General features: G+C 40.9%; 2 protein-coding genes across 4 annotated transcripts in view; one reads left to right on the top strand and one right to left on the bottom strand.

Annotated features, from left to right (window-relative positions):
- The first annotated feature begins 22,534 nt into the window (after positions 1–22,534).
- Positions 22,535–38,960, top strand: QTRT2 (queuine tRNA-ribosyltransferase accessory subunit 2). Of its 2 annotated transcripts, XM_007454830.1 has the most exons (9): positions 22,535–22,546; positions 24,045–24,265; positions 25,039–25,094; positions 26,774–26,850; positions 28,814–29,026; positions 32,338–32,537; positions 35,029–35,180; positions 36,884–37,001; positions 38,664–38,895. In XM_007454830.1, the coding sequence occupies exons 1-9, from the start codon at positions 22,535–22,537 to the stop codon at positions 38,893–38,895; spliced, it is 1,281 nt and encodes a 426-aa protein (XP_007454892.1). The 2 variants fall into 2 exon arrangements, with proteins under 2 accessions (XP_007454892.1, XP_007454893.1); XM_007454831.1 differs by lacking the exons at positions 22,535–22,546; positions 26,774–26,850 and having other exon boundaries at positions 24,038–24,086; positions 38,664–38,960.
- Positions 38,961–67,426: 28,466 nt separating this feature from the next.
- Positions 67,427–72,089, bottom strand: part of DRD3 (dopamine receptor D3) — a 37,300-nt gene continuing 32,637 nt past the window's right edge. Inside the window, exons 5-7 of one of the 2 annotated variants that reach the window (XM_007454829.1) lie at positions 68,899–69,034; positions 68,752–68,799; positions 67,427–67,623 (exon numbers count right to left, since the gene is read on the bottom strand). In XM_007454829.1, the coding sequence (XP_007454891.1) occupies positions 67,427–67,623; positions 68,752–68,799; positions 68,899–69,034 (381 nt within the window). Of the gene's footprint in view, positions 67,624–68,751; positions 69,035–72,089 lie in introns of both variants that reach the window. The other variant, XM_007454828.1, reaches the window with a different exon arrangement.

Below are 72,089 nucleotides of genomic sequence, written 5' to 3'. Positions count from 1 at the left end.
GAAGAGAGACAATGAACAAGCAAGTCAGAAAAACAGAGCAGGAGAAGGAGAAATGGTGTACAAGAAATGAAAGATGGGTGTTGATACTTTTAAATTAACTGGGTGGTCAAAGGAGGCCTCACTGAGAAGACATTTGAGCAAAAAAGGGAAGGAAGTGAGGGAGTGAGCCATATGGCTATGTAAGGGAAAATTAATCTGTGCAGAGGGAAAACAAGTGCAAAGGCCCTAAGGCAGTAGAGTGCCTAGTGTATTGGAAAAACAGCATGGAGGTGGTATGGCTGGAGGAATGAGTGAAGGGAGAGTAGTTGGAGATGAGGTAGAAGAGGTAATGTAGGGATCAGGTTTAGAGCAGTGGTTCTAGAGCAGTGGGGGTGATCTTAATCCCCAGTGGACATTTGGCAATGTCTGGAGCCATTTGTGGTTATTACAACTGGGGAACTGGGTAGAGGCCAGGGATGCTGCTACACATCCTACAATTCATAGGACAGGCCCCACAACAAAAATTATCTGGCACAAAATATCAACAGTGTTGAGGTTGAAAACACTTTGTTTAGATAAGTCTTGACAGCATTCTAGGTACTTTGGCTTTTACTCTGTATGTAATGGGAGGTTTCTGAGCAAAGAGGTAACATATTTTAAGAGCATCACTCTGACTACTATGTTAAAATAGACTATACAGGGACAAGCTCAGAAGCCAGAGACAACAGTTGAGAGACAAATATCCAGAAAAGGAGTGATGATGGCCTGGACCTGAAGTGGAGGTACTAGAAATGCTCAGATTCTAGAACATAATGTTTTGAGGTGGAGCTGACATGATTTGCTGATGGGCTGGATATGGGATGTGAGAGAAAGAAATCTATAAGGGTTTTGGCTTAAGCAACTACAGAATGGAGATGTCATTTACCGACACAGGGAAGACCAAGGGAGCAGCAGGTTTGGATGGAAGATCAGGAGTTCAGTATCAGATGAGTTGGGTTTGAGATGCTTATGAGACATCCAAATAGGGATGTCAAATAGGTATTGGCTATATCATCTGGATTTCAAGGGAGAGGTCCAAGCTCAAGAAATAAATGTGGGTGTTGTCAGCATACAGATGGTATTTAAAGCCATAGAAATGAATGAGATCGGCAAACGAGGAAGGTAGATAGAGAATTGGTTCAAGGACTAAGCCATGAGGAACTCTAGTATTTAGGGGTTGAAGAGATAAGGCAGAACCAGGTAAGTAGACTAGGAAGGAGACCATTGAGGTAGGAGGAAAATCAAAGAGTGTGATATCCTGGAAGCCAACTTCCATTTGGATTTCTTTCTTAGTGACATTCAGAAAATCTTCTTAATTATAGAGTTATGAGAGAAAATGTCTACTTTAGCATTACTTTCATCATTACCATACAGTTCTTATGGATAGGGCATGGGCGTTTCAAAGAAGAAAAATGTCTATTTCAGTATTATCTTCATCATTGTTATTATCATTATTGCACAGCTCTAAGGGAATGGAGTGTTTCCAAATACTAAATGATGCCAAGAGACATTTAACATAGGAATGCATGATATGGAAAAATAGAAAAAAATGAATCAAGGTGATAGAAACTAAGTATAAAAAGTATGCTAGCAGGCTTCCCTGGTGGCACAGTGGTTGACAGTCTGCCTGCCGATGCAGGGGAGGTGGGTTTGTGCCCTGGTCTCGGAGGATCCCATATGCCGCAGAGCAGCTGGGCCCGTGATCCATGGCCGCTGGGTCTGCGCGTCCGGAGCCTGTGCTCCACAACGGGAGAGGCCACAGTGGTGAGAGGCCTGCGTACCACAAAAAAAAAAAAAAAAAAAAGAAAATGTACGCTAGCAACAGACACTACTGGCTTTCAGAGGAAGGTAGAGAAAGGGAGCAGATATTTACTGAGTAACCTTGTGTACAACAGTTCACATATTTATAATAAATTATGTGTAAAATAATTTGCATCTACTAAATGCCATTTATTAGTAAATAGAGGTATACTATGAAGTGCTTCGAAAGAACAAGGAAAGAGAACGTCTCTTGGAGGGTTCAACTGTAGTAACGCCTCATGTTGGATCAGAGGCTTGATGCCTACCTTAAAGCAGAGTTTCTCAAAGTATGTTCCCCAGAACACTAGTTCTTACTGAATATCAATAGACGGCTGATGAGAGGAGGAAAAAAGGATATAAACCTTTGAAACACATGTTTTATTCATACACTAGTACTTTCTAATGTGGATCACTAGTTTCTCAGGATATTAATATGTATTTCAAGATAAAAAGAGTTCAGGTTCTAGGAAGCTTGGAAAATGGGGTAAGTAAATATATATTTAACTGCAGGACTTTTTGGAAACATTGAGTGGCTAAAGTTTAGTGTGTATTCCTATTGGTGGGGTGGGAGAAGGGGTGGGCAAGACATAGCCTTGCCAATTTCTGAATCAATCTCCTTTCTCCAACTCCACTACCACAAACCACCCAAGACCAAGTGCCATTACAGCTCACAGAGACCACTGCAATAGCCTCCCACTAGTCTCCCTTTTCCCTCTTTTTCTCCCCTATAATCCATTCTTCATATATTAAATAAATTATCCTACTATACCTCTGCTTAAAACCCTTCAATGATGTCTAATCATATTCAGAATAAAATCTAAATTCTTTCCCCAGGTCTATAAGGCCCTATGTGACATGTCTTCTGCTCACTCCTGCAAGCTCACTTCCATGGGGTAGCTGCAGCAACACTGGTCTTCCTTCAGTTCCTCACGCACACCAAGCTTGTACTTTAACTTTTTTGTTTTTTTAACATCTTTATTGGAGTATAATTGCTTTACAATGGTGTGTTAGTTTCTGCTTTATAACAAAGTGAATCAGCTATACATATACATATATCCCCATATCTACTCCCTCTTGCGTCTCCCTCCCAATCCCACCCCTCTAGGTGGTCACAAAGCACTGAGCTGATCTCCCTGTGCTATGTTGCTGCTTCCCATTAGCTATCTATTTTACAGTTGGTAGTGTATATATGTACATGCCACTATCTCACTTCGTCCCAGCTTACCCTTCCCACTCCCCACGTTCTCAAGTCCATTCTCTATGTCTGCGTCTTTATTCCTGTCCTGCCCCTAGGTTCTTCAGACTTTTTTTAAAATTTAGATTCCATATACATGTGTTAGCATACAGTATTTGTTTTTCTCTTTCTGACTTACTTCACTCCGTATGACAGACTCTAGGACCACCCACCTCACTACAAATAACTCGATTTTGTTTCTTTTTATGGCTGAGTAATATTCCATTGTATATATGTGCCACATCTTCTTCATCCATTCATCTGTCAATGGACACTTAGGTTGCTTCCATGTCCTGGCTACTGTAAATAGTGCTGCAATGAACATTGTGGTACATGACTCTTTTTGAATTATGGTTTTCTCAGGGTATATGCCCAGTAGTGGGATTGCTGGGTCATATGGTAGTTCTATTTTTAGTTTTTTAAGGAACCTCCATACTGTTCTCCATAGTGGCTGTATCAATTACATTCCCACCAACAGTGCAAGAGGGTTCCCTTTTCTCCACACCCTCTCCAGCACTTACTGCTTGTAGATTTTTTGATGATGGCCATTCTGACTGGTATGAGGTGATACCTCGTTGTAGTTTTGATTTGCATTTCTCTAGTGATTACTGATGTTGAGCAACCTTTCATGTGTTTGTTGGCAATCTGTATATCTTCTTTGGAGAAACGTCTATTTAGGTCTTCTGCCTATTTTTGGATTGGGTTGTTTGTTTTTTTTGATTTTGAACTGCATGAGCTGCTTGTAAATTTTGGAGATTAATACTTTGTCAGTTGCTTCATTTACAAATATTTTCACCCATTCTGAGGTTTGTCTTTTCACCTTGTTTATGGTTTCCTTTGCTGTGCAAAAGCTTTTAAGTTTCATTAGGTCCCATTTGTTTATTTTTGTTTTTATTTCCATTTCTCTATGAGGTGGGTCAAAAAGGATCCTGCTGTGATTTATGTCAGAGTGTTCTACCTATGTTTTCCTCTAAGAGTTTTGTAGTGTCTGGCCTTACATTTAGGTCTTTAATCCATTTTGAGTTTACTTTTGTGTATGGTGTTAAGGAGTGTTCTAATTTCATTCTTTTACATGTAGCTGCCCAGTTTTCCCAGCACCGCTTACTGAAGAGGCTGTCTTCTCCATCGTATATTCTTGCCTCCTTTATCAAAAATAAGGTGACCATATGTGTGTGGGTTTATCTTGGGGCTTTCTATCCTGTTCCACTGACATATATTTCTGTTTTCCTGCCAGTACCATACTGTCTTGATTACTGTAGCTTTGTAGCATAGTCTGAAGTCTGGGAACCTGATTCCTCCAGCTATGTTTTTCTTTCCCAAGATTGCTTTGGCTATTTGGAGTCTTTTGTGTCTCCATACAAATTGTGAAATTTTTTATTATAGCTCTATGAAAATGCCATTGGTAGTAGTATAGGGATTGCATTGAATCTGTAGATTGCTTTGGGTACAGTCATTTTAACAATGTTGATTCTTCCAATCCAAGAACATGGTATATGTCTCCAACTGTTTGCATCATCTTTAATTTCTTTCAGTGTCTTATAGTTTTCTTCATACAGGTCTTTTTCCTCCTTCGGTAGGTTTACTCCTAGGTATTTTATTCTTTTAGTAGCAATGGTAAATGGGAGTGTTTCCTTAATTTCTCTTTCATATTTTTCATCATTAGTGCATAGTAATACAAGAGATTTCTGTGCGTTAATTTTGTATCCTGCTACTTTACCAAATTCATTGATTAGCTCTAGTAGTTTTCTGGTAGCAGCTTTAGGATTCTCTATGTATAGTATCATGTCATCTGCAAACAGTGACAGCTTTACTTCTTCTTTTCTGATTTGGATTACTTCTATTTCTTTTACTTCTCTGATTGCTGTGGCTAAAATTTCCAAAACTATGTTGAATAATAGTGGTGAGAGTGGACAACCTTGTCTTGTTCGTTTCCTGATCTTAGTGGAAATGGTTTCAGTTTTTCGCCATTGAGAATGATGTTGGCTGTGGGTTTGTCATATATGGCCTTTATTATGTTGAGGTAGGCTCCCTCTATGCCTACTTTCTGGAGGGTTTTTATCATAAATGGGTGTTGAATTTTGTCAAAGGCTCTTTTGCATCTATTGAGATGATCATATGTTTTTTATGCTTCAGTTTGTTACTATGGTGTATCACACTGATTGACTTGCATACATTGAAGAATCCTTGCATTCCTGGGATAAACCCCACTTGATCATGGTGTATGATCCTTTAAATGTGCTGTTCGATTCTGTTTGCTAGTATTTTGCATCTATGTTCATCAGTGATATTGGCCTGTAGTTTTCTTTCTTTGCGACATCTTTGCCTACATTTGATATCAGGGTGATGGTGGCCTCATAGAATGAGTTTGGGAGTGTTCCTCCCTCTGCTATATTTTGGAAGAGTTTGAGAAGGATAGGTGTTAGCTCTTCTCTAAATGTTTGATAGAACTCACCTGTGAAGCCATCTGGTCGTGGGCTTTTGTTTCTTGGAAGATTTTTAATCACAGTCTCAATTACAGTGTTTGTGATTGGTCTGTTTATATTTTCTATTTCTTCCTGGTTCAGTCTCAGAAGGTTGTGCTCTTCTAAGAATTTGTCCATTTCTTCCAGGTTGTCTATTTTAGTGGCATGTAGTTGCTTGTAGTAATCTCTCATGATCCTTTGTATTTCTGCAGTGTCAGTTGTTCCTTCTTCTTTTTCATTTCTAATTCTATTGATTTAAGTCTTCTCCCTTTTTTTCTTGATGAGTCTGGCTAATGGTTTCTCAATTTTGTTTATCTTCTCAAAGAACCAGCTTTTAGTTTTATTGATATCTGCTATTGTTTCCTTCATTACTTTTTCATTTATTTCTGATCTGATCTTTATGATTTCTTTCCTTCTGCTAAATTTGAGGGGTTTTTGTTCTTCTTTCTCTAATTGCTTTAGGTGTAAGGTTAGGTTGTTTATTTGAGATGTTTCTTGTTTCTTGAGGTAGGATTGTATTGCTATAAATTTCCCTCTTAGAACTGCTTTTGTTGCATCTCATAGGTTTTGGGTCATCGTGTTTTCACTCATTTGTTTCTAGATATTTTTTGATTTCCTCTTTGATTTCTTCAGTGATCTCTTGGTTATTTAGTAGTGTATTGTTTACCCTCTATGTGTTTGTAGTTTTTACAGATCTTTACAGATCTGTAATTGATATCTAGTCCCATAGTGTTGTGGTCAGAAAAGATACTTCGTACGATTTCAATTTTCTTAAATTAACCAAGGCTTGATTTGTGACCCAAGATATGATCTATCCTGGAGAACGTTCCATGAGCACTTGAGAAGAAAGTGTATTCTGTTGTTTTTTGTTGGAATGTCCTATAAACATCAATTAAGTCCATCTTGTTTAACACATCATTTAAAGCTTTTCATTTTGGGTGATCTGTCCATTGGTGAAAGTGGGGTGCCAAAGTCCCCTACTATGAATGTGTTACTGTCAATTTCCCCTTTTATGGCTGTTAGCATTTACCTTATGTATGTGCTCCTATGTTGGGTGCATATATATTTACAATTGTTATACCTTCTTCTTGGATTGATCCCTTGATGATTATGTAGTGTCCTTCTTTGTCTCTTGTAACAGTCTTTAAAGTCTATTTTGTCTGATATGAGAATTGCTACTCTAGCCTTCTTTTGATTTCCATTTGCATGGAATATCTTTTTCCATCCCCTCACTTTCAGTCTGCATGTGTCCTTAGGGCTGAAGTGGGTCTCTTGTAGACAGCATATATACGGGTCTTATTTTTGTATCCATTCAGCCAGTCTATGTCTTTTAGTGGGAGCATTTAATCCATTTACATTTAAGGTAGTTATCGATATGTATGTTCCAATTACCATTTTCTTAATTGTTTTGGGCTTGTTATTGTAGGTGTTTTCCTTTTGTGTTTCTTGCCTAGAGAAGTTCCTTTAGCATTTGTTGTAAACTAGTTTGGTGGTGCTGAATTCTCTTAGCTTTTGCTTGTCTGTAAAGGTTTTAATTTCTCTGTCAAATATGAATGATATCCTTGCTGAGCAGAGTAATCTTGGTTGTAGGTTTTTCTCTTTTATCACTTTAAATATGTCCTGCCACTGCCTTCTGGCTTGCAGAGTTTCTGCTGAAAGATCAGCCATTAACCTTATGGGGATTCCCTTCTATGTCATTTGTTGTTTTTCCCTTGCTGCTTTTAATATTTTTTCTTTGGATTTAATTTATCATAGTTCGATTAATATGTGTCTTGGCATGTTTCTCCTTGGATTTGTCCTGTATGGGACTCTCTGCTCTTCCTGGACTTGATTGATTATTTCTGTTCCCATATTAGGGAAGTTTTCAACTATAATCTCTTCAAATATTTTCTCAGTCCCTTTCTTTTTCTCCTCTTTTTCTGGGACCCCTATAATTAGAATATTGGTGCATTTAATGCTGTCCCAGAGGTGTCTGAGACTGTCTTCAGTTCTTTACATTTTTTTTTCTTTATTCTGCTCTGTGGTAGTTATTTCCACTATTTTATCTTCCAGGTCACTTATCTGTTCTTCTTTCTCAGTTACTCTGCTATTGATTTCTTCTAGAGAATTTTTAGTTTCATTTATCGTGTTGTTCATTGTTGTTTGTTTGCTCTTTAGTTCTTGTAGGTTCTTGTTAAACGTTTCTTGTATTTTCCACATTCTATTTCCAAGATTTTGGATCATCTTTCCTATCATTACTCTGAAATCTTTTTCAGGTAGACTGCCTATTTCCTCTTCATCTGTTTGGTCTGGTGGGTTTTTGCCTTGCTCCTTCATCTGCTGTGTGTTTCTCTGTCTTCTCATTTTGCTTAACTTCCTGTGTCTGGGGTCTTCTTTTTGCAGGCTGCAGGTTTGTAGTTTCCATTGTTTTTGGTGTCTGCCCCCAGTGGCTAAGGTTGGTTCAGTGGGTTGTGTAGGCTTCCTGGTAGAGGGGACTGGTGTCTGTGTTCTGGTGGATGAGGCTGGATCTTGTCTTTCTGATGGGCAGGACCACATCCAGTGATGTGTTTTGGGGTGTCTGTGACCTTATTATGATTTTAGGCAGCCTCTCTGCTAATGGGTGGGGTTGTGTTCCTGTCTTGCTACTTGTTTGGCATAGGGAGTCCAGCACTGTAGCTTGTTGGTCACTGAGTGGAGCTGGGTGTTAGTGTTGGGTTGCAGATTTCTGGGAGGGCTTTCGCTGTTTGATATTACGTGGAGTCGGTAGGTCTCTGGTGGACCAATGTCCTGAACTCAGCTCTCCCGCCTCAGAGGCACAGGCCTGACATCTGGCTGGAGCACCAAGACCGTGTCAGACACATGGCTCAGAAGAAAAAGTAGAAAAAAAGAAGGAAAGAAAGAAAAAATAAAATAAAATAAAATAAAGTTATTAAAATAAAAAATAATTTAAAAATTATTAGAAATAAAAAAATTTTTTAAAAAAAGAAAGAAAGAAGAGAGCAACCAAACCAAAAAACAAAGCCACAAATGAGAACCAGTGCTTAAAAGTATACTAAAAACAAACAAACAAACAAACAGACAGAGATCTAGGACAAATGATAAAAGCAAAGCTATAAAGACAAAGTCACAGAAAGAGGCATACACATACACACTCACAAAAAGAGAAAAAGGGAAAAAAATATATATATACATTAAAAGAAAAAAGGAAGAGAGCAACCAAATCAATAAAACAAATCTAACAATGATAATAAACTCTAAATACTAAACTACGATAAACATAAAACGAAAAACAAATTAGATGCAGAAAGCAAACCCCAAGTCTACAGTTGCTCCCAAAGTCCACCGCCTCAATTTTGGGATGATTTGTTCTATTCAGGTATTCCAGAGATGTAGGGTACATCAAGTTGATTGTGGAGATTTAATCTGATGCTCCTGAGGCTGCTGGGAGAAATTTCCCTTTCTCTTCTTTGTTCGCACAGCTCCTGGGGCTCAGCTTTGGATTTTGTCGCACCTCTGCGTGTAGGTCACCAAGGGCATATGTTCCCCGCTCAGACAGGACGGGGTTAAAGTAGCAGTTGATTAGGGGGCTCTGGCTCACTCAGGCTTGGGGGAGGGAGAGGTTCGGAATGCAGGGTGAGCCTGCAGTGGCAGAGGCTAGCGTGATGTTGCAACAGCCTGAGGTGTGCCGTGTGTTCTCCTGGGGAAGTTGTCCCTGGATCTCAGGACCCTGGCATTGGCGGGCTGCACGGGCTCCCAGGAGGGGAGGTGTGGATAGTGACCTGTGCTTGCACACAGGCTTCTTGGGGGCTGCAGCAGCAGCCTTAGCATTTCATGCCCGTCTCTGGGGTCCGTGCTGGTAGCCGCTGCTCGCGCCCGTCTCTGGAGCTTGTTTAGGCAGTGCTCTGAATCCTCTCCTCGCATACCCCAAAACAATGGTCTCTTGCCTCTTAGGCAGTTCTAGACTTTTTCCCAGACTCCCTCCCGGCTAGCTGTGGTGCACTAACCCCTTCAGTCTGTGTTGACGCAGCCAACCCCAGTCCTCTCCCTGGGATCCGACCGAAGCCCAAGCCTCATCTCCCAGCCCCCACCTGCCCCGGCGGGTGAGCAAAGACTCTTGGGCTGGTGAGTGCTGGTCGGCACTGATCCTCTGTGTGGGAATCTCTCTGCTTTGCCCTCTGCACCCCTGTTGCTGCGCTCTCCTCCGTGGCTCCAAAGCTTCCCCCCGCCACCCACCGCGTCCGCCAGTGAAGGGGCTTCCTAGTGTGTGGGAACTTTTCCTCCTTCATAGATCCCTTCCCGATCTCTGCTTTGCCCTCTGCACCCCTGTTGCTGCGCTCTCCTCCGTGGCTCCAAAGCTTCCCCCCGCCACCCACCGCGTCCGCCAGTGAAGGGGCTTCCTAGTGTGTGGGAACTTTTCCTCCTTCATAGATCCCTTCCCGAGGGGCAGGTCCCGTCCCTATCCTTTTGTCTCTGTTTATTCTTTTTTCTTTTGCCCTACCCAGGTACGTGGGGAGTTTCTTACCTTTGGGAGGTCTGAGGTCTTCTGCCAGCGTTCAGTAGGTGTTCTGTAGGAGTTGTTCCACATGTAGATGCATTTCTGATGTATTTGTGGGGAGGAAGGTGATCTCCACGTCTTACGCCTCTGCCATCTTGAAGGTCTCTCTACTTTAATTCTTGATGCCACCTTTCCCACTGCCTGGGATGCTCTTCCTCCATCACAGCTCACCTGGCTCTTTCTTGTTATTCAGGTCCAAACTCGGATGACTTATCACTAACTGACCATTTATTTTTTGTTTTATTTATTCCCACTCTAGAATGTATACCCCATGAAAGCAAGGACTTCATCTCTCGTTCATAACCTGCTCTTCCAATGCCTAAAATAGTACCTGGCACAGAGTAACAATTTAATACATATGTTGAATAAATGAAGAAACAATCTGAAAAACTGGAGACATAAATGATCCAAATGGAAATTGGCTTCCAGCACATGGCACCCTGGCTTTCCTCCTACCTCAGGGGCCTCTCCTTTCCAGTCTTCTTTGCTGGTCCGTCCTGATCTTTTCATTCCTAAACAGTGGAGTTCCTCAGGGCATCAGTAACTAAAATACTGAATTCCAGAGGAGTAAATGTTTTGGGGAGGCAGGGAGGTGAGGTCAGCTTTAGACTCTCTTCATGAGGAACAAAGTTGATTTATAAACTAGTGGTCAGATTATCTGTATGATAGTAGAGCAAGTTAACAAGCTGCCCTCTGTGCCACAGGATTAATATCTTACACTTACTAGATAACTGTGTTATGTCAAAACTGCCTCTGGATGTGGTTCTACTTCAAGAGACAAAATAAGCCTTAAATGTATACTCAGTTGTAATATTGGAGTTAGAGTAAATTAGCTTCAGGGAAGTAGAAACAAAGAAAAGTTAAGAACAAGAGAAAGAAAAGCTTTCATTTCATACTTTAAAATACATTATGAGTTACACTTTAGTAAGTTGTACTCCAAAGAATTGTTAACATCGCAGCAAAAAATGTATTCTCTTACCTTCTGCATAGACTTCATCATGATCCTCTATTTGCTCAGATGTTTCCAAATCTACAATTTGGCCCCAAAGCCTTCTGGATAAATCTGAATTTCCAACAGAAAATGCTTTTGAAACTGCAAATTCTGAAGCTTTCTCCACTCTCTTTAAAAGAAAAAAGAAAAAATCCACTAAGATGACAGCTTTCTCCAGGGTTAGAGAATTTCTCTCCTATTTAAGAATCTGATTTTCTACCAACTACCAAGATACTTTCATTTTTCCATTTTTAAAGGAACTCTGAGGTTTAAACATCCACCCTAAATAATTTCATTCATTAAATATGCGATTAATTACAGTATTTTACCAAGTTTTAACAGGTGTTCACAATGTTTATATTTGAACAAAAGGTAATTTAAGCTTTAGATAACTTTTGTTTAGAGCATTAGGAACGGGATCCTGACACCTGGATATTTTATTTTAAAAAATATATAATATTTTATTAGTTTCCATGTTACTAGGACTTGCATATGAATATGAACCAGAGGCAGGTAGCTACACTTCCTCAAATTACTACCTCTGAAAGGAACTTCCCATCATATATTAGGCAAACTGTAAGTTCAAAAAAAGTGGGATAAACAGAGTCATTGAACTGCAGTAATCAGGAATATTTTAACTCAACAATGAGAATCTAGTAAAAGCATGGCCAAATTCACAGGAATGGGGAAGGGATTAGCAGAGGTGGACAAACTCTTGGCATTTTGGTTTACCTGCACGGTATAAAAAGTGTATGTTACAATTAACCCCCGACCTTCCCCCCTCACCCCACAAGCTGGTTTTTCTCCATGCCTGTTGTGTTCCCAGCCTTCCAACCCAGGTAGTGACAACTCTATTCTTTCAGTTCATCAGAACAAAAATCTTGGAGGCCTTCTTGAATCCACTCTCTGTTATCCCACACATAATCTGTCAGGAAATCTGTTGACTCTAATTTCAAAATATATCCAGAAGCTGACCCCTTCTTGCTACCTCCAGTGCTATCACCCTGGTCCAAGGCACCACTGTCTCCTGACACGTTTTCTGGAATAGTCTCCCACCACAGCAGCCAGAGAAGCCCTTTTAAAATGAAAGCTGTCTCCTGTTAACTACACTCAAAACCCTGCAATGGTTCCCTAGCTCCCTCAGAACAAAAGTCGAAGCCCTCATGATGCGCTCTGTGGTCCTCCAACGTCAGGCCCTTTGAGAGCCCTCTAAGCTCGCTGGCTGCTCCTGCCACTGCTCACTCTACCTCAGCCACTCTGACTTCCTTGTTCATTCTTCCTTAAACGTGCCAAGTGAATTCCCACCTCAGCCTCTGTGCTTTCTTCCCCTCTGACTGCTCTTCTCCAGAAGGCCGTACTACTCTTTTCCTCCCCTCCTCAAGTCTTTACTCAAATGTCACCTTCGTAGCAAGGCCCGCTCTGACTACCCCTTAAAGAATTGTAACCACCCTCCTCCTGGCTCTCCCAGTTTCCCTCGGCAGTTCTGACTTTCTCTGTAGCACTTATGACCTTATAACATATTTTATCGTTTATCGTCTCCCCTAACTCGAACATAAGCAGGGATTTTTGTCTTCTTCATGCATGAAACCCCTAGCACCTAGAACAGTGCTTGGTATATAACAGATGCCCCATCAGTGTTTGTTAAAGAATGACTATGTTAAAGAGTTATTCAAAAAAGCCACACTTTCCCATAGCTTATGTTGTTGTCTGACCTATTTTGAAAATGATTTTTCCTTGTGCCCTTCATGGAAAGACTGGTAGTACAACTGTCAAAACCTGCCATGGGCTTTACCTTTTAAACTCTCAAGGGTTTCATATACTAAGTTTGAATTAGACAGAAGCACAGGAATAAAGTTGAAAAGGCGAGGGTAACTTGAAAAAGATATAGAAAATAGTACATATGGGAAAAGATATGAATCAGAAGAAAAATGATCTAATCAGGGTTAGAGTCAAGAAAGTATCATTTATTCTTTATGAGGTCACTCTGGAGAGATCTGTTTCCCACATTATCTTTCCATATATGTCCCCCTCTTCCATTTTGAGAGAGTGGTCCACTCAAGTGGATGTGGAAATCTTAGTTCTAGAAGTTGTAACAGTTTAGGGTATACCCAGAGTTGGGATATATTAGGGAACAAAATCAGACAAGAAGACAGAGGATTGAACAGAGAGGTATTAAGAGAAGCAAGAGGGGGGCTTCCCTGGTGGTGCAGTGGTTGAGAGTCCGCCTGCCGATGCAGGGGACGTGGGTTCGTGCCCCGGTCCAGAAAGATCCCACATGCCACGGAGCAGCTGGGCCCGGGAGCCATGGCTGCTGAGCCTGCGCATCCGGAGCCTGTGCCCCGCAACGGGAGAGGCCACAACAGTGAGAGGTCCACATACCGCAAAAAAAAAAAAAAAAAAAAAAAAAAAAAGGAGAAGCAAGAGGAAACAGTGTCATGAAAAGGTAATGGAGGAGAGAATTTCTAGAATAAAAAAGTGATAACTGTATCAAACAGACCTTAAAAAGTCTGAAGACAAAGAACGGACCACTGGATTTACTCAGGAAGTCATTTATGACAACTTTCTGTGGAGTGGTAAGAAGTAGAAACTGAAGGAAAGTAATTTTGGACACAAGAGGATAATAAAATCACAAAGGCAAGGAGTCCAGGCTATACATCCAAAGATACTGGAAAAGAAAAAGAAATAGTATGGCAATCAGAATGGACTGCATGGTGAAATGAGAACTTCTTGATTTTTTTCTAGACAGGAGATTTGAGGGTATAATGGAGAAAGAGCTACTGTAGAAGTTTTAGAGGAATGATAAAATCTAACCAAGTCAAGCTTGCTGACAACAGCATGAAAGAGGAAAATGGTGCAGACAAGTCACAGCAGAATTTTATCCTTCTATTTTACCTAAATCTTCCCCTCTGGAGGAGACGGTGACTAAATGTACAATTAAGCCCCGCAAAGGCTTGGCATTCTGACTTTCAACACTGACACGCAAGCTGAGCCTGATGGAGACTGAGAAGTGGGCTTCCTAGAGGCTAGCCTCCATGACGGTGGACCCATTTTATTGTCTTCTAAGTCAGGCCTTCTGCAGGAGCCAGGAAGCTTCCCTGGCCCCATTTATATGAGCACCCCACGCCATGAGCTTCCACTGCATCCTTAATTCTTCCAACAATTTAAAGTAAGTTGTTTAGCCCCACACTGGACTATAAACTCTGGGAGGGCAGAAACTGTACCTGCCCCATGCACTGTTTTACTGCCGGTGCTCAACATTGTGGGCTAGTACTTGGCAGGAACTTAATAAATACTGGCTGGATGAAAAAATGGTTAACAGTGATTATATGTGGCCTAGGTTCCACCTGGCCTGGTGCTCATAATGCCTGTCAATTTAGATAAGTAATAGCTCTTCAAAATACTACCAGGCAGAAGGATATTTTCCCAGGAAGATACTGCATGAGTTTGAAACATGTGGTGCATAAATGAGTATGGCAAGTTGCCAATATGACACACGGAGGCACACACCGGAAGTGGTTTAATGGTACTTTCAACTTAAATAGTACTTGGACTCAAAAATATACGTCTCAGGCCTGGAAGAGACCTCAGAGGTTAGCTACCCCAATCCACCACCATCTGTCACCCCCACTAAACGCTCAAACATATCCTCATTAGTCCTAACATTAAGTGACCATTTAGAACCCACTTGAATACCTCTAGTGATAGAAAATCCATCTGTTTATAAGAATGCCCACTCCATTTTTGGATTGCTTTAGTTACTAGAAGATTCTTACTGGTGATGCATGCATAGCTTTTACCTATTGTATTGGTCCTACAGGTCAATGTAACTACAGTACGTTCTTCCCAATTATCTGGGGAAAGCCACAATGTCCTCTCCTAAGGCTTCTCCTCCCCTCCTTTAATCCTCTTCAGATGATCCTCATGGCATTTGAAAGGGATGTCTACCTGTTATCTTGTCATTCGTGCTTTTATAGAAGCCACAAAATCATGAAAATGTACTATAGAACAAAACTAAGGCAACATATATAGTCATGTGGGAACGAAAGCAGCAAAATATATGCAAAATGGAGACCTATTAGTATTCCTATTCCATCTGATTATGTGACTCTTAATTCTCTTTCTATCTTAATTATGAAATATCCTTACCTTAATCCAGTGTTCCACATTGTCAGGGTCAAACACAGGCTGTAGATAATATATACAGAATATTAGTATCCAGCAATGTATCTATCAACTTTGCCATTTTAATTTGTCTTTCTGGTTGAAGCCTGTGGACAAGCGTCCTTTAGTCTTTCCCCAAAGCATTGCATTAGAAAGTTCAGCAACAAAAAAAATACAGAATGCTGGTAGGATGAAGAAAACACGAAGCCTTCTCTGGAAAAACTTCTGACTGCTTTATCTCTTACCTAGGCCCATCTCCAGATTCTGATTTAATTGGTCTGGGGTAGGGCCCATGTGTCAGTATGTTTTTAAAGCTCCCCAGGGTTAAGAGCCAAGATAGAGGAATGCTACATATAATATTCCTTATAAAAACCCAAATAAGCACTGATTAATTAGCCAGGTTATTCAAGTGTCATGGAAACAAATCTGCTTGGAGAAAGGTGTGCACCTCTCCCCAGACCCCTCTTTTCACGAGTAACTTGTATTTACCTAGAGCAAGGATATTGTTTGGTCCAATAAGAAATGGGGGGTAGATTGAGGGATGACCAATCTTCCACTGTTTTACAGGGCAAAAATAAGGCAGAAATCATATAAATTTCTACCCAGGTCAGTCAGATATTAATCTGAAATTAGAAATCAGATCAGTAGGACACCTGCTTTCTTCACTCTCTGTTAACTCTCAGAAGTTTGCAGAATTCCCTCTAATAGCAACCTAACAAATAGAGGTATTTGCTTTGCTAATAATTGTTTTTTAATAAATAAGGGAATATCTAAACGAGCATGCTGACACATACAGGAGGGAAAGGTATAATACTATCCTTCACTTATATAACACTTCCCCTTCAAAGCACCTTACAGGTAACTAATTAATGCAGCTGTACTGCTGAATAATTTTGTCGCTGCAACAAAGAAACAGCTGATCCTATTCAAACACAATTGAACCTCAAGGAGCTCTTTGTGTTTTTACCTTTCTATCCTCTAGGTAGTAACAATGAGCACTAGCAGCAAAAGCTTTCCTTTTGGGGTCCCCAAAACTGTCCCGAGTTTTTACCTTTCATCATCAAGTTTATACCCATAACCTACTTTGGATCCAATCTATTATGGAACTGGTACAACAGGAGCAGACTCTGTTTCCAAGTCTCTCTAATGCTCCAGTCTGCACACTCCAGCATCTGGCGCAAGATATTCACCAAGTAAAGGATGTCCAGTGCATTATTTAGCTGGTATATTTAGAATAACCTGCAAGCACAATTGCCTAGGGGCCTCAGAAACGCCACATGTCTACAGAATATTTTTTAAGGAGGTGTAATTTAAGGGTGAAAACAGCTGTAAGCTGAGAAGTCCTCCATTTGGTACTCCCATTTACATTTAAAGCATTCATTTTTGTGACTGTTAAAAAAAAAAGTAGTCTGTGGGGCTTCCCTGGTGGTGCAGTGGTTGAGAATCCACCTGCCAGTGCAGGGGACACGGGTTCGAGCCGTGCTCCGGGAAGATCCCACATGTCGCAGAGCAGCTAAGCCCATGCGCCACAACTATTGAGCCTGCACTCTAGAACCCGCAAGCCACAACTACTGAAGCCCAGGCGCCTAGAGCCCATGCTCCGCAACAAGAGAAGCCACTGCAATGAGAAGCCCGCGAACTGCAACGAAGAGTAGCCCCCTCTCGCCACAACTAGAGAAAAGCCCGCGCGCAGCAACGAAGACCCAACGCAGCCAAAAATAAAGAAATTAATTTTTTAAAAAAGTAGTCTGTGTAAAGCACACTCCGTGTGACTGTGACTTTCCACATGTCATTTACACGTTTCAAGTTTACAGTGGGGTTATCAGTTTTCCATGTCTTTGGATGCTAATGCATCAAAGAAGGTGGCAAATATAAAGAGGATCTATTTTTTGATTGTTTCTAGAATTTAGATTTTCAAGTGAATCAAGTATTGATATGGTCAATATCCACTTGCATTTCTGAGTTCATTTTAGATACTTTATGTAAAACTAGAAGGGGAGGAATATGAGGCCGAGGACTTAAGGTGAAGATCTTACCCCTCCAACAAAGAAGTTTCCTATGATTTGCAAAACATTTTTTAAAAAAGAAGAAGAAAGAAAGAAAGAAAAGAAAAGAAAAAGAAATGAAACCGTGTGGGAATTTCCCTAAAACCAGGAGTGGTGGGGAGCAGGGATAGCTCTCGAATTCTCTTCACCGGGATGGGCCCTATCAAGACTCTCCGGTTTTTGAGAAAAGCGTTAGATGGAAACAGTTCTTCCACGACGCTGCCCATCAAAGCCGTAAGGTAACCAAGCCCCAAAGTTCCTAGGCCCCCTTCACTTAGCGCAGTGCTGGCTCTCAGTGGGTCATGGCAGGAGCGGCCCAGGTAATGATGCCCCTGGGGCAAGAGGGAGGACGCGCAGGTGCGGCTGCAGCTGGCCTTAGGGCCGGTCCCCGCCTCCCTTCCCCTCTCCAAGAGCTCCCAATAGGAATGGATCACCTTGGTGAGACTCGGCTTCCTTGTAAACTGTTTCCATCCATTCAGCCCCGACCTCTCCCTTGAGGAGGTCCTTTCCTGGGGCGCCAGAAGCATTTTCCAGGCTCAGGGCCGGACTTCGGCCAAAGCTGAAACAACCGCTCCTTTGCCTAGACTGCTTCCGGGTCTCCCTGGGAGTTGTAGTTCCTCTGCCCACAAAGGCTGCAGGTGTGGGGCGCCGTCGAACCACCACTCCCAGGAGGCTTTGCGCAGGCGGAACGTGTTACCCATGGCGATGGTAGCAGTCCCTCGGCCTTGCAAACACCAAAGCTCATTTTCAATTACCTTTGCCTTTTCCTGGCGCCCGGTGATGACGTAATGCTCCCTGATTGGCTCTGCATCGGAGGCGGTGGTTCAGGGAGCCGAGAATTCAAAGCTGGACACGTGGTAGCGAACGGCGAGGAGCTTAAGGGGTCTGAAGCCCCAAAAAGTTGGGAGGTTTGCAGGTAAGTGCTCCCTTTCCCTGTTGGTGTGGGAGCTGCTACGCGTAAGGGGAGGCTGCTGCGATGGAGTCGCGTCGCGTCTAGACGCCTCCTGGTTGTGTTGCGGTAACTGTGATTGTATTCGCGCTATGTCTCTTTCATTTTTCTGGGTCTCCTGGTGGATCCTGGCTTCTGTAAATCCAAATTCTCCCAAATCGTGTGAGCCTCACCGCATCTCAGAGAGAAAATTGTCTCCTTTCGACCGGGCTCTGCTTAAAGGTCAAGTTTCCGTGCGCAAGATTTTTCTAGACTCCCCAGGATGCTTGGGAGGGTTGGACCGATCTCGAATACCTCATCTAAGCGCCTCGCGAGGTCTGGGGCCCCTGGAGACGGCCCATGGAGTGAAGCTAAATCCATCGTTACTGACTGAGCCTAAGTGTTCCCGGGACAGTCCATGCTGGGATATGTAGGTTCATAAGGCAGGGTAGAGATTTAAACCCAGCTACTTTGTAGTTGTATGACCTTACGCAACTTGTTTAATAACTCTCGGACCCTCGATTTACTCATCTGCAAAATGCGAGCTATAGTACCTAAAGCATTAGAGTGTGGTACCCATTAAAAAATCAATGTATGTAGAGAACTCTGCCAGGAAACGTAAACTGAAATAGACTTGAGATTTGTCAAAAACATCAGGGAAGCTGTGCCCTCAAGACTACTGCAGCAATCACAGGACCTGTTCTGTAACTTGAGTGTTCATCAGAAGGGTGATGGTCGATTAAATTGCGTTACATCCAAGCTATGCAGTATCATGAAGTAGTTATTTTAAAGGGTAAGTTAAATTCTGTGTCTCTTCTTCAGGAAAAATATCCGTTGTGTATTCCTGGGCGAAAAGCAAATTTCAGAGAAGTGCTTATAGTATAGTATATTTGTATTTTTTAAATTAAAAAACACCCTTTCCCATACAAGTATATTTAAATGCTTGTGTGCATATATAGAAAGGTTGTAGAGGTTGGAGGATGGATAGAGGCAGAGAAGGGAGGTAAAGGAAGACAAGAACAGTAATAACAGTATAGCAAAATGGAAAATATGACTGTAACATTATATCTTAACATTACAGTTAATTTGTAAACATTGCATGTGTTTATGGACAAGATGGGACTTCTAATAGACTACCAGCCTATTAGAGTACAGCCTCTAAAGGCAGACTTCTATGATTTAAGTGGCTCTGCCACTTTGTAAATGGTCACTTTTTTAGCCTCAGTTTCCTCATCTGTAAAATGCCCGTAATAATAGCATCTGCCTTAGATTGACATGACAGTACATAATAGTGGAGTTAACATGTGAATAACAGGACCTGATACATAGTAAACACCTAATAAATGTTGCTACTGTTGTTGTTATTTCTTTAAATAGGTGAAACTAATTTAACTTTTGTTATGATTACTGACATATTTGGACTTACTCCTGCCATCTTATTTTGTATTTTCTATTTTTGGTGTACTTTTTGGTCTCTTTTCCTCTTTTTTTCCCTTAAGTATTAACCAATTTTTCTTGATCCTTCCCTGCCCCTCCCCAGCAGGTTTGGGAATTATCCATTTTCAGTAATCTTTTAATGCTTACTTAAAAATTTTTAACACGCATACTTAAAGTTTAACATTATTCATGATCTCTCTCCTCCTCCCAAATAGTGTAAGAATTTTAGAATAGTACCTCTGAATAGTTTCCTCCTCATCTTCCGTTACTAGTTTCTAGAATTTTAGAGTCCATCATTTCTATATGTCTTTCTTAGTCAGCTCAGTGCACCATATTGTTTAGAAGTCCTTCAGACTTTTTTTGCATGCATATACAGACAGTGTGCAGTGTGTGTTTGTGTGTGCATATTTATAAATATATATATGCAATTTTTCTTTTGCACAAAATATGTTCACCTAAGCCTGCTCTTTTCCCTCAGTGTATTGTGGTCATCTTTCCATGACAGTCTGTAGAGAATCCATTAAGAAACATTTAAAAAATCCCTTTTTTCCTAAGGGGATGGAAGGAGGGGAGAAATATGTGGCAATGGAGGTATTAAGATACGTACAATGCTGCCACAAGTGCAGGGAATCTTGGTTAGCCCTTGTAAAAGCATAGATCTACTTGTCCTTAAAGTGATTAAGAGTTTTTCCATTAACGATTATTTCCAAATGGCTCTTTTAATGGTTTTTTAAGACTTTACCAGGAAGTGAATGTAGATGTTTGTATATTGAGAAAAGCACAACCCCAGAAATCTTAGAAGAGACTCACAACAAGTGAAAGGGAAAAGGGTAATGATATGAAGCCAAATAAAAACCAGGTAATATTTTGGAGACTGTTAGTTTGTTTCTTGAGAACTTTGCTTGGATTAATAGACTATATCACTCCAAAAGCATGTTTTAAAAATATGTACATGAATATGTGTATGTGTGTATATATTATATTTACATTACTCCATAATAAAAACTTTTTGTGTTCAAGCCCCTAGAAAAAAGGTGCAATTATAAAAACACTAACCACAAATTGATCAGTAATGAGGAAAGGAAAGCTGGGTTCAAAGCTGGACAAAGTTGCCTATTATTTTTTTAAATGTTGATTTCCAGCTAAAGTACGTTCTCTGATGCTTTTCTCAGATTTCTTCATATTTGCATTCAATCCTCACAATACACAGAATCACCAGTAACAATTTATCTATTATAATACTTTTCTTTAGACACATTTGTCTACTTTTCCTTGCTTATACTTTTTCCTTTGATGCTGTGTCCATTTACTCTGATTAGGGTAGGACTCTTAAGAAACCCCAAACAGCAGAATGTGAGTACACAGCATCAAGAGTCCCATACTGTGGAGACAACCAAGTGGATATTTCTCTCCAGCTGACCTAGTGGGTTCAGTACACTAAGCTAAGGATTTTCAATTTCATCCTTAAAGTTATGGAGATTAAACTTTTGTGCATTGTATCACAGGAGGACCCATCTCTGCATCTAAGAGCATGGTGGCTGAGGTCCTCTAGAACTACGATGGACCTGTAATGACAGACCTTGGGTTAAGAATGAAGGAACCTATTTCTTCGATTGAGGAAAGAGTGGGAAGAGGAGATATGCATATACAGACATTGTATTACTCTCACTTCAAAGATGTAATCAAAAGCTCAGGCCTCTTGGCAGAGACCTGGGTTCTAGACTAAGTCTGATTAATCTTGCTTAGCCTCAGATTTGTTACTGTGGAATGGCAGAGGGGATGGTCCATGAGGAGCTCTCAGTTTGGCGTCTCTGGTAGTAATGGTCAGACTTAACTATTTTCAGCATTTCTAAAGTCTGATGGCAATCATACATTACCTGGGATGTTAAACAGAAGTTTACTAAAGCACTGTGGTTTGTTGTTTTTACCTGGAATTGAGTTAACTTGACATGGAAAAGCACATTGTCTCATGCTTGTCAGCAGCTTTGATTGTCAGTCTTTTATGTTATTTATTAATAAACTGGAAAAATGAAAGGAGGGTTTGATGGGGAGAGATAATAATAAAAATTGGCAGCATTCTAGAATCCTAAACTTCATTTTTCAAACATGCTAGTTTTATCCTATGAAGGCTCTTCCTACTTTTATATGGATTTAATTTTAAAAATACAACTCGTGTGTACATTTAAACTCTTTACAAAACTTAAGCAGCTCAGATGAGACAGAACTTTTGGAGTAAGGGGAGGAACCAGCAAATTCTTCTCTCTAGGCCTTTCTGAAAACACACAGGACAATGCAGTTTCTTCCATTCTCAGATGTGTGTGAGGGTAGTAAGTGCTAAGTTGTTGCAGTATTAGTAATCTTGGTCCATTAAATTTTCATTAGTTCTTATTTATGTTTCAAAAACCTATTGTTCCATATTTGTTGATTCTAATAGTCAGAATAATAGGGTTGATTCGTTAACTTTGAAGTGAATTTCTTACTTTCGTGCTTCCTCCGCTTCAGTTCTCTAGAACTCACTTAGATTGCAAAATACATTCTTTAACTTTGCTACAAATGGCTTCCAAGCTCTGTTAGTTTAAAAGATTTTTATCACTTGAAGCCAGAAGGTTATGTGTATTATTTGATAAATCAATAAGGAGTATGAGGGACTTCCCTGGTGGTCCAGTGGTAAAGAATCCACCTTACAACGCCGGGGACGCAGGTTCAATCCCTAGTCAGGGAACTAAGATCCCTCAAGCCTGCGCACCACAACTACTGAGCTCGCACACCTCAATGAGAGAGCCTGGGGGATACCCACACGCTCTGAACCCCACAAGCCACAACTAGAGAAAACCCACACGCCACAACTAGAGAGAAGCCCGTGCGCCTCAAGGAAAGATCCCACATGCCTCAACGAAGATCCCGCGTGCCGCAACTAAGACCCGATGCAGCCAAAAGTAAATAAAAAAAATAAATAATAAATAAATAAATCTTTTTTTATAAAAAGGAATATGATTGTATAAACTAATGACTCTTCTTTTGTATTCTCTTGTATTTTCTATATTACATTCTCATTAGCCTGTAATTATATATATTTTTTGGTATAAACTTTCTTTTATTTTAACAGTTTTAATGTGTAATAGCATGGCTTTAAAAAAAATAGCTTTTATATTACCCTTTGTTAAAACATAATGACTTTTTTCTCTTAACACTCCATTTCTGTGGGTTCCAGTGAGACATGTTATCTTTGTGATAACTTGAAATAATGAAGGTAGAGTCACAGAAAATTGACGAGCCTTTCCCCAAATACTTATACTATTTTTTATAATTCATGTTTAACATGAAATCACTTATTGAACCATACGGAAAGTAGTTATTCTTATTTCTAAAATTCAAAAGACTGTTAACTATTTTATTTCAATATAAAAATTTATAACTCCTAAAAAAGTAATATGTGCATTCCTGAATATTTTTTAACTAATGATAAATAATGCTTATTTATTTGGTAACATCTTAAACAATGGTTGACTTTCAGCGTGTGGTTTAGTATAATGCTTAAGAGGATAGGATCTAAGGTTGGAACCTCTCAGAGAGCTGTATTAATTTATCTACTAATAAAGCTGGGCCTAGCCTAACTGGCAAAAATTCCAGAGGGTATGGTATCAATACTTGCTGCAGAGACGCTGGTATCTCAAAATGCTGGATATCCAGTGACATTTTGCAAATGATCTGCCATGCCTGGTCACTGAGTTTTACAGGGCATTTAAAGAATCAAATATTTTTCCTTCCCAATTATAAGAATAATGAAACGTTGCTTACGAATTGCATGGATGCCCACACAGTTTCTCACCTCTGTTTGGACACCGTATAAAAACAAAGTTGGAGAATAATCCCACCTCTCTGACATAACCTCTGTTTATCTTTTGATGTATGTTCTTCCATATATTTTAATAAACAGCAGAATGCTGTTTTGGAATCTGTTTTCTTCATTTAATTACATATTAGGAAAAATTGCTATGTTGCCTAGTATTCTCTCAAATTAGAGAAAGAAAAAAAAATAGATCAAACCAGTAATCAGTATTTCCTACGCAGTATGACCTTTCTCTATACACATTTTCATGGCTGAGAGCAATCCTTGGTTTCACAGTGCTCTTTCCATGATTAGTCTTTACTTCTGTCCTTCTGTTTGTTTGGTTTCCATCAGCTCAGACAAAATTTCCATGACTGAATTTAAATGTGGTTGATGTCATCATATTGTGCTGGGACTTTGGGGAAGGTGTCTTATTCTCTGTGTCTTTTCCCATTCCCCTATTCCTGATATCTAAAAGAATCCTAGACTGGAAGTAATAACAAACATGCTATCTGTTTTTTTTTTTTTTGTAGTTTGCTTGGAAAAATGTTTAGCTTTTAGATGTCATGGAACTCCTTCTGAATGTAATGTACTTTTCTTATCAGGACCTAGAGGAACCCCTTAGGATGAAGCTAAGTCTTACCAAGGTGGTTAATGGCTGTCGCCTAGGAAAACTAAAAAACCTAGGCAAAACAGGGGACTGCACCATGGACATTCCAGGCTGCCTTCTGTACACCAAGACTGGCTCTGCCCCACACCTGACCCATCACACACTGCATAAAATCCACGGGGTTCCTGCCATGGCTCAGCTTACACTGTCATCACTGTAAGTATGAGACCTGATCATTCACATGGCAACCCTGGCAGCAGCTTGGTTACCTTAATAAGGTGTGGTAAAGAGAAAGACTTTTTTGCTTATGTGCAAAATTTGTAGGTTTTTTAGAATGAAATCAGAAGAGAGATATCAAATATTATCAAATATTATCAAATTATCAAATATTAGGGCCATCATCTGGCCCTAATCTGGAATCATGGGCCAGACCTACATGGTAGAGCTGCTTCACTTTTCCATACCGCCCTCATTGCCACTGCTCCCAGGGGTGACAGGGCCTGGAATGCGCTATGAGGGCCAAACTTGGAACCTAGGGGCTGTCTTCACGCACCAGCCTCAAAGTCTTCTCTGTCTCTGCACGTGTTCTACTCTAGGGAAACAACTAAGGAGTGAGATCATTTTGTGTAATGTACATACTGACTTCATCCCTAATTGAAAAATCTGCTATAAGATCAAATAACTCTGCAAGATTGTGTTAATAACAGTGATTTTAAAGGGGCAAGGGAAAGAAGAAAATCTAGATATTCCGAGGCCGTTGCTCTTTGCCAATTTCTCTCACAGTACCACTTGCAAATTGAAGAGCTTTGCTCTGGCTAATGAACCCAACCTAATGAGTGGGGACTCTTGAATAATGGTGTACTTGGTTGTTTGAGACTACATTTACTGTCACGTAGCTTGTTTGGGTGAGAAGAGGGCTTCAGTTGTTGCATAGAGTATCTGTAGAATGATTCATTATTATGTTACATAGTTTTCTGTTTTGCTTACAGGGCAGAACATCACGAAGTCTTGGCAGAATATAAGGAAGGAGTTGGAAAGTTTATAGGTAAAAATCCAGTTATTTGTGTGTGCCTTGTGGTGTATTAATTTGGAGGTTGGAGATGCTGTTTATTCTTTGATCCTTCATTCATACATTTATTTATTCATTAATTTAATAAGCATTTAATGAGTATCTAAGAACCAGGAACGCCTTTGAACTGGGGATTCAAAGATGAGTGGGAAACAATTGCTGCCCTCGTGAAACTCAGAGCCTAGTTGGGATAAAGATAAACAGGTAATTCTTGTAGAGTGTGGTGACTACATTTGCAGGATCAGGTGTAGATACATGTATCATGAGAGCCCAGAGGAAGGAACACATAACCTGCTGTTGGGTCCATGTGGAAGGAGGTCAGAATAAAGGAAGTATTCTTGACAAAGAAGATGAGGGGGCGCCTTAGCTGGGTCAAGGAAGAGTAGGAGTTAGCCAGGTCAGGAGGTGGGTGCAGACACTCCAGGCAAAGAGCAAAGACTTAGAGGTGAAGGACTGCATGGGACACACCTAAGATCCAAAGCAGGCTTGTCATGTTTGCACCTAAAACATAAGGCAGAGGATGAAGAGTTTATATTCAGCTATATTCTGATATGTTAATATTATCTTCTGTTCCAGAAATAGGATTTTGAATGCTGATCTATGTGTCCATTTATTTATAGGAAAAGCTTAGCAGGGACAGCCAGAGAACCAATTCTTCTGTAGACCATTTTCTCTTGAAGCTTTTTCCCAATATCTAGGACTCACTTAAATGAATGAAAATCCTGCTTCCATTGGTTGTTCAGTCCTCTGCTTCTGCAGGAAACTGCATGACGACTTGGTTGTCACAAGGGCCTGTGTTTCAGGAGAGGAATTTATATAATATCGTTTTCCTTGATCTGAGACCAATTTTAATAACCAGCTTTAAAGTATACAAGCGTATAATTAAGTGAAAATAGCTAATATAAGCTTTCTAGATATAATTGTAATAATTGAAATTGTAGACAATAAGGTGGAGAACTGCAGAGATTTTTGTTTGCTTTATATTTTTGGTCTTTTTTCAGCAAAATTCTATTTTTTTTCTTATGAAAATGCAGCATATGAAATTTAAGTACATATGGCTTAGTAAACTTTTTTTGGATTTTTTTTTTTAAACAACTATCTTTTTGATTAAAGAACCTAAGAAACTGGCATCTTGAGTAAATGAAACTTATTGAAAATGAGATCCATTTGCAGTGTCCTACAGCTTTTCTATAATTCTGCCCCTAGGGACCCATGGTGTGGGCTGGATTTATTATTAATAAGATTACCTATTGACTGTATAATTTCATCTTGCCAGTAGCTAGTTCCCCTTGGATAGTGCCTAGAATGACCATACTTGATATTAAATTCTTCAAAGCAAATCAAGTAGGGTCAACATATCATTAAACACTTTCATTGTATCATACTTCAGGTTATACCTTTCCTTTGTAGCAATTCGCTATGTCTTCAGACATGAACCTTTACATTTAATTCTTCTTTTAGATTAGTAGGTTTCAAAGTAATCTTTTCATTCATGTTGACAGGCCTCCTACAATTCTAAGATAAAGTATGAGCAATTTATTGTGTTTTAGACTTGATTTATCCAGCAGGACACATTATGAAGCTGATCTCTGTTACAACACAGTGTAATTGTTGATGTAAGTGCTCTTAAGGGTTCTTTTTTTATGTTTGTACAGGCATGCCAGAATCACTCTTGTACTGCTCCCTGCATGATCCAGTCAGCCCTTGCCCAGCTGGTTATGTAACAAATAAGGTATGTTCTCAGAAGGTCCTCCAAGGCTGAAGGTTTTTCTCGGGAAGTCAGCCTATGGGATGTCTCAGCTGCAAGGATCCCACTGCTTGGGATGCTGAACCATTCCAGACCCCTTTATGTGCCTTCTCTTTATTTCTACGACTATAGTGGGATGGTGTGGTTCATAGGAGTTAGAGTGGGGCAGCCCAAGGATGAGGTTAAGGTAAGGACTGTATCCTCAGCTTTTTCATTGTTGCCAAAAATTAGGGAGTAGAGAAAGGTCAAGTACATGCCAAAAAAAGAAATTGCTATGATGGTAGAAAACAATAGTCTTTTGATACCATGCTTTATTTGAAGTTTTAACAACCTCAGGAATAGTGGGGAAAGTTGCTGACGAGTGTTATCACATGCATAACTATATATAGTAGAATCTCAGTATAATACTGCTTTTTAGAACAGAATTTGAAAAAGCTGGAGATTTTAGCTGGTGAAAAACAGTATTCAAAGGACTTCCTTAAAAGTTTTAACCTGAGATATGGCCCCATTGCATTGTCCCTGAGGATAGCATTCTAGAAAAGCCTTAGTATATATTGCCACTTTACAAACAGTTACTTTTCTTGCACCCACTTTATTGATATCAACAATATCTATTAATCTTACCTGAGGTAACTATTTTAAATTTGTCTTCTGTTTTACACTTCTTTTTATTTTGTAATTTGAATTCAAAAGAAAATATTTTGACCTCGGTTGTCTATTCCATTTATAAGGGAGAAAGGATTCATTTAAACAGTGTTCTTGTGCCAGAATAAAAAGATTATATGTGGTCCCGCATTTATGTCCATCTCTTCTAAGAAGAGAGATGCTGTAGGAAAAGGAGTAACCAAAAGTACAAATAGAGATTCTTGTGTACTATGGGATTTATGTCTTTGCACATATTTCTGTATCTAACTCAATCTAGTAAACACTTACTAAACATTAATAATGTGTGAGGCCCCAGACTGTGCGCTTGGGGCACAACCATGAATTCGGATACTCTAGTCAGACATATATACAGTGGTGTGATAGGGCTATCTTTTCTTTTTCTTTCTTTTTTCCTTTGTTTGTTTATTTATGGCTGTGTTGGGTCTTCATTGCTGCTCATGGGCTTTCTGTAGTTGCAGCGAGTGCAGGCTACTCTTCGTTGTGGTGCGTGGGCCTCTCATTGCAGTGGCTTCTCTTTTTGCAGAGCACGGGCTCTAGGCCTGTGGGCTTCAGTAGTTGTGGCACACGGGCTCAGTGGTTGTGGCTTGTGGGCTTTAGAACTCAGGCTCAGTAGTTGTGGCGCACGGGCTTTGTTGTTCCACGGCATGTGGGATCTTCCCGGACCAGGCATCAAACCCGTGTCGCCTGCATTGGCAGGTGGATTCTTAACCACTGCGCCACCAGGGAAGCCCCAGGGCTATCTTTTCTGTGAAAGAAATAAATACAAATTGCTGAAAGAGCTTATAAGAGTGAGCAATTGATTATGCCTAGTAATGTTTGGGGAACACAATAGAGTAGACGGTATTTGAACTCTTATGTCTTGAATAGTATTTTACCAGGCAGAAAAGTAGGGGAAGGCCATTTCAGTCAAAAGGAACGATGTGATCAAAGACAGAAGAATTAAAGTCTGTGGTGTATTCAGGAACAGCAGTGGGTGGCGGAGAATGAAAGGCTGGGCTTCTGGAAAAGTAATTATAGAATTCTGAGTGCTAACTCAGAAGTTGGCTTGTGTGGCCGTTGAAAGACTTTATCGGAGTCCCTCTGAGCTATCAGGTCCTTAGAGAATTTGGAATATAGTATAGGAAACCTCTTTACCCACCGTGTCTAGGATATTGAATTGCCACCATCTCTCCATCTGTAAAGAAGAGTTGAGTTCAGGATTGCTTTGATCATTTTATTATTTTCTTTTTTTTTATTATTTTCTTTTTCTTTTCACATTACTCATCGTCTTGTCCTGTGACAGTCAGTGTCTGTGTGGGGTGTTGGAGGACGAGTGGAAATGACTGCCTCCAAGTTCATGGCAATTCAGCAAGTCCTTCAGCCAGACTGGTTCCAGTGCCTTTCAGATGGAGAGGCAACTTGTGATGAAGCCACTTCCATAAAGAGAGCCAGAAAGTCTGTTGACCGATCGCTTCTATTCCTGGATAATTGTCTGAAGCTACAGGAAGAGTCAGAGGTAAAGCCATGCCACTCACCACTCCTTTCTCTTAGAAACTCTCGCTCATTTATGTTCCAAGATACCACCCTTTCTTTTCCTTCTGCTTCTCTGCTTCTCATTTCTTGGTCTCTTACTCTCACCTGATTTTTTTTTCCTGATTGTTTTATTGCTCTTTAGAATTCTGTCTTAGGCTCTCTTTTTACCCCTCACTGTTCTCCCTGGGCAGCTCCCCTTAGTTTAAATTGCTGAAAATTCTAAACTTGTGTATGTAATGGAGATCACTCTACTTAGCTTCAGAATTACATAACCACAGGCCTTTGCTAGGTTCTGTCACTAGAGTATTCCTCACATGCACCTCAAACTCAGAGATAGCCAAACTCAGCGTCTCCCCTCCTGTCACCTGCTCTTCCTTCGGCTCCCTCAATACTCTGTCTCCCTTTGTGGCAGCTCCCAGCTCCTCAGCCCAGAGATTTGAGTCTTTCAAGACCCCTTTCAATATCCAAGTAATATTCAGTTTTTCACTCCACCTTGGTTCCAGTTCCCTAAATAAGTCTGGAATGTGTCCCTCCCCACCCTTCTTGTCTCCTTAAGGCACAGTAACCTCATCATCTCATGAACTGGGGAAGATGAAGCTGTAGCAGTGAATAAAGGATATTGATAGCAGAGTTAATAAAGCTGGAAAAGGAAGGGTTCATTAGGAGAGAGCAGAGGAGGTGGGAGAACAGGAGATACGATCAGAGGAGAAGCTTTCAGTGTCTGATCATTTATGTAGAGTAATCCTGAGCAACAAGTGGGCCCCACTACAGCAAAAGCGCACGGAGTTTCAAAAACATCATTATTTTGAGTTTACCAATAAAAAGTATAATTTGGCTAATCAAGTTAATATACATGAAATAATTAGAGGAAGCTTACTTGTCATTCTTAATAGAACTCTCAGTATGTGCAATAAGGGTCCAGCATGGGGCCATGGCTGTGGGTCTGCATTGTTAGCTCTGCAAAGAGTTGTTTGCTAGCAATTGTTCTGAGCCAGTAATTATCCTCGTAGGATAAGTAATGTTTGGATGAGGAGAAAGGAGGGAGGACAGGGCGTGTGATGGAGCATGATTATTAGATGAGCCTCAAATCCCTCTTCGGTGTTAAGTCAGCCCGACCATTTCACGTTATTTCTATGCATTGGTCAAATGCAGGGGTCCCTCTCTGTGCCCCTTATGCTCACGCTATTGTCTTGACATGATTATTGATAGTGCCCCCTTTTACTTTTAAATGTGTCCCGTTTTAGACAACAAATTATATGGTTATACTTCTTACACCCGTGAAAATGAATTTCCCAGATGGGGCTGTACCAGTCACGGAAAGGGGCAGGCCGTGTAACTGTCTGCTTTGTATGGCTGCATACATCTTTGCCTCTTCCTGTGATTTCTTCCCCTCTGATTCACTGTCTCCTCTTACTCTGAATGCCCTTAAATATTGAAGCTCCCCAAGGTTCTGTTGTTGGCTTTCTTTCCTTCTCCATGCATTCCCTAGGCCAGGGATGGCAAATGAGTTTCATCTCAAGGTGCTTGGAGCTGCTCCCAGGTGCAATGGGGTGAGGGTGGCCCGCTGGCTGGCTCTGTCTGCCATGGCAGCAGGCGTGGGGAGTGGCAGCACTGTGTCAAGCACCTACCGTTCTCTCTAGGTTGGGCAGTCACACTTTATATACATATCCCTGACTTTCAGTCTGTATGTTCAGTGGCTGATACCTCAAACCCAGAATGCACAAAAGAGAATAATCATCTTGCCTCACCCTCTACTGTTTTCTTAGGATTCCCTGTCTTTGCTCCTCTCGTCATCTCCCTGGACTTCTGAAATTGGAGCCAGGAGTCCTCCTAGATTTTTGTCTTCATCCTCTCCCCAGGCAACTAATCGGTCAGGTTGAGTTGATTGTACCTCCTGATGAGCTTTCAAATCCTCTTTCTCCTCTCCCCCCCCCCCCCCCCCCCCGCCACTGTCTTAGTCCAGATCTTCTTCGTCTTTCCCTGGATGATTAAAGTCGTCTCCTACCCCATCCTCCCCTCCCCTCATTCATTCTCCATGCAGCAGCTGAAGTGTTCTTTCTGGAGGAGTAGACTGATTGTATTCCTCCTACTTAAACCAAAAAGCAAAATTCCCTCTTTATAGCCTTCCAGGCTCCCTCCCCATCCCTCTCTTCTACCAGAGAGCCACTGTTGAGTGGTGTTTTTCCTTGCAAACCTTATTTTTTACAGTTCCATACACATAACTATTACATATATGCATGCCTATATGTGGTTTTTATTACATGAATATGATCATCTATTCAAAAATTTGCTTGTTTTTTTTTTTAACAATATCTTAAAACTCTTTTCCTGTCAATGTATATGTTAATATATGTTCTGCTTTCTTTTTAAAACAGCTATATAGGAAGCCTACTGTGAACATATTATATTGATACTTAAGCCTTTACTCTATTTTTTATCTTTTTTTTTTTTTTTTTTTTTTTTTTTTTTTTTTTTGCGGTACGCGGGCCTCTCACTGTTGTGGCCTCTCCTGTTGCGGAGCACAGGCTCCGGACACGCAGGCTCAGCGGCCATGGCTCATGGGCCCAGCCACTCTGCGGCATGTGGGATCTTCCCGGACCGGGGCACGAACCCGTGTCCCCTGCATCGGCAGGCGGACTCTCAACCACTGTGCCACCAGGGAAGCCCTGGAATTTATTTTTGAGGATGGTGTACAATAGTAATTTTTGTTTTATCTTTTTCCAAATGGACAGTCAGTTGTCCCATCCAAACAGTTTTGCAGTTCCTAAAGTTATTTCTAACTAAGAGATTTAGAAGTAACCTAAGGTAGACCAAGATAGCCATTTATAGAAATTAAAACTGTTGCTTTTATTCTTTTCCTCTTATACCTGCTTGGTATGTGCTTAATTTAATCTAAGCTAAAGCCTGATTAACTATGTTGATTGCCTCAGCTTCTCTTCAGTCTTTTCTTCCCTTTTTTTTTTTTTTTTTTGGGCCTCTCACTGTTGTGGCCCCTCCCCTTGTGGAGCACAGGCTCCGGATGCACAGGCCCGGCAGCCGTGGCTCACGGGCCCAGCCACTCCGCAGCATGTGGGATCCTCCCGGACCAGGGCACGAACCCGTGTCCCCTGCATCGGCAGGTGGACTCTCAACCACTGCGCCACCAGGGAAGCCCTTTTCTTCCCTTTTTGAGTGGCTTTCAAATTGTGTTCTTTGGAGACCTAAGGGTTCTTAGTAAAGCGGTAAGGCTCATTTAAACAAAGGTCTCCACTACTGGAAACAGTTAAAAAAGCGTTCAATCCGTTCTTACCTTAGGTCCTCCAGAAAAGTATGATCATTGGAGTGATTGAAGGTGGAGATGTGATGGAGGAGAGGCTGAGGTCAGCACGAGAGACAGCCAAGCGGCCTGTAGGTGGCTTCCTTCTGGATGGCTTTCAAGGGACTCCAACAACCCTGGAGACTAGACTGCACTTGCTGTCATCAGTCACTGCGGAGCTACCGGAACACAAACCGAGGCTAGTGTTCAGTCAGGGTGCAGGCTGAGCCTGGTGGGCTGCAGAGCAGGGGTGCTGCCGAATGTGTGGTATGCATTCTGTACATGGGTGTGTCTTTTGATGTTTTGATTACGTTCTTTCTGGGCTGAGTCTGCTGAGGCAGACTGTGGAGGAAGTTTCCATCAAGGCTGTCTTGCCTTTGATTTCAGAATGTAGACCAGAGGACACTGCCATGTGAATAAGTTTATTTGATCCTCATCATAAGTGAGGGCAAATGTTATACTGGTTCCCCTCATTCTTGTGCCAATTGTAAATATTGTTCTTTATTCACTATAACCTGGTGCCTGGGGACAGACATAAAGTCATGTGGAGCTCTGACCTTAAGCAAGTAAAGTTGAGGACAGACCTGGGATGCCTAGTGGAATGAAGATGGGTTCTGTCAATAAGGTCCTTTAAGAAGTTGTTAGATTTGAGGCAGGTAGTGAGTGGTATTTTTTTTTTTTTTTTTGCGGTACGCGGGCCTCTCCTGCGGAGCACAGGCTCCGGACGCGCAGGCTCAGCGGCCATGGCTCACGGGCCCAGCCGCTCTGCGGCATGTGGGATCTTCCCGGACCGGGGCAGGAACCCGCGTCCCCTGCGTCGGCAGGCGGACTCTCAACCACTGCGCCACCAGGGAAGCCCGAGTGGTATTATTTTTTGAAATCAAGGGCACTGGCAACCCTAGTGGGGTTGGTTCTTTCCATCAGTCACAGGATTCATTATGTGCTGGAGAGGAGAGTGATCTGCAAGATTCAGAGCTAAAAGTCCCCAAGTTTCTGAGTATAGCCAATGTCTTATTAGACTATTCCATTTTTTTCTTTTTTCCTTTTTAAAAAACTATAGTCTTTTAGCCCAGTTGTTATGAATATTCATGCTTTTTTCCTACAGATATATTAAGAGGTTTTATTATGGGGTGCTGCTTTATACCCCTTGGGCTGCTGGATATGTGTATGTAATTTTACTACTTTTTAAAAAATCCAGGTATAGGGCTTCCCTGGTGGCGCAGTGGTTGAGAGTCCGCTTGCCGATGCAGGGGACGCGGGTTCGTGCCCCGGTCCGGGAAGCGTCACACAAAAAAAAAAAAAAAAAAAAAAAAAAATCCAGGTATAGCTTGCAGTTAAGTATATGAATCTTATGTATACCCTGATGAATTTTTATTCGTATATATACTTGTGTAAACACCAGCCAGAGCAAGATATTGCCATCACCCCAGCCAGCATTCCCCCATCCCCTGCCCCGCCAGCCCCAGTTTTATCCTAGCTCTCTGTGTTCATTGCTTTCCCTCCTGTGCTTATTTCATTCTGGTGCAGATGATAATTCAGCACTAGTATTTCTAGTCACTTTCTGGACTTCTTTTGAGTTAAGTGCTCACAGATGTCTGTTCCTGGATTTGAAAGCTGGGATTGTTTTTCTTTCTATAAGTGTGTAGAAATGCCAGCTTCAGTTGGAGAGGAGTTCTAAAACATGACATTACTTGAAGGAAACTGTAGTCAGAAAAACCAGCATATATTTAAGGGTTCTAGTTGTTTAATATTACATAAGCCTTTCTTTGGACTGCTTTTAGAAATCAGGGAGTCTATAAGCTTTTCTCTGCCAGTTTGTAAAAGGGACCTATGAGTAGAAAAACAAACATAAAAAATAGCAGCCAGCCAGCCAGCCCTAGTCTAGTGCATTTCCCCATCTTGTTTTAGTGGCAAAACCTGGTTGAATGTTATTAACACTCTCAGAATTCATTACCCATTGCCTCTGGAAATACCGTCTCATTCTACCATGCAGACATTTTATTAATGGAGAAAATATAAAGAAGCATAAAGAAAACTGACTAGATTCTTAGAGCCTGTGGGCAGAGTTGAAATTCCGAGAGCAAGAATTGCTTCGTAAATGAACCTATGAAGAATACAGTAGATAAAAATGTCTTTCTTGAAGCAATTATGAAAAAGAATTATAAGGAAAATACAGTTAAAACATGGAAGAGTATTTGAAGGGGAAATAAAGCACACAGCTTTGCACTAAAAAAATCTTAAGTAGTGGATAGGAAGACTACAAAGTTCAGTCTGAGACTACGGAGGTTATTTCAGAAGGGATGAGAAGGGAAGGAAAACTAAACCTTTGTTAAGCTCCTCTTTGGGGCAGAAACTACACTTTGTGCTTTTGCGAATATATCATTAATCCTTACAACCAGTCTATGAGGTATGTATTCTTGCTCTTGTTTTTAAAATGAGAAAACTAAAACTCAGAAAGGTTAAGAAAACCTTCCCAAAGTAACACAGCAAGTAAATAAATGGCAGAGCTGGAATTCTGGTCCACGTCTCTCTGCCTCCAAAGCTCTATGTTCCTTCCATACACCTCCTTATCTGCTGCCTGCCACGCTAACCATGATTTTTATTATTATTACTGTTAATGCCCTCTGGAAAGACTCTCTGATTTCATTCCTGGCATTGTTCTTATGTCACTGTTCATACTATTTTCACAGGCTCATCTGCGGTGTTAGCCAGCCAGATGAGGTGCTCGAGTGTATTGAAAGAGGAGTGGACTTATTTGAGAGTTTTTTCCCTTATCTAGCAACAGAGCGGGGATGTGCCCTCACTTTCAGCTTTGATTACCAGCCGATTCCTGAAGAGACATGTAGGTCTTTTGAAGTTAATCTCTGTGTTACCCTTAAATTCTCTCTATTTCCTATCAATTTTTGCCTTGAATTACAAGCCAGAAATATGTGCATACTATAAAGCCAGCCTTTTATAAAACTATGTCTTTGTTTCTTATCGGTACGCCCTGGCATGTTGGCACACAAAACCAGGCACTTAATACTATACACATAGCTCATCAATATTAGGAAGTGATTTTGTAGTGAGCAGAACCAAGAAAAACAAAACCTCTTCTATTAACAACCTGAAAAAAGAACATTCAGAGTGAATAGTGATGAAAATCTAAGAAAAGAAAACCTTTGAACTGCTTGGTAAAAGTTAATTTGTTTTTTCACAAAAGAGTTCTTGTCTGCTTTTTGCAAACCCCATGCTATTAATATACAGGGAGTCTCATCCCCTCTGATCCTAGTGTTACTTTTGCTTTTTTGTTTTTTTATACATACTGAGATGTGAAAGCTGTTTTCCTCTGCTAATCGTGCTTTGAAGCACTGCCATTTTCTTTTAGTGTTTAGTTATTCAGAGGTCAGGAAAATCAGTTTCAGATTCTAACATTTAACTGGCAGTAGAAAAGGAACCAGGATACAGACTTGGGGTTGGGGTCCCTTGAAGTGTCTCCACAGTGTTTCAGGAGAATGTTGTGTGCCTGGCCTTCCATCTGGCCTTCAGAGTGTGCTTTCCTTTCCCTCCTCCTGCTCTCCGTTGAACTCTTGCTCTATCACCGCCAACCTTAAATTTGAGTAGGGCCAGAGACTTCTTTAAGGGTTCATTTTATTCCCCACAAGTGATGAAAATTTCATTCAGAATATGTTACACTCCTATAAAGCAACTTAAGCGTTAATCTAAATGGAATTAGTTCTAGAAACAAAATCAATCAAGTTGATCAAATTCATATATAGAGGAAGTCAATTTTACTGTCTTTTAGACAGACTAGAACGTAATGTATTTGGATAGGCACACCATAAACACTTGACACATGTTCATGACTTCATTTACAAGTGAAATTCTCTCTGCCAGGACATAGGTGACTGATAGTCATTCTGTACCGTGAATATGCAAAACTCTACAAAGAACCTGATATTGAATTCTCTGTAACAAACACGTTCCTTTTGGGCCAGAGAAAGCCAAGTTTCTTTATGATTGGGAAAACTGAGTTTGAACATTTTTATGCAGGTATTATGTATCACATTTGTGTGCGTGTGTGTGTATAGTAAATTGAGGCTTTTTGCCAATTACAAAGTGAAAATTCCAAAGGAATAAGTTGCATAATGTAGGCAGCGATTCCCCCTAATAACACTAGTTACTATGCAAAGAGCCAGCTGCTCTGAAGAGAGGCAAGTAGATAAGTATTCCTGGTGTTTCTCTTGCAATTCCAGGAATGTTCTTTCTTAAAAGCAAAGAGTTCAAGGGAACAACTCAAGTCCCCATTTAATTATAAGATATATACTTGTAACTACTATTCACTTAGACATAGTTGAATCTCCAAGTTTTGATACTATAGATAATAGGTCATTGATCATCTTGTTACATACTGCCTTGTTTTTCTTGTGCTATTTCCTTCGGATAAGTTCTGAGGAGTGGAATTACAGGGTCAAAGGGCATGAAATAGTAACTAAAATAAAATTCTCCCAATGGCCACTCTTTATCTGATCTTCATTCAAGACTCTTTGTTGGTTTGTCCTTTAGTATTGCAACAAAATGGGACACAGGAAGAAGTAAAATATGTGGATCAAACAAAGAAGAGTAAAACAACTAGCTGCAACCAAGAAATGACATCATTTGAAATTAATCTGAAGGAAAAAAAGTAAGGAATTTTTTTTTAAGTATGGATTTTGATTTCTGACTTTTTAATTTCAGTCTGTTTTGAAAGTTTATATAACTGTTCCCTTTTCAGTTCATGACTTCAAAAAATATTTATAGTTGGATATTGTTTGGGCCTTCTCAAATTCAGGGCCAGCAGTACTCTTTTTTTCTGCAGATGAATTTGTGTACTTTGTCTTGTCAGAAAACTGAGGCTAGATAACTGTTGCTTTAGAAGAGCTGTCAGAAAAATTAGACCAGATCCATTGTTTGGTGTTCTTTACTCCTTATGATTACTTTAAATAATAACAGTGTAAAATAAGGATTTCAAGATAAAATATTACAACAAAATTTTTAAATTTTAAGGAATTTAAGCCATCTTGGTTATATACAGATTATAAATCTTAAATAAAATATTTGCCTCTATAAAGACTGAACTAAGATATCTTATAACTGTATTTGGCCAAAAGTGGAAATAATCAGTGAACCAGTGAGCGGTTTTTCTGTGAACTTGGTATACTCACTTTAATGCTGGGGTGTTTTTGGTCTTACGTAAAGGGACATTTTAGGGACTCAGACTTATTTATGTCTATCTAGTAACAGGACAGACTTGAAAATTTATGAAGGAATATGAAATTCCTAGTTCTTATTTCTATAGTGATTTCTTGATTATAGGTCTGTAATGGTGACGTTTATCACATTTGACTTCTTGAAAAATAGCCAAGGAGATTCATTTCCATTTTTAAAAAGCTAGGGTAATATAAATGGTTACTACTAAAATTCACTTTACATTATAGATATAATTGGAAACTGTGATATTTTTATCATCAGCACTGGAAGTTTTGGAGATTTGGCGTTCAGATTGTAGCCTTGCTTGTGACTGTGTGACCTTGGTCAAGTCATTTAACTTATTTTTAATAGCTGATAGAAAGTAGCACGTATATAGTGCTTAGCATGTACCTAGCAGTGTCCTTTACTATATTAACTTATTTAATTCTTGTAACAACTCTATTAGGTAGGCACTGTTACTACCTTATTACATTTCAGATGAGAAAACAAAGACACAGGGGGAGGTTAAGTGACTTTCCCAAGTGAGTTGTGAGCCAGGAACCAACCCCAGGCATTGTAGCTCCATAGCCCTCCCTCTTAAACCCCTTGGCAGTCTTCACTGGTAAAGTGACAGGAAAAATGCCTATCTCCATGGGTGGTTGCAGAGATTAAATGAGACAGTATATATGAAAGTTTTTTGTAAACTGCAAAAAGCTATGCAAGTAAAAGGTCATATCATCTTTTCTAATATTAGCTCTGGTGGCGAGTGGGAGAAAAGTGTCATTCATCAGAACAGTGTCTCCTGACATTTTTGTGTGCCTTTACAGTGTGACTAACCCTGCTCAGCAGGGGGGAGTGAGCACGTGACTCTTCTGCTGCTCCTTGGTAAGCCTCAGTCTAGGAGGTTGTATCCATCTGAGGAAGACTCCTGAGTCTCCTGGACAATGTACTCTCTGTTAACTTTTGACCACATTGCCGCCTTAAGCAGGTGCCTGGCACTACGTTTGCCGGTTGTGTTACTAACTATTGGTTACGTGCCAGCAGAATAGGTTAGTCTAGGTTGTCGAGGTCTTGTTTTCCTCACTTTCCGGAATATCATTGTAACTTCCTTTCTCAGGTACCAGGAGGACTTTGATCCGCTCCTGAGAGGGTGTCCCTGTTACTGCTGTAAGAATCACACTCGTGCGTACATCCACCATCTGCTGGTGACCAACGAGCTGTTGGCTGGCGTCCTGCTTATGATGCACAACTTTGAACACTACTTTGGATTTTTCCAGGCCATCCGGGAAGCACTAAAAAGTGACCGACTGGCACAGTTGAAAGAGCTCATCCACAGGCAAGCATCTTGAGACCTGGTACGCATAACCTGACTCTTCACATCGAGCCTGCACCACGGTTGTAATGTGGGAGGAAGACAGCAGGAAGTGATCTTCACTTGAATCACTTATATTTGAGAATGAAGTCTACTCAAATAAGGAACATCTGTATTGTACTCTGCCCGCCTGAGGCTAAAGAGACTTCTTCTTGCGACTGAAATGACCTAGAATGACCTAGATTGATCAGAAAGAATTGAAACCTGACCTTGAATATTTCTGCGCTAACTCTTCTAGTCAACAGAGATTCGTTTAGTCAAAGATAAAAGCTTTAGATGTGAGGGGACAGCCTTGAAGTGGGGATGATGAAAATCTGAGGGTTCACTGAGTCGGATTGGAGCTTGAAGGGAGTTGATTGGTCATGAGTAGCATGACCTCTGTGGACACATGCCTGTTGACCAAGAAGGAATTTGTCTGATTCAAGAGTTTCCTTCATTTTAATCCTTATATTCTCAGGGGTCTCTTTTGGACACTTGTGCCTTCCAAGCTGTCCTGGCAGTGCAGTCAACCAGAAATGACTCTTGTGATTTAACCAGGCTCGCATCTCCACGGAATGTGGAGCTCACACATTGCTCCAATGACCAGTTGGCCCAGGGCACACTCTTCGTTTGACCATATGGTCTTTCTGTGACTTGTCTCACTAGAGTCAGCGCAGTTGCCTGTTAGGAGCTGAAAGTTTGCCTAGCTGCTTTCATCTGGCCGTATAGATCCACTGTGGTCTGCCTTTTAGGCTCATTAAGAGTCGAACCACATAATAACTGGAGCTACATCACCTGGGGAGATTCAGTCACCGTGTGTTCACTTGGACAGAGCCCTGGCCTGCCAGTTAGAGGGTTGGGTTTCAGTTCTACTCAACTATGACACTTGGGCAAATCACTTAACCTCTCCATGCCTGTTTCCTCCTGAATAAATGGGGACAGGCAAAGTGAATAGTACTAAACGAATTTCTAAGGTTCCATTTAGCTCTAATATTTGGGGAACAAGAAGTTTTAGAATAGAACCATAGCTTTATGTGTATCCTTTTTTATTGATCGCTATTGGCCTGATAAAAAATGCGGTGGTGCCAGGAGTCAGGGAACAGTAGAGGTATTTGAGAGCCTAAAAAGGTTTAGCCTGTGGATTTTAAAGTGGTTGGTAAATTGGCATCAGCAGGTCCTGAGGCTGGGAAGACCTTCGCTGATCACCTCTGATCCTCTGAATTTTTTTCTGCTCTTGTCAAAGGAATGACATTCATGTTGATGGTGTGACAGGTGATTTTTATTTTCTTTGTGCTTTTCTATATTTGTCAAGTTTTCTATAAGAATACACATACATGCACGTTTCACACATAGTTTTTATAAAAACAGCAGAACCAAAAAGATGCCTTTGTTTTGTTTGTAGGGGTATAAAATATATTTGTTTTATATTCTTGTGCTACATTTTTCTATTTGTTCATTTTAGTGGGCATTACTGAACCTTGTTTTTAATTATTATGTGGTTACTATATTTTTATATGTAGGGTGCCCATCTATACTGTTTTCTTTTATTAGTGGTTTAAGAACGTCCATGAATTCCAAAGCTCATGAATTCCAGAATGCATGGATATTCTTACAACCTCTCCTCCAATTAATGGCAAGGATACTTATGAAAGACAGAGTTTCTGTTCTCAAGAATCTGCTTGTTTTGGGCTTCCCTGGTGGCGCAGTAGTTAAGAATCCACCTGCCAGGGCAGGGGACACGGGTTCGAGCCCTGGTCCGGGAAGATCCCACACTCCACAGAGCAACTAAGCACGTGCGCCACAACTACTGAGCCTGCGTGCTGCAACTACTGAAGCCCGCGCACCGAGAGCCTGTGCTCCGCAACAAGAGAAGCCATCACAGTGAGAAGCCTGAGCACCTCAACAAAGAGCAGCCCCCGCTCAACACAACTAGAGAAAGCCTGAGCGCAGCAACGAAGACCCAGTGCAGCCAAAAATAAATAAATAAAATAAATAAATTTATTAAAAAAAAAAGAATCTGCTTGTTTTGAAATTATTGGACTGGAGTTGTTCATATGTTTATAACTCCTGTTCAATGCCAAACCCATTGTTGGAGGAGTGTTAATAAATATTCCAGAATCCATATAAAATTTATGAGTTTTATTTGTGTTCAAAACCGAAAATTCTGTCCAACTTTGTCCATTTTTCTGGGTCTTTTTCTTATTAGCACATTTGGAAAAAATGTTCCTTTCCTTTAATGTAAATCTATTAAGGTCAATAGCCAATAAACATTTTTAATTAAAAAAAAATACTAGTCTGGTTTCCTGTAAATAGTAATGAGTCTGTTAAACAAAACGTTAAATTTCCATGGTACCAGAAATGTTCTCCATTAGAAAAGAATTTTTCTACACCTATTCCATCTGTAGTCATTGTTTTAAGTGCACTCACACTAAATGCAGAATCCCAAGAAAGATTCAGGGATGCACCTGTCTTTTTACATTATATAATCAAGGGCCTTAAGGTTATGCTAGCACGTAATAAAAGAATAATAATAGCCACAACCTGTGGAGTACTTTTACTGTGCCAGGCACCTTAGTAAATGCTTTCCACACATCTCATTGACTCTTAGAGCATGGCTGTGAGGTGTTGATACTATTATTCCTAGCCTGAGTTTTGGGAAGGTTGAGTAGCCTGCCTGAGGGCCTACCAGGAATTTCTTGAAGGTTGAGTAGTTTGCCTAAGGACCTACCACTAGTCAGCTCCCAGGTTAGACTTGGCGCCATCTGACTAAAACTCAACAGTTAACCGTTGCACTAGCTTCTTCCTGGTGGCTTACTCCCGAGTTGAAGGGGCTATGAGAAGTGAGGACTGAAGAGATGGACCTTCTGGTCCCGAGGTGCGGGGTGCTTCTGGAGCTTTGCTGCAGCTCAGTCCTGGTTTCCACTCCTCCACTGGAGACTAGCTGGCCCTGGCCTGTGTGGCCCATGGTACCATGTTGGCACCTGTAGGTCTGTATGTGCTCGACGTGAGTTGCCATTCCACGTCCCCCAGTCCTTCCTGACCCCAGTTTCGGGACTGTAATCACACCTTGAATTGTTTCGAGAGGGTTTCTGCCTGCGATCAATTAAAGTGGGGAATCAATAGGAGTCTGAGGTTTCCTATATGCCTTGGGGGAAGGATATTTTATTGTTCTCTGGGAATAAAGGGAAAAGATTCTTTTAAAACATTTTTCAAACTAAATACTTGTGTAATTAAAGCATTTTAATAAAAATTTCAAAGACCATCCAAAGGTCAAGATTAGAGTGTGTAAGCAGCCACCTTCTCCAGGATGTTTTTTCCTGTTGAGGCAGCTTGGAGCTCACTGAGAAACCACAGAGTTAAATGATTACCCTGTGCCTTCCTAATTAGGAACAGGCTGCTCTCTGCAGTTTGATTAGTCTCGCTGGTAGCAATGGGATTGCAGCTTATTAAAACTGACTGCTGTGGGGGACGGAGCCAGGAAGGTCAAACTTACATGCCGAGCCAGCCACCAGCAAGGCTCTGCCTTTACCTGAAGGTTTGGTGTAATTGGCATTCATCCTAATATTCTTTTTCATTTCTTTTATTTTTTTCAACTGTCAAGTCTCTTCCTCATTTTACACATTTTCTCTCTCTTCTTCCTCGTGGGAATCCCTGACTTATGACCATATAACCCAAATAACAGTTGGCCAAACCAGAAAAGCAAGCCCAGTGTAGGCAGTGTGAAGCAGGGTAAACATACATCCTCGCTGTTCACAACAGTCCTGGTTTATGTCTGTGGTCCAGGCGTCATTACTAACAGCACCCCCTTTTACTCTCAAAAGTGCCCTGTTTGGACAAGTTATATGGTCACCCTAATGTGAGTGGTGGGGATGGTCAAACTAGAGAGCAGACGACCATCTAAACAGGACAGCTGCTATCCACCTCTTGCTAACTGCTGCTGTGGGTCCAGTGCTGTCAGATCTTCCAGTGTTTCAGAGAAGCCAAAAAATCTGGATTTTCACTTGAAAGCTCACTATTTTTAAATGCTGGATCAATTTTTAAAAAATATTCTGCTATCCAGACAAAACCTAATAAGTGTGCCTAGTTTGCAGCCTTTGGGTTAGAATCTGGAGGGAAGACTGGCATCTTTAACATTTAAAAGTTTCTCAGTGATGCGTAAAAATATATAGAAAAAACACCTAGAGTTTCTAGCTCCTGCAGCTGATTACAGATTTCCCCATTAAGAAGAGATCCCCATGTTAGGAACCAAATTATTAGTTATGCTTTTAAAAAAAAATTTACCAGTTTACATAATTAATCAGGATGCATTTTAAGTTCTAACTTTTTTTGTTTATTGTGTAATGCATCACTTGGAAATACCAAGGAAATATCCTTTTGTTTTTAGTGATGTATGAGTGGAACTAATGCTAGTTGGCAGTATTTGCTTGTAAGAAATCAATAAAGTAATTGTATTTTTTTTTTTTTAAAGAGATCCCTATGTTGTCCCAGCTCCCTGGCACAATCCCCAGATAACTCCCAGAACCATTCCAAACCTGCCCAAAGGGAAGGTATGGATCGCCTTGTTCAACCTATTTTATGGTTGAGAAATGTCAGGCCTGGAGAAGAAAGAGTAGCAGCGACGGTGTCTTTCCTCTTAAGGAGTTTAAAACAGAAGCATATTTCTTTCCAGTTACCATTTTGGCTCTCCCCTGTCCTACCCTATTTCGTGCCGGGCTGTGCCCTTCCAGGGTCAGCAGTGATTTCCCAGTACCTGCTTTCCAAGGATCCTTTCTGACTCACAAAACCAGTTGGTACAAGGACATAAGGTCTCCTATCACACCTTCCAGCATTAACAGCAATAGTCCTGGCTGACACAGTTCAATAACTGTTTGTCGAGGGAGCGAATATTTTCAGAACAGTTGAGGCATTATCTTCAGATTTTCGCCAGCTGAGCACAGGTTAGAAGTGACTGGCACAGCAATACGTGGTGGGACCTAGGCTGAATGTCTTGTTAGTGTGGTTTCATCTCACTTTACGCTAGGCAAGCTCCCAGTGACCTGACACACTTTTATTCTCTTCTTTGACTCTGCTTTCTACCATTAGCATCTTCTAGTGCTGGCCTCAAAGCAATTTCTCCTGCTCTGACAAGAGGAACTCAGAGTGAACTTTTCTTTTGTTCTTATTCTGCACAATCCACTTTGAGACCAGGCTGAAGTTGCCAAGGACTTCAAACGCCTGTGCCCCTGCCAGTGTGATTCAGAGGGATTAGGGCGTCCCACTCTGCACACTCTCCCTCTGCAATGTTCGCCTCTTTCTCTAAACTGCTGTCCCCTGCTGTCTGCTCCTTTGTCTGAGAAATACATTTTCTCTTATTATCTCCTTGTTCCCTGCCTCTTTCTGATGACTTCGGAGCAAAATCAGGATGTGGCTATTAATGGTCTTCTTTCTTAACAGCCCAGAGTCACTTCCTTTTATTTAGTCCATTTTCCCTTCCCTCCCGAACAACATAATCATCTCTGCTTCAAATAAAAGTTTCATAACCATTTCATAACTACTCTTTATCGTTGCTATCAATAAGGCATATGAGAGAAGGAGATAAAAGTAAGGGAAGAGAAGCCAAAAGGTGAGGGGGTGAGGGAATCTCCAAAACTGAGAAACGGGGAAAGCATCTTCGGTATGCTTCTTTCATGAAGAAATTAGGTAAGATTAGCCCTCAAGACTGAACGTTACAAGCCCAGTGGTCTGGTGAAGTTTTCCTCTAATTTTTATGGATGAAATGGGAAGATGGTCTCTCCTCAGAGGATCTGATTTCCTTCCAAATGGTTAAAGTACTACTCAGAACCATCCCAGGATCATTTATGTTGGTCATAAATCCTTTCATAGAATTCAATTACATAATAGATATAAGAGGTTTTCAAATCACACCTCCCAAAAGCTAAAATATTTACCCACATTTTCCAGCATTTTCCATTCCCTATTCATTTATTGTTATTTTCGTTTAACAAACTTATAGAACATTTTCATGACACTTCTTTGTATCATTCCCCATGATGCCAGCTGAAGAAAATACAAACTATGTAAATATATTCAGTCCCCCACATAGTAATTACACATCAAAAGAGAAGAGAATGACAGAGCATGTTCAATTTTTTCTTTTTTTACCCTGTATCTGATTTTGGTTAGACTCCAATTTCATGTTGTCTGAGTAGAAAAGTCACTTCCAGTCATGTGAAAAAAGTCAGTTCAACTTCACTTTTCGACTTGAACATTCAGCTATTACCACAAATCCAACATGTCAGAATCTAGATTTATTGTCTATGTTCCTTCAATCAAGTTAGTTCTCCACTTCAGCTTCCTTGCCTCTGTCAATGGCACCCGTCTTCTAGTCAATCCAGCTGGGAAACTTACTCCTTGGATGAATGGTATAATTCATAAAAGGGATGGGGATAAGATATTTTAAGGGAGAGAGCAGCAAGGCTTGATGACTGGTTCAGAGGATGCAGTTAAGTCATGATTCAAGGAAGATTACCACCTGTCCTGCCCTCATCCCCTTCTTGTCTGATCCCACTCCTCTCTTTCTCTTTTAGTTTTACCATTCACTGCTACTAGGCTAAGCTGTCATAAATGTTACCTTCACTGGGGCACTCCCTGACTAAAAACCTTCCATGGCCGTCCAATGCCATATAGATCAGCACTAAGCTGGCTGCATGAATGTCTAGGCCTGTCACAATCTGATGCTCTCCAGTTGCCATGGACTTCCCTCCCCTCTTCCCCCCGCAAAAACAAACAATGTTTGAAGCCCAGTGTTTCCCAGTTTCACTCCTTGAACTCCCTAAATTGAGAGCATCTGCTCTCCTTCAGGAACAAAGGCCAGAGGTAGGTGGAGGCCTAGGCCAAACAAAGTTCCTTGTGTGATCACCTCTCCTGGTTGCCCTCTGGGCCACCCCCGTACTTACTGCCTGTTATTCTAGGACTGGTAAGTCAGACTGACTTAGCAACTGTTTTCTTTTCCGTTTTTGGGTCCAGAAATCTGCAGCTGCATTTTAATGATGAGAGGACTGAGGAGTCACCCAGAGATGGTAATTTTGTTTTGGTCAAAGTCTCATACATTTACATATAAATGAAAAACAAAAGGACATTTAAATTGTAGAAGTGCGGGGAGGAAATTAGCTTTTCTTCTTGTCAGAAAGGATTCTTTGGTGACACAGAGAATATAATAATTTATCAAACCCCTCATTTTATACACAGAGGTAGAACCCGTGGCCCAGATAGAATATGACTAACCCAAGGTCCAATAGGAAATGGGAGGCAAGGCTGGAACAGGAGTTTAGGAGTTTAGGTTTCCTTTCTCAGCTCTTCTCTCTGTCCCTATCTCTTGTTCTGCCTCATGCAGGCTCAGTACTCTTAAGCAGCTCCTACGTCATATACCGGGTGCTTGTGATGGTTAATTTTATGTGTCAACTTGACTGGGTAAGTGATGCCCAGATAGCTGGTAAAACATTTTTTCTGAGTGTGTCTGTGAGGATGTTTCAGGAAAGATTAGCATTCGAACCCACAGACTGAATAAAGAAGATCTCTCTCACCAGTGCAGCGGGCATCATCCAGTTTCTTGAGGGCCTGAATAGAACAAAAAGGCAGAGGAAGGCTGAATTAGCTCTCTTGCTTGAGCTGGGACATCCACCTTCTCCTGTTGCTCTGGATATCGATGTTCCTGATTCTTGGCCCTTTGGACTCAGACTGGAACTTACACCATTTGCTCCCCTGGTTCTCAGGACCTTGGGTTTGGACTGGAATGGCACCACCAGCTTCTCTGGGCCACCAGCTTGTGGATGGAAGATCAGATGGTAGGACTTCTTGACCTACATAATCATGTGAGCCAATTCCTATAATAAATCTCTCCTATCTGTCTCCTATCTATCTATCTATCTATCTATCTATCTATCTATCTATCTCTATCTCCTTTTGGTTCTGTTTCTCTGGAGAACTCTGACAGGCATGATTTTACCACTCTGGCAGTGGCTGTAGCCTCCCCAGCTGTTGGGATAATAGTGATTCTTGAACACAAAGGTCATTCTGTTTGTAGATACATTTTTAAAAGTCTGCATTGACCTCATTATGACTGTGGGCACCATGTTGGGTTGGCAAAGATGTCTCAAGTGTAGTTCAGAAAGATCATATAGACCAAGCTTTTCCCAATGTATTACATTATGCCATTTATAATCCCTTCTCTGGCCTATGCCCTTCCCATAATTGTAAAGGGCCCCACTGCTTTTTATGAATTTTGTGTCAGGAGAGGGGAAGGAGTGAGCAATGGTGTTTATCATCCAGGGCCTCATCAGGTGATCATATCGTTTTCTCATGGGTCCTTGATGATCTATGGAATTTGGTCCAGCTAAATCAATACATAAAACAAATCTTGAGGGACTTCCCCATAATTTGGCACTGGGGACATTGTTCAGTCACATATATCCTCACCATGCTGATTCTTCCAATACCTAGCATTCGTTCATTCAGTCAGTCAAGAAAAAACTTATCCAGTTCCAACTAAGTGTCAGGCACTCTCTACACTTGGGGTTCAATGACAAACACCCCACAGAGAGCACCTACCTTCTTGGAATTTATAGACCAGGAGCAAACTCAAAATTACATACATTCTACAGAGTTAGAAAATTTCACCTTGCTCAATAATCTATTAAATCATATCCCAAGCACGAAAGAAGACTGTGAAACTGTCCTAAGAAATGAGAGAATGTAGATCACCAGATGATAATACCTATAGAAAAAGAAAACACAAATGTCAAAGAGTTTTCTACTATTCGTTAATGAAGAAATAGAACTGAGGGCCAAATTAGTGAGCTGAGTTGGCCTGGGCTGGCTCACACTAATTCAGTTTGAGTGTTCTTCATTTTAAGGCTCCCAACAAACCTACAATCCCTCAAAACAGTATAATTGTTCCCATTTATATTTGAGAAAACAGGCTGGAACAATCAAACAACTACTTACAATTATGTACCTTGATTCCAGGAATAGCTAGCTCTGGAGCCTACACTATAATTTCAACCTCACCCCCTTCTCACTCACTGGCACCTGGGGTCCAGGGTAGGGCACTGCAATGGGTATATAGCCTGCCTTCTTTTAATAAATGTATTTCTACAGAGACGTGTCACTGATTTTTTTTAAACAGAATTTTGAAAGAAGTGATCTAACCTTGATGTCTAGAAGAGGGAGTAGAGACCTTTCCTAATGACCCAGCAATTATTCAAAACCTTCTTGGAGCAACATTTGGAAACAGAGTTTGGGAAAGGAGTTCAGACTGGAAAGCACACCCAGCTGAGTGTACTTAATGACAGCATTGTATATGTGCTTTACATTTTAGAAAATAACAGAAGGTCATTTGAATCCATGTCTCATGAGAAGGTCAAGCTAAGTAATTCTGGTTATGATTTTTTTTTTTAAAGGGTGTGGGTGTATGGGTCAGAGTAGCTGCAAAGCAAACTACTACTGGTTTTCTCGTGTGATTTTTGAAGTCAGTAAAAAGATCCTAGCTAGAAAGCCGCATTTAGAGTGTTCATCCAGAAAACAAAAAATTAAAGAAGTTGCCATTTCATACTATTAACCTGTTTGGATGCCTGATCATATTTGTTGATGGATGGTCTATTCATTCAACATGTGTTGCCTGCTTATATGTCCCACATTTGCTGGTTGGTGGAGATTGAAATGTGAAAATGTCAGGGGTTTTGCTTTTGAAATCACAGCTTAGTGGCGAAAATAAACATTTTACTGTGCAAAACAGCACAGTAACCACATTGCTGGTGGGATATACAAAAGTATAATACCATGGTATGAAAGTTTTACTCACCATGTTTTTTTTAACCAAAATAGGAACATGTAGTTGGATGAATGTGAATCTACTTATGGGGACAACAGGGAAAATAGTTGACTTGGTGGTTTCAAAAACGATGTATAGAGTTTTACCAAGGGAAGAATATTCCAGGCCACTAACCAAGTGGTCCAGGAATTCCTCCCGGACTTGCCTGTGTTCTTTCCATGGTGCCATGTTGCCTCTGATCACCCTTCCATTATCCATCCCTTACTCACCCCCAATTTGCTGACTGACTAGGCAGGCAATGCAAGGGATACAGAAGAAAGGATTGTTGTTTCCTCTGATAAAATGAAACCCAGAATCCCTGAAGTTCAGTGCTGGAAGGAAGGTGGTATTCCACAAAGGGGTGGTTCACTGATTCCAGCCGTCCCAGCATTCTCCCGCTGGGATTTAACTTCCCTCTGGAGGTTTCATATTCAAGTTAGCCCTGTCTCCATCATGTGAGCTTCTCCTGGAGGAACACTGGCTCAAGCTGGATTGGAAATATTTGTCTCCTTGCCTAACAGCAGTTGGGATTTCTTCATTTTTTCACATAGATGATCTAAATCTTTAGATCCACAATCTTTTTTATTTATTTTAAAAATTTATTTATTTATTTTTGACTGCATTGGGTCTTTGTTGCTGCGTGTGGGGCTTTCTCTAGTTGCAGTGAGAGGGGGCTACTCTTCATTGCGGTGCTTGGGCTTCTCACTGTGGTGGCTTCTCTTATTGCAGAGCACAGGCTCTAGGTGCGCGGGTTTCAGTAGCTGTGGCACGCGGGCTCAGTAGTTGTGGCTCACGGGCTCTAGAGAGCAGGCTCAGTAGTTGTGGTGTACGGGCTTATTTGCTCCACGGCATGTGGGATCTTCCCGGACCAGGGTTTGAACCCCTGTCCCCTGCATTGGCAGGCGGATTCTTAACCACTGTGCCATCAGGGAAAAGTCCCACAATCTTTTTTAAATTTCAGCATTGGGGGTGATGTAGGGTAGCAGAGGGAACCGCCCACAATTGGGTGTCTGCTTCAAAGGCAGGGGAGGTATTCTGGCCACTGTTACAACCTCTCCTGGAATCAGAAGTGATTGACTTCTGTGATTGACATAACCAGCAGCTAATCCTGGGTTTCCTTGGTGGTGCAGTGGTTAAGAATCCGCCTGCCAATGCAGGGGACAGGGGTTTGAGCCCTGGTCCGGGAAGATCCCACATGCCACGGAGCAACTAAGTTCGTGTGCCACAACTACTGAGCCTGCACTCTAGAGCCCCTGAGCCACAACTACTGAGCCCACGTGCCACAACTACTGAAGCCCACGCGCTGAGAGCCCGTGCTCCGCAACAGGAGAAGCCACCGCAATGAGAAGTCCACGCACCGCAATGAAGAGTGGCCCCCGCTCGCTCCAACTAGAGAAAGCCCGCACGGCAACGAAGACCCAAAACAGCCAAAAATAAAGAAATAAAAATAATAAAGTTCCCTTTAAAAAAAACACACACATGTATTATAGCAGCTAACCCTGATTCCATTATCTCCTTTGCAGTGGATTCAATAAACAAGACCCCCGCTATTCTTTGACAGAAACTCTAAACAGCAAGCTGGTGCCATTTTCAAGAGTAAGAGGTACAGAAATTACAAAGAAGTTCCAAAATAGATCTTATTTTCAGTCAACATTTTTGATTACATAGGAAATCTAAGAGAATCTACAAACTCCAAGACTTAATCAGAGAGTCATTGAAGGTTTCTGGATACAATATCAATATAAAATGAGCACTTGTATTTCTATATTGTGGTAATAAGCAAATTGCAATTATAATAATGATTATATAATAATTTCATCAATGATAGCCATAAAGCTATAAAGTGTCTAGGAACAAATAGTACCCATTATATTAACAAATTAAATAGTTAACAACTCAAAGGTTTGAAAGAATATGGATAAATGGGAACTCATAAACTAAAGATGGGGAAGTAAATTAACACAACCACTTTGGAGAAAAATTTGATAATATCTACTAAAGTAAAAGATGTGCAAATCTTTTTACCAATAATTTCTCTTATAGGTTTATATCCTAGAAAAAATTCAGCACATATGCTCAAGGATATATTATAAAAATATTTGTTATAGCTTTTTAAAACAATAAAGATTTCAGAACAGATTAAAGGATTATCAACAGGAGAATGGTATGTTTATATAGAGTTAAAATGAATGATTGAACTAAACTTCCATGTATCAACTAATGTAAAAAAAGATTTTTCAGAGAATAGTACTTATATATACTTTTAAAGCATAAAATACAATACAATATGGATATATGTGTATGTAGCAAAGCATAAAACATGATGAAAATGATAAACATTTAATGCCAAATAGTGATTCCTTCTGGGCATACAAGGAGAAAAATGCTATAAAGATGATTAAGTGTTTTTGTAATGTACTCTTTCTTTTAAAATATCTGAAATGAATATAGCAAAATGTTAACATCTGATATAGCTATTAGGTGTAGTATTATTCTCTGAAGTTTTCTGAGTATTTGATACATCTTATGATATTTTCAAAAGTGAAATAAATCATCTAAGAAGACATTTTTAATCTCATGGACCACTCCCAGGGTTGCAGAATTTAGTGTTTCTACCAGCTGGATGTTTCAGTTCCCCTCTCTCAGCTCCCTGTCTCCTCTTTAGGAAGTTCGTATGAGGTCATGTTTGTGTAACCACCAGGGCAGCCCAAGGAGAACCAACTTTTTATTTGTTCCCTATGGTTTTGTTTTGTTTTTTTCCTGACAAGAACTAAAACTCATGTTCTATTTCCACCCCCCTGATGTTGCTCATGGACTGACATAATTAAACGAACGAGAAATTTGAGGTTTCTCCTACATTTCTTCAGAGTGAAACCTGATGAAGTTTGAAGGTGATGGTGCTGGGCCGAATGAGAATATGGGTGGGATGGCGTTACCAGGCAAGCGAGCAAGACTTGCCCTTATCTCCACTCCCCTCCCTCTATCTCAGTCTTCTGGACAGTTTTGTCTTTATAGTGTTTTCAAAAGTGAGACAAATCCCTTCTGTCTCTTGATAATTTCTTCCATCCTCCCCTCCTACACCGCTCCCCCTACCTCCAGGCAACCAATGATCCACTTTCTGTCACTATAGATTAGTTTTCAATTTTCAGAACTTTTTGTAAATTAAATCCTATAATATATACTTCTTATTTTTCCCTCTGGCTTTTTTCACTCAGCATAATAATTTTGAGATACATCTAGGTTGTGGCATGTATCTATAATTCTCTGTATGGATATATCACAGTGTCCATTCACTTCTTTTTTAAAAATTTTATTAAAGTATCGTTGATTTACTGTACTTGTGTATATTTACACAACTATATGTTGTGTTAATTTCTGCTGTACAGCAAAGTGATTCAGTTATACATATATATATTCTTTTTCATATTCTTTTCCATAATGATTTATCCCAGGATATTGAATATAGTTCCATGTGCTGTATAGTAGGACCTTGTTGTTTTTCCATCTTGTATACAATAGTTTGCATCTGCTAATCCCAAACTCCCAGTCCTCTCCCACCGCCCGCCCCCCTCTAAAAAAAAAAAAAAAAAAAAAAGTGAGACAAATCATCTAAGAGGCAGTAACATTTTTATCTCATGAAAACCTCCTATGTCCTCAGGCTTTAATCCCTATATGTGTGGGGACAGGGCATTTTTTTTTTGGTGGGGTGGACATCAGTACTTTTATCCATAGGGGAACTTACACATCTGAAGAAAGGTCCTGGAGTGACACCCCACTGTGTGTGGCCGCAGGTGGCGGCAGGCTTCACTGGGGGCGGAGGGGCAGATTACCAGTTATAGCGGAACTGACATGTCAGGTGGGCTCGTTAGTTACCAGAGAAACCAATAGAGGGTCACACCCTTCACCGCCCCTTTGATAAGAGCAATCACTAGCTGGGACCTGAGGTAAGTATGTAGGAAAGTCAGTCATATGAGTAAGATACAGGTGAAGCAGGCACTGGTCAGGCAGGGGATGTAAGGAGAGCAAGAGAACAAACATCCTGAGTGATCTGACCACACACTCCACCCCTACATATCCTGCATGACCCTTATAATCTTGGTCTGCCCCTCTTCTGTGATATCCCTGGAGTCAGGTATGTAGAGGGGCACTGCAACCAGATACCACAAATACAATACAGACAGGCTACCCCTGGTTTTCACAAACCCAGGGCCACCCCCATGGGGAGAGGTGGGGACAGGGCAATTCTTGATTTAAAAAACTCAGTTCTGAGACTTGTGTTTGCCAAGAGGGGGAGGTAGGGGAGGAATGGATTGGGAGTTTGAAATGAGCAGATGTAAACTATTATATGTAGAATGCATAAACAAGAAGGTCCTACTGTATAATACGGGGAACTATATTCAATATCCTATGATAAACCATAATGGAAAAGAATATGAAAAAGAATATATATATATATATGTATAACTGAGTCACTTTGCTGTACGGCAGAAATGAACACAACATTGTAAAGCAATTATACTTCAATAAAATAATTTTTAAAAGAACTCAGTTCTCAGCGTTCCTTGCTCAAAATTCTCCCTAAAGATTGTTCGTTTCTACCCACTTCCAACTCATAACTCCCATCCCTGATATTTTCAGGCAACATATCTATGTCAAGCACAAGTAGTAGATATTCTTGTATAGATAGATCATGGTTTCCAGTTTATATTTTCTTACGCGTGATGTTTTTTCAACAGCTCTGTAGACAGGACAGAGTTCATTGCCCTCACTGAGGAGGCTGAGGCAGAGGTTTACCCCTTAGAGTTTGCCAGCTGAAGAAGGTAGACTTTAATTGAAGTTGATAGAAGCAGAACAGTTAGGAGACGGAAGTCCCCAGCTGTCAGGGTTTACAGGCGGAGACAACCAACTCCCTGTAAAAGTGATTTCTTCACTTAGCTCCACTCATGAGTTTTCTGGAGGCAGGTGGTATTTGAGTCTGCCTGGTACGACAAAGGCTCACTCCAATACATGAACAGAAGGTATTTCAGTCCAACAAAAGCAGTGTCTGGAAGAGAAGCCCAGGGGTCTTACACAGATCCCAGAAGGAAGCAGGAAAACAGAGGGGGAAAAAGACAGGAGGGAAGGGGGAGGGGGTAGGAGAGTAAGTAACGGAGAAGAAAAAAGGTGTGAAAGAATTTGCTCCTAATTTGTCTTTATGAAAATTTGATATATGACAATTCCTACTTGAAAATGAGATAAGTAAATAATAAAATGAGATAAATTATTTGTATTACAAATAAACTCTTCACTTCAAAAGAGTATTTACCACAGGTGTGATTCTGTGATGTGAGACTTTAGAATGGAATATGACTTGGGGGAGGTGGGAGATTTAAACAATAAAATCCTTATTATAATATAACAGGAAATAATCCAGGGATAAAAGGGGAGACATCTAAAGAAGGAGGTGGTTTTACAGGGAGCTCTCTGCAGAGCTCAAGCTTTTAAAAGGACATGCACAAAAGACAGGGAAAGTGGATTACAGATGAGCTGGAACACAAAAGACTGTCATGAACCTTCAAAAACAGAATAAAGGAGGCTAAAGTTGGGAGTAAACCTAGCCTTACAAAAAGTGCTAAAGACTGCTGTAAGGACCCTAAAAGCTTTGTTATGGTAAGGAGAAAGCCCAAACATGGAGCAACTTGCTCTCTCAGTAAGTGAGACGGTATAATGTTAACATAAGTTAAGTAGTTCTTACTTTTTTCTATTGTTTATATTGCTCTGTCTTCACCGACATGCAAAAAGATGGAAAAAAATTGTATTTCTCTTAGCTAGTGTGGAAGGAATATTTTGATATTATCCCACTTGGAAAAGGAATGAAGATTCCCAGAGTCTGGGCATCAAAGACAGAAGAAGAAAAAAAAAAAAAAGACAGGAGAAGACTTGGAAGCCCCGAGGCCAAATTTGGGAGAAAGGTGGTGAGAAGATACAGGAGAAAGACCAACCCAGGAAGATGGTGATCTGCCCCTCCCCTCTTGCCCACTGGGCTCAGATCTTGGGTAAATTCCATTAAGCCTTGTTAATTGCTTAGTGTGAGTGGACTTCTTATGGAAATAGAAGATGGAACTCAGCTCAGTTCCCTAGGGGGCCTGGGGAAAATAAAAACCAACTTTCAAATGTAGGAACCAGAGGAAGGGGGTACCAGGATATACCACATTCAATTTTGAAAGGAAGGTACAAGGAGAATTGAAGTCCCGCATAAGTGAGAAATTAAGAAAACATGGGACCTCTCTTAGTGGATTTAAGTTTCTAGAGGTGGAGGAATTAAATGCCAGGAAATTGAAATAATGTGCTGTGCAGAGGGATTCCCAGTGCCTCTAGCAGTAATCCATTGGGGGTTACAGCAAAAGGGAGAGGTGCCTGAAGGCTGAAGGCTTTTCACACAGGGGAAGAGATTAGATTCTACCAACTATGGATCAGGAAGCCTGACATCGATTCCATTGCAAATGACTGGTTTAAGGCTAAACCGATCATGGTATTCCATTCCCCTTGCCAGGATGGATTTTAGAGGGTTACAGACTTAATCCAAGGATGAGGGGAATTCTTTTTAAGGGACAAAGCCTCAGGTAGTATGCCTGTCAAGAGAAATACTTTGAGGTAAGAATATATATCACTCACGGGCAGTAGTGAATGATTTGGCCAGTTGTTGCTTTACAACCTAAGAAACAGAATGTCTTAGCTAGTTGATGTCAGCCAACTTCTATCAGTGCTGGCACAAAAGGCACATTAATGCACTAGTAGGTAAGAAATGGAGCCACCATCCTAGCAAGGCTCACTGACCTTTATCACCAGGAGAAGACAGCTCTGCTCTTACATAATGGAGACAGAAAACAATACTCAGTTGCCCAAATATGATGGTAATGGACAAGTACAACAACCATGGCCTGTGAAATGGTAGCAAGGATGGAGGCTACGCATGGCCGCAAAACATGGGCTCCAGCTATCTAAGTCTGATCTAATTATTGCCACTGTTGAATATCCAGCCTACCACCAAAAAACACCAGCAGTGAGCTCCCAATATGGCTCCACCTCTTGAAGAGACCCATCAGCTCCTTAATGGAAAGTTTATCACAATGGGACCTTCCATCTTGTGATTCCTCTTGATAGGAACGGACACATTTTCCAGTATGGATTTACCTTTCCTGCTCATACAATCTTAGCCCAACAGTGCTTATGTGGTACTTGATCCACTGGAATAGAATCCTGACAAACATTACCTCAGACCCAGGTAATTGCTTGTATGGATGGAGGGATGGCCGTATGCACATGACCATGTGATCCACTGTTTCTATCACATATTACACCTCCCAGAAGCTGCTAGTCTAATGGATGTGCAACAGCTTTTTGGATGCACGATAGAGGCATCAGCTTGGAGATGATGCCTTCTGATGATGGGCACCAAACTTCAGACAGAGTATATACTCTAAACCAAAGACCCTTATATGATGCCAGTCCAATCAGTAAAATACATGGATCTGGGAAATGAGAAGTAGAAGTACAAGCACCACTGCTTAACATTATTCTCTCTGATGCGCTTGAGGAATTTTGTACTTCTTGTCCCTGCTATTCGGGACTCTGCAGATTTACAGGTCTTTTTTTAAAAAGCATTTTTATTGAGGCATATTTTACATAGTGTGTAATTCACATACTTCAAGTGTATAATTCAGTGATTTTTAGTAAGTTTACCAAGTTGTACAACCATCACAATAAATCAGTTTTAAAATATTTGTATCATTCCAGTAAGATCCTCATGCCCATTACATCTCCCTGCCCCAGGCAACCACTAATCTTCTCTCTTTCTCTATAAATTTGCCTTTTTGGACATTTCATATAAACAGAATCATACAATACATAGTCTCTTGTGGCTTGCTTCTTTCATTTAGTAAAAGTTTCTGACATTTGTCCACGTCACAGCATGTACAACCAGTTTGTTACTTTCCATTGTTGAATAATATTTTGTTGTACAGATACACCACAATCTGTATATCCATTCACCAGGTGATGGACATTTGGGTTGTTTGTAACTTTTGGCTATTATGAATAATGCTGCAAAGAATATAATGTGCAAGTCTTTGTGTGGATACTTGTTTTATTTACTTTTTCTTGGATAGATGCCCAGGAGCAGAATCACCTGATGATACGGTAAATTTATACTTAACTTTTTAAGAGACTGCCAAACTGTTTTCCAAAGTGACTGCATTATTTTACATTCCTATCAGCAATGTATGAGGATTCTCATTTCTCCAACTCCTCTCCAACATTTGTTATTGTCTGTCTTTTTAAAAATTTTTTAGTCATTCTCTAATGAAAATGATGAGTGTCTTTTTCATGTATTTATAAGCAACTTTTCTTTTTCAGTAAAATATCCATTAAAATATTTTGCCATTTTTAGATTGAGTTGTCTTCTTATTATTGAGTTGTAAGTGTTCTTTGTATATTCTGGATACAAGTCCTTTATCAGATATGTGTTTTGCAAATATTTTGCAAGCCAGTCTGCTGTTTCTAATTAGTGTCCTTTGAAGTGCAAAGTTTTAAATTTTCACAAGATCAATTTATCACTTTTTTCTTTTTTAGGGTGCTTATAGTGTTATATCTAAGAAATCTTTGTCTATCCTAAGGTCCAAAGATTTCTACCTAGGTTTTCTTTTAAAAGTTTTATTGTTTAGCTCTTACATTTAATTCTATGATCCATATTGAATTAATATGGGGGGATGGTCTAATTTCATGTTTATGCATATGAATATCCAACTGTCCTAACACCATTTGTTTAAAAGGCTCTCCTTTCGCTAACAGATTGCCTTTTTTTGAAAATCAATTAACCATAAATGTAAGGATTTCTTTCTAGACTTTTAATTCTGTTCAGTTATCTATATATCTACTCTTATGCCAATACCATATTATCTTTTTTTTTTTTTTTTTTTTTTTTTTTTTTTTTTTGCGGTCCCCGGGCCTCTCACTGTTGTGGCCTCTCCCGTTGCAGAGCACAGCCTCTGGACGCGCAGGCCCAGCGGCCATGGCTCACGGCCCCAGCCGCTCCGCGGCATGTGGGATCTTCCCGGACCGGGGCAGAACTCACGTCCCCTGCATCGGCAGGCGGACTCTCAACCACTGCGCCACCAGGAAAGCCCCGTATTATCTTGATAACTGTAGCTTTATAGTGAGTTTTGAAATTGGAAAGTAAACATTCTCCAATTTTGTTCTTCTTTTCAAAAATAATTTTGGCTATTCTGAATCTTTTGCATTTCCATATAAATTTTACAATCTGCTTATAAGTTTCTGATAAAGAAAAAAAAAAGAAGGTCTGCTGGACTTTTGAGATGGATTACATGAAATATATAGATAAATTTGGAGAGAGAACTGCCATCTTAACAATACTGAGTCTTCCAATCCAAGAACATGGGATCTCTAGGTCCTTGTTCATTTTTATTTCTTTTTAAAATTAAAAAAAATATATTGAGGTGAAATTCACATAACATAAAATTAACCATTTTGAAGTGAACAATTCAGTGGCATTTAGTACATCTATCAACTGTGCAAGCGCTACCTCTATCTAGTTCCAAAACATTTTCATCACCCCCAAAGAAAATCATGTACCCAATTAAGCAGTTACTCCCCATTCCCTCCCTACCTACCCTTGGAAACCACCAATCATTATTCTGTCTCTGTGGACTTATCTATTCTGGATATTTCATATAAATGAAATCATACAGTATGTGACCTTTATGTCTGGCCTCTTCCATTTAGCATTATGTTTTTGAGGTTCACCTGCATTGTAACATGTATCAGTACTTCATTCCTTTTTATGGCTGGATAATATTCCATTTTACATATATATATGTAAAATGGAATTATATATAATATATGTGGTATATATATTATCTATATAATGGAATCATATATACTATATATGTGATATATATATATATATATATATATATATATATATATATGAGATCCCCACACCTAGTAAAACAAGACATCTAAGTGATCTCATGCTGCTCAAGTTTGGGAACCACTGGTCCACAGTGTAGTATGAATTTGAGTGAAAAGACTGGAGAGTCCAGCTGGAAGGACACTGAGTTAGTCTCCTAAACTAACAACTCCAAACTAAGCGAGTAGTTAATAAAAATCTTTGATGATTATAATGAGTAGAGATAGGTATGGAAATGTAAAGAAGGAGGAATTTGTGAGGCTTGGAAGAAATTGCTTTTTGGGGTTTATTTGACACCTAAATGGGTCCTTCATAAAACTGATGTGATGAAGTTGATGAACAAATCGTTGCCTAATTATCTTTTTACTGTAAGAGTCTGAGAAAGGTTTTCAGGCATAATATTAGATTTTTTTTTAAAGTTTAAAAATATTCTAGGCTTCTGCTATTAAACCATATTACCACATCCATAAAGTTGAGGTAGATGGTGCATTTTATATATATATATATATATATATATATATATATATATATTGCAGCGGGGTACATACATAGGAGTGGAATTGCTGGATCATATAGCAATGCTATATTGAACTTTTTGAGGTAAAGGTCCTTGCTTTTAAAGGGAGAACATGTCCACTAGGGGATGAGAATCCCATTAAGCTTTAAGTTATAGTTTCCACCTAGTCATTTAGAGCTCCTTGTGCCAGGAGACCAACAGGCAAGTGATGGAGCATCCTGGATAATTGAATCCTGATCATTAGGAGAAGTTAGGGATGTTGTTACACAATGCGGACAGGGAAGAATACATCTGCTACCTGGATGATCCACTGAGGCATCTCTTTGTATTCCTTCGTTTATTTTGATGGTAATGGATAAGTGTAGCAGCCACGGCCTGAGAAAGTTGCCATGTCCCTCAGGATCACTCTACCAGGTAAGCCACCTGGACCAGTAGAGTGATAATCAATAGTGAGGGGAATCTAGAATAGACAGTAGAAAGGGAAATGATGAGAATTACCTTGTCTTTGAAACCATTTGCTGTGGCAGAGATTATAGTCCATTCCACTAACTTTCCATAGGAAGAGAACAACTAGATTCCTGAGGAAGCTGTTTCTAGAATTGACTATATGAGGAAAAGTGAAGCCGAATGGCATAAAGGGTGAACTGTAGTGGATCCTGTGGTGTGCCACCCAGATCACTCTTCAGGAATGAGGAATGTGTTCCCCCACTTGCTAGGAGTATTGACAGCTGAAACCTTTCAACTGAAGAGAGCTTCCTTGCCTAAGTCATGCCTCCTTCCCAGAGGTAGCCTGCATCCAATTACTGGTTGGGACCATAAACACCCTGATCCCTCAAGAACTCCCTGTAGGATCATCTATGATTTTTGTGTGACTGCAACACTATTCAATTCCTCCCTCTGCTGAATCCTACTTCCTTCAAGTATAGGTGTTGCTCCTTAAGGCATACCCCATTAAATTTATCCATTTAGGATGCAAATTTCCTTCTTAGAGTTTCAATATGAGCCCTAAGAGTCTATGCAATTTGAGTTGGGTCATTAAAAATGGAATATACCAATCATGTGGAATAATGAGTCCATGGTACTCTGAACTGGTTAAACAATATTTAGAAGATTGGATTCTATTTGTGGCCTCATATTTTTTTTTTTTTTTTTTTTTTGCAGTACACGGGCCTCTCACTGTTGTGGCCTCTCCCGTTGCAGAGCACAGGCTTTGGATGCGCAGGCTCAGCGGCCATGGCTCACGGGCCTAGCCGCTCCGCAGCATGTGGGATCTTCCCGGACCGGGGCACGAACCCGTGTCCCCCGCATCGGCAAGTGGACTCTCAACCACTGTGCCACCAGGGAAGCCCCTGTGGCCTCATATTTTAAGAGAAACACTAACAACATGGTTACATCCAGAGGAAAGCAACCAAGATAGACAGTGTAAGAAAATGTAACTTGAAGTAGAGATATAGGGATTGAAACTTTGGAGAATTGTCTTAATCGCACAAAGGCTATCATTGAGAAGATGGAACAGAGGAGAGAATAGGGACCAAAAGGTGGATTTTATAAGAAGGCAAATTTTGGCTTAAAAGGGGGCGGGATTTTCTAAGGGTAACTTGTTATATGTCTTGGAAAGAAGTGAGCCAGCTCCTTAATACAGCTGGGTGATAACGAATCAGAGATGTTAGAGAGAATTTCTACAATAACCAGGGGATTGGAGTAAAGTCCCCTCCAACTCTTAAATCCCATAATTATACACTGTGATGAATTGCAAGCTTTTTTAAAAAAAAATAAATTTACTTATTGGCTGTGTTTGATCTTCCTTGCTGTGCGCGGGCTTTCTCTAGTTGCAGCGAGCGGGGGCTACTCTTCGTTGTGGTGCATGGGCTTCTCATTGCGGTGGCCTCTCTTGTTGCAGAGCAAGGGCTCTAGACATGCAGGCTTCACTAGTTGCGGCACGTGGGCTCAGTAGTTGTGGCTTGCGGGCTCTGGAGCGCAGACTCAGTAGTTGTGGCGCATGGGCTTAGTTGCTCCGCACATGTGGGATCTTCCCGGACCAGGAATCGAACCCGTGTCCCCTACATTGGCAGGCGGATTCTTAACCACTGCGCCACCAGGGAAGCCCAAACTGTAAGCTTTTTAAGTCTTTACTATGGAGTTTTATGGAGTCTGCTCGAACCATAATGCAATACTCAATTATGTTTGTTTTTCTTAAGGGAAAAAACACCCTCCTCCACCTTAGTCAGTCTGAAGTGGTGCTACATGGAGTAGGAGACCATGATATTCCCTCAGCTTTCCTCCTCAGCCCCTAATTGCTGTTGAATTAGTTTTTTTTCTTAAGACACAGAGAAGCAACTAAGAGTTGTTTCTGAACAGTTTTGACTTTTATAATAAGCATATTTGTAGGCTTTTAGGGCTCAGAAGATAATTTATATCCTTCTAGAATTATTTTAACTTGTCTCATCATAGCTTAGGAATTCAGACTTATCACTTTTACTGATAAGAAAGTTGAGTTCCAGGAAGTCTGCAGATTTGACTCAGGGCCCCTAAAAGGACTATATGCCAAGGCTGAAATCAGACCTCTTATATTCTGAATGACAGAGCTTTGTACACTTCCCCAAGTCATCCAAGTTCCAAGTCCTCCTGCCTTTCAGATCAATTTCACCATAGCTTATGGATTTATTTGTGTTCCCACAAAAAGATATGTTGAAGTTCTAATTCCCCAGAACCTGTAAAGGTGACCTTATTTGGAAATAGGGTCTTTGCTGATGTAATTGAGTTAAGATGGGGTTATATCAGATTAGGGTGGGACCTAATTCAATGACTGATAAGAAGAGTGAAATTTGGACATGGACACACAGGAGAGAACCCCATAAGAAGATGGAAGCAGAGATTGGAGTCATGCTACCACAAGCTATGGAACACCAAGGATTGCTGGCAGCTACCAGAAACTAGGAAGAGGCAACGAAGGATCTTCCCTTATAGCCTTCGGAGAGAGCATGGCCCTGCCAACACCTTGGCTTTGGACTCCAGCTCCCAGAACTGTGAAAGAATAAACTTCTTTATTGTTGTTTTAAGCCACGCAGTTTGTAGTAATTTGTTACAGTAGCCCCAGGAAACTACTGCACCAGATCCAATGCACTTGTCTCAGGAGGGAAGAGATGGAGAAAGAGAAAAGCATGTTTGGCTCAGATGTCATGAGGAACAAAACTGGAAAGTCCTAAGGAATAGATGTGTTCTGTTGCTTTTTCCTGGCCAGGAGAGGAAGAGAGGCCCTGAGGTCACCTTAGCAAGTGAGCATCTGCCGTCAGTCTGGTGTTAGATCATGCCACACTTGTGTACTTGGCTGTGTGAACAGGGAAAGGGACAAGCCAATTGCCTAACAATCTGACTACAAATTCAGCCAAGTATCTTGGGCACATTTGGGGAATGAAAGACAAGAAAAAAATCAGTTTCAAGTGGGAGGCTGAACAGATTATGCCTAATAACTTGAGACTATTAGAGAATCAGTAAAGAGAAAGAAAGGTGGGCTGTGAACCAGATAGTTAGCATAGAAACAGCTGCTTAGGGGGGAAATAATAATAATAATATCAATGATAATAATAATCTCTTACATTTGTTAGAGCTTTGTAGTTAATAAAGCACTTTTAATATTAGCTATTTAGGGCTTCCCAGATGGCGCAGTGGTTGAGAATCCGCCTGCCGATGCAGGGGACACGGGTTCGTGCCCCGGTTCGGGAAGATCTCACATGCCGCGGAGAGGCTGGGACTGTGAGCCATGGCCGCTGAGGCTGCACGTCCGGAGACTGTGTTGCGCAATGGGAGAGGCCGCAACAGTGAGAGGCCCGCGTACCACACGCAAAAAAATAAATTAAAAAAATATTAGCTATTTAATCTTTCAATGGTCTATGAAGAAGGCTAGGTCTTCAGGTCACCATTTTACTAATGAGGAGGTTGGAACTCATAGAGGTGAAACACTTGCCCAAGGTCGCTTGTCCTTGCTAGTCCTCCAGTCTTTTTGATTCATTTCTGTCCATTGTTTTTCCCATAAGCTGGTCAGAGAAAACTTGGGTTCAGCCCAGCCCCCTCTCTGGGACACATCCATCCTCAGTGGCCTATGGCCATCTCTCCGCTCGTCCCAGTACCCAGCAGACTGCACAAAGCAGGGACTTGATGCACAGTGGTGGAGGCTGGGTGATTAACTGAGGTGAGTGTAGGTGGAGCGAGAGGTCCCAAGTCTTGTGCTTGGCACAGACTTCAGGTTCGGCCTCTGCCAGTGTGTGCTACAAAGCTGAGCTGCCTGGCATCACCCTCAACTAAGTCTCCATGGCAGGAGGTAGTCATGGAAACTCACTCCTTTTCTAAGCTGATGAGGAGAGAATTAGGTAGAAAGGAGGAATCAAATTAATTGCCTGTCATCCTCTCTCTGCTCTCTGTGTGTTGATTCAAATTAAGTTTTTTCAGTTTTCTGATGTCAGCAGATACCATACGATCAGAGCACAGGCCTGGGAGTCAGGATCTCCAGGAAACAGCCAGTTTTTAGCAAATCCCTTACCCTGTCTCTCTGTTTAGTTCTGACCCAAGCATTCAGAAAAACAAATCTCTCTGCCTGACCTCCCTTGATTTCTGACCTAAACTCTCTGAACTGCCTTATTTTAATCATCTTTGACTCTACAGACACCCAACCAGCCATCCCTCCTCTTGCAGAGAAAAGAGCAGAGAATTCGAATCGAATTCTGCATTTGCTGAAATTGACTGCAGCTCAGAGAGAGGTAGTTAAGTTAGTCAGTGATAAATGTTCTGTGATGCGCGTTGCCCACCTGGAGGAAAGTGGAGGCAAAATCTTGAGATTTTCTGTGAGAGGTGTCACCACCAGCTCAGCTGCCACCTGAGCAGAGCCAGAGGATGTCTCCAAAGATGCGGCCCTCTCCTTTCCTGTGCTATCTGTAAGATCTTTTCTCTACAGCCAGTTGGAATTATTTGAGATTCCTTGCATGTTCCTTGCTTGTTTGTTTCTTTAACTTTTCAGCGGTTTTCTCTGCCGAGAACACTCTTCCTACTTTTTCATTATGTCTCAACCCTGGCAACACGTCTGCGAAGCCTTCTCAAGGCAGAATATGGGATTTCCAGACACCATGAATTCCCTTTATTATAGATGACAAGCAGGTCATCACTGTACACAGGAATTCTACCTCCCCAGTGGTCTACAGGCTTCTGAAAGCAAGGACTATGTCTTCCTTGATCATGTTCCCAGCACCAAGCATCATGCTGAACACATAGAAGGTAATTAATCTATTTATTGAATAAGGGACTGATTTAATAAATGAGTGATGAATGGAATTTTTTCAGGATGGTGTCTTAGAAGAAGAAAATATTTACTGAGGTCTAGAATTGAAGGTTGATTGTAATCTGTTTGGATTTCGATGCTGTTTGCATTTCACCCAAGTAGCATGGACTGCTGTGAGGTGTCTTTGGGCTCCAGACCTGGTTTGCCCCAAGAACTCTGCTCTGCTTTATTCAGGCCAACATCTCTCCAGAGTCATACTGGCTCTGAAAGTAGAGAGCTCTGAGGTCAAGTGTACTGATTCATGTTGGGAATGTAGAGTTGGAAGAGATAGAATGCAGAATCCCAGGATGAAGAGGCTGAAGTGAGTGCTTGGGAGATGTGTTTGGGATTCCCCTAGGAGGCTCTTCCTGGATCAGAAGAAAATCCTGGGAAGGAGATGTTGTCTCCTAATAGATACTATCTAGGGAAAAAAGTGCCTCTCAGTTTAACGATGGAGATGACAATACGATTTTATCCTTGTATCTGTATGGAGTTTATAGCTTTTATGGGCTTCTCAGGGAGTGGGGTAAAGTAGAAAGAGCACTGAGCTAGGATTCAGAGGATTTGAATACTTGTGTATCATTATCCAACGATGGGACAACAATTCCTGGCCTCGCTTTCCTTTTCTGTAAATGAAGGAGAGGGTAGAACCAAATACTCCCTCGGGTCTGTTCCATGATTCTATAAAAATAGGTTATGCATGTCCCATGTGACTGGTTCAGAGGTTGAATATGGCAGGACAGTGAGAGTAATGCCTTGGGCTGGGTTCTCAGGAAAGTCTAAGGTGGCGGTAGGTGGGGCAGGGTGAGGCTCTCGCAGGGATCTTGCTCCATCTTTTTCTCCCCACCCCTTTGCCACTCTGGTGGGAGGCAGTGCACCACAGTGGTTAATTGCATGAGCTTGGGAATCAGGCAGGCACGCCCTTGAATCCTGGCTCTGCCACTTACTGACTGTGTGACCTGAGGCAAACTTCTTAACCTCCCTCTGTCTCAGTTTCCTTACCTACAAAATGATGTTTATCTTCCTAAAGTCATCATAAGGGTTGGATGACCTGATGTAAAGAAATGCAACAAAATATTTGCTATCACTTTTCCTCACAAATATATGAATACTGATGCTGTTTATATTTCTCTGTTTAAAACTCTGATTTTGACATGAAATTCTGTGGTCTTTCACCCCACTCTCCCACCCATTTGCTGTTTATTTTGCTTGAAAAAACTTAGGAATCATGTACTTTGACTTCTTCTGATATTTAATTGTCTCAGTCCCTAGTTCTGCTTGCACCATAAACCTGTTGAGCTAGAGGGCTCCAGCTACAAGAACTAGTGGGCAGACAGCATTGTTATCAACGATAATATTTAAAAATATTGGCATTAAAAGCATTCAGGAGTAACATAACTGACTCACTGTGGGGGGGTATATATGTCCTCCTTATACACTTAAGGGTTAGAGGAATAAGAAGGGGCAAGGGACACCTCAGATTCCATATAAAATTCCTGTGTGTTTTGAGGTTTTAACAGCATTGCAGGAGGTATCTGTCACGCCTATGCCCTAACAGGTCGTAACAGTAAATTTACTGAAGCTCAGGATGATAACATTTCATAAGTTATCTACAGATTGTATCTTGATTCTGTAATCAAGAAGAAATAGCTTCTGTAGGTGAAAAGGTAAATGTGAGGATATTCAAGTTTCTTATAAATGCAATTTTGAATGACGTTTACACATTGTTTCTATTATACCTTTAATCTCAATTGTGAGAGGATAATGTTTAGCATCTGCATTAGGACTTTACGAAGACTGTCCATATGATGGCTTTGGACAGCTAGTCTGTCTCAGTTCTTGTGTCCTCTGGCAGTTTAGGTGGGTCCCTACCACCCTTAGACAAGTAAACTGCCAAATACAGGAGCAGGCGGTGGGCTCCTTGAGTGCAGGAGCTGTCTTATTCAATGTCATATATCCAGAACCTGGGAGGTGAATGGCATCTTGTAGACACTTAATAGTTAATGGGTTTCAGGGTCTGAAAATATTGGATCTCTGTTAAGCAGGAGATGGAGATGCCTGGGTAGGAAAACCTCACAGCGTTATGAAAACACATCTAAAGCACGCTCTGAACCACAAGATTCAACAGTGTTGCTGTAGTGGGCATTGTCATTCCTTTGTCACTTAACATTCCCATCTTAAATTACTCTGGAGACTCTGAGAGTAAGGAAATGGAATCAAAGGGGCTTCTTAGCTAGAGGTAAAATACAGGGGGAGCAAGGTTTGAAAAGGAAGCCCAGGTCCCAGTGTGGGACCATGTTTCCCTCAGGGTGAGGAATTTCCCAAATCAAATGTAGCCAATCAGATTCTACAGAGAGGTGGAAGCATTGGCCTTGCTATTGCATTTCAGGATGCAATGAATGAAAGGAATGACCAAAGAGAGTGGGCCCAGGAAAGTACAAGGTTAGCCTGACAGTTAAAGTTTGAAGGAAGTGAGACTGGCTGTCTGCAAGACAGTTTACTGGCTGAGATTTCAAGGACCCTTGGCAAGTTGAGAATTATGAGATCTGTTCATTTTTCCTTCTCTATAATGAATCATGCCTCTGATGAAAATTGTGTTTGTGTGTGGAGTCATGTTCTCTCATCTTCTCGCCGAATTACTGCTTATCACTTGGGGGCCTCCGAACGACTTGAAGATTGCCAGAGTGAAGTCAGAGTTTAGCTGGGGAGGTAGAACTGTCTGTTCTGGAGGAAGCTGTTCGTTACACCTGCTACTCAGGGACATCTTGCCTTCAGGAACCTTCTTCCTGCCACATGCCAGCAGACATCACACTGCGTTTTGAGCAGGCCCTGGCCAGTGGCCCGGTGGCCTGGCAGCTAAAGGTGGGCACAGGGAGTCTTCCCTCCTCCTTCAGCAAGACAGGATCTTGAGGAAGGCTTTTCGGAACTCGACGTTGAAGGTGGTATAGATCACAGGGTTCAGGGCGCTGTTCACGTAGCCCAGCCACGTGGTGGCACTGTAGAGCTCTGGGGACACGTGGCATGCTTGGCAGTGGGTATTGAGAATGTGGGTCAAGAAGAAGGGCAGCCAGCAGACAATGAAGGTCCCTAGGTTGCAGAGGAAGAGAAAAACGGGGTCAGGGGTTTGTTTACTCCCTTTGTTGTAACGTGGAAATGAGTCACAGTTGTCTACTATACGGCAGCTACTACGCTGGAAGTTTCACATACCCTTTTAATTAGGCAACCCTATGAAGCAGGTGTGATTAGTCACTTTTTTTTTTTAGGTGAGAAAACTAGATCTTTGATTCATCCCAAGCCTTTGCTCCTAAATCAGTCTTCTGGTTTGATCTTTAGAGAGTCCTTCGCTAGTCTTTTCTACTTCTCAATTCAATTCAAATATTTATTTTATGTCTATCCATGCAAGACATGTTCCTAGGCACTGATAGGAAAAAAGACCTTAAAGATGCAATTCATATAGTTAAGGTTGTTGAGGGGATTAACATAGAGGTTCCCTGGATATGAGAAGTCCCTAAGACATGAGTAGTTTGGGGCTCGTCTGTGACAGTGAACAGGATATGTTCACCTTCACTAACTCTGTATGGTACCGCAACTTATCAATTTTTAATTTCTTTATTTAAATAAATTTATATTTTTCTACTATAAAAACCAGCCCTGATTTTATACATTATGGAAAACTGGGTAAGTATGCAAAAGTAGAAAGAAGTGAAATAATCACCCACCACACAAAGACAATCAATCACTTTTGACATCTGAGTGAATTAATTTTCAGTCTTTTTTTCCTCTGTATTTAAAATAATCTAGATGTTATAATACCATATGACAGTAGTCTTTTGGCATCCTCACATTTTTCACTTAATATTTTAAAATAGGTAAGCAGGTAGGAAATATCCACTATGTGCTAGATGCTTTTAATGAATCATTATCTTACTTATTATTTGATTTATCCATTATAATTCCAAGTGATAGACACGAAACACAGCTCAATTACGTGACTTGTTCGGGTTTCATAAATTTCAGTCTAGGTGTTTTGAAGTTCCACCAGAGTTAAGATTTATTCACAAACTCTTTTCATTTACATTATAAACATTTATAAATATTACAGTCGTTGGATTTCCAATTTCTGTTAAATATGGTTACCTTAGTATCCTCCACCAGCTCCACTGAACTCACCCTAACCCAACGTAATCCAACCCATCCCGACTTAACCTGACTCACCAAGCACCATGACCAGCATCTGGGTTGCTTTCTTCTCCCGCAGTGGCACTCCCCGAGGTTGCAGGGGGCCCAGCTTCAGGGATGTCGACAGCCTGCCGTTACTGAGTTTTCGAACCTCTAAGCTGAGCTTAGGTGCCATGGTGGGGCTGAGGGAGTTCCGAGTCCTCCCCTCCCTTTTCAATTCTCCTTCCCCTTCTTGGAAGCCTGGTCTTCCCAAGACAGTATCTTGGCAGATGCTGTAGTAGCGCTTCAGCTCCATGTGTGTCTGACCAGGGGAGAGGGGCTGTAGGTGTAACAAGAGAGGGTCCTGACATTTCTGGGGATATTGTTTATCTTCTGAATGTTCCTGAAAGCGAAACAGAATGCAATGAAGGAAGAAGGAGTCATCATTGTGTGAAACCTACGGAGGGTGCATCTGAGAGTGGTGGGCTCATGGGAAGTTAAGGTAAACAAAATCTGCTTCCGCCTTTACAACTCAAAAGCACCTGCCACAGAAAGAACATTTGAGAATCACAATAATCCCTTGAGGAGGGCAGAATACAATTATAGCCTGGCCTTTTTAAGGTAGAATGACCTGGATACACAGAGGAAAATGTTAAATGGCACCACTGAGATGTAAGCAGAAAAATCTGGAAAGTGGGAAATGATAAGACAAATGACTCAGTTTCTTCAACAAATAAATTGCAGTGACAACACCACCACCACTTACCAGGTATGGGTCTTATTTGAATTTTGATTCAAATAAACCAACTATAAAAAATCTGTAAGACAATTGGGGAAATTTGAACATTGACTGGATATTTAATGATAGTAGGGAATCATTATTAAATTTTTTAGTGTGATGTGGTATTGTGGTTATGTGTTTTATAAAAGAGCCCATATCCTTTAGAGAGTCTTAGAGAAATATTTTTGGCTGAAATGTTGTTATGTTTGAAATTTGCTTCATAACAATCCAGTGGGGGTGTGTGAATGTAGGTGGGAGTGTAGTTGAAAGAAGACGGGGCCATGAGTTGATAATTGCTGGAGCTGGCTGATGACTACTGAAGGCTTAGTTATATTTGTCTTTCTACTTTTTTAGTTTTGAAATTTTCAATAATAAAAAGTTAAACAAACCCAGGATTTTCATCTCAGCTTCCTACTTAGTTGATGCATCCTGGGCAAGTTAATTAAATGTCTCTGAGCCTCATTTGTAAAACAGAAAAGAAATGAAAAGAAACAGGTTTGGGATTAACAGACTCTGAGAGTAGGAAACTGAAGATACGTGAAAGTTTCTGGTATTTTGGGAGGACGTGTGTGCGCCAACGTCTGAACTTCTTTCCATGTTTGAAAAATCAGATGCTGTGTCAATCTTGAGTAGAAGGCAGGACTCCCCAGCACCCTTACCGAAGCCATAAAAGCTAGATATTCACTTTCCCCAACCTCCCCACTGGGCAGCTAGAACTCTGGTACCTGAACCAAGCCCAGCCAATTGGAGATTCGCACCTACAACCTCGAATTAGAGCTCATGAGGCAGGGAGACTTCAGAATTCATCTAGCAGTGGTGACAGTCAATGTTCAGTGTCCTAGGTATTTGAACCAGATTCTTCCTTAGGCATGAACAGCATCTTCTGAAGCTGTTTTTCAGCCTTCTCGTTGAGTCTGAGCTACTTGATATCCCTCCAGTAAATTCCTTTTTTACATAAGTTAGTCAGTGTCAACAACCAAGAACATTCACTAGTCTCTCCTTAGTTCAAGGCATCATAGTTTTCTAGACACACAGGGCTGGTACACTGTACAAACTTAGAAACATTGTTGAATAAATGAATGAAGGTAAGTGGGCTTCAAGATTATTTAGTGTTTTAAAAACTGTGCTCCACAGAGGTGTTTGTAGGAATTCTATCATAACATAGTTTTTTTTAAATTTGGTTTTCATTTTGATGGAATTTTCTAATAATTAATGTAAGTATACTGCGTTTTATCTGAATGACCATTTGTAACCAAGATTATATTTTATGATTGAGCTGGCATCTAGTGATCTTCTAAAAGATGCATTATTTCTGAAACTAAAGGACTAGGGACAAATTTTTGAGAGTGCTTATGAAATCTCAGATTTGGGACTTCCCTGGTGGTGCAGTGCTTAAGAATCCACCTGCCAATGCAGGGGACATGGGTTTGATCCCTGGTCCGGGAAGATCCCACTTGCCACGGAACAACTAAGCCCGTGTGCCACAACTACTGAGCCTGCGCTCCAGGACCTGCGTGCCGCAACTACTGAGCCTGCGTGCTGCAACGACTGAAGCCTGTGCGTCGAGAGCCCATGCTCCACAACAAGAGAAGCCACTGCAATGAGAAGCCCATGCACCACAGCGAAGAGTAGGCCCCACTCGCTGCAGCTAGAGAAAGCCCACACAGCAACGAAGACCCAGCACAGCCAAAAAAAAAAAAAAAAAATTAATGAAATCTCATATTTGAGAACACTGATCTAGTACAGCTTGTCTCCATTTCACAAATTTGGAAATTCAGTCATGTAGAAGGAAAGTGATTCTTCCAAGATTCTATATCGATGAGTGTATTTTTCAGCTCTCTCTGCAAACTTTTATCACAACCTCCATGACTGACATGAAGAAACATTGGATTGCTTTGGATCTGGCTGGCAGAGCCCTCCACTCCCAGATGTCAGGACAGAACCTAATTCTCCACTCTCCAGGCAATGCCAGCTTCTTGACTCTTCAATCTCTCCTCCGTAGTCAACGCTTTTCCTTCTTTTGGCCTTGGAGCCTTCTCGGACTTTAAATCTCTTATCTATTAAAAAAAATCATTTACAGCAAGAGTCTGTAACAGCTACATCCGGCCCGTGTAAAAGTGGTTAATTAACTATACGGAGATTAGACAAAGCTTAGACATTCATCATCATGTTTTTGTTGTTGTTGTTGTTGTTGTTTTTAATTTATTTATTTCGCGGTACGCGGGCCTCTCACTGCTGTGGCCCCTCCCGTTGCGGAGCACAGGTTCCGGACGCGCAGGCTCAGCGGCCACGGCTCACGGGTCCAGCCGCTCCGCGGCATGTGGGATCCTCCCGGGGCACAAACCCGTGTCCCCTGCATCGGCAGGCGGACTCTCAACCACTGCGCCACCAGGGAAGCCCTCATTATGGGTTTTTGAAGCTTCATTCCTAATATTTACTTGGCTGTGGAGCTCAGGGAGAGGAATACTGGTCTTTTATCTAACACCTTCAGGCTCCATGCAGCACTTGGCTTTCTTGGGGCTGGTTTGAATTGGAAGGATAAGAATCAGGGTGACTATGAAATTGTCTCGGTTTTCCCCATATTTAATGGCAAATACGGCACTTGAAAGTTTCC

This window comes from Lipotes vexillifer, unplaced genomic scaffold, assembly GCF_000442215.2.
Source record: "Lipotes vexillifer unplaced genomic scaffold, Lipotes_vexillifer_v1.1 scaffold1674, whole genome shotgun sequence".
NCBI lineage: Eukaryota > Metazoa > Chordata > Mammalia > Artiodactyla > Lipotidae > Lipotes > Lipotes vexillifer.
This window is presented reverse-complemented; position numbering and strand designations above follow the sequence as displayed.

What these genes read in the sequence shown, in the direction of transcription:
- QTRT2 (XM_007454830.1), top strand. An exon ending in AGGAGTTGGAAAGTTTATAG is followed by an intron (nt 25,095 to 26,773) that starts GTAAAAATCCAG and finishes ATGTTTGTACAG; the next exon opens with GCATGCCAGAATCACTCTTG. An exon ending in AGCTACAGGAAGAGTCAGAG is followed by an intron (nt 29,027 to 32,337) that starts GTAAAGCCATGC and finishes TTCTTACCTTAG; the next exon opens with GTCCTCCAGAAAAGTATGAT.